Raw genomic sequence first — 72,089 nt, forward strand, 5'->3', positions numbered from 1 at the left:
GATGCAGATGGTAAAAAGGTGTATGGAAATAATGCTAAAGCCGGGAATACCATTATATTTGGCCTTAGTCAATCTGGACTTGTAAAGGTTATACACTGTAACTCTGCTAAGGAAGTATGGGTCAAGCTCAATCAAATTCATGAAGGAGATGATAAAGTCAAGCAGGCCAAACTTCAAATCTTCAGAATGAGGTTTGAAAGCTTAATAATGAGTGAAGAGGAAAGCATAGTGAAGTATTTCCTCAAATTTGATGAAGTAATCAACATGATTAAAGGACTTGGTGAAGCCATCAAAGAGGATGTAATTGTTCAAAAGGTCTTAAGATCTCTACCTATGATATTTAATGCCAAAATCTCATCCATTGAAGAGATGTCTGATCTGAAAAGTCTCACAATGGACCAACTACTTGGTACTCTCACAACTTATGAGATGAAAGTAGGAAAATAGAAGATTTAACCAAAGGAGGAATCTTTCAAGGTGTCTAAGAAGGCTAAGGAGAAAAATGATCATCATGAGTGTTCTAGTTGTGAATATGATCAGGAGTTGGCTCACTTTGGTAGGAATTGAAACGTGAGTCAGGGAAGTATAAAGGAAAGTTTCCCTTCAAATGATTTGATTGTGGGAGAGTTGGACATTTTGCATCCAACTTCCCTTACAAAGAATATTCAGAAAAGGATAATGATCAAAATTCCAAAGGCAATGCTCAAAAATATAAAAAGAAGAAGGGGATCTACTCCAAAAAGGATAGCTCAACACCAGATTTTAATAGCGATAATTCCTCAGACGATGGTTCAAATGAGTGTTTACTTATGGCATTTGCAGATGACTCCAAGAAACAAAATGTTACAAAATATGAAGAAGAAGAAGAATAAGGATTAGTGAACCTTGAAGGGGAATTCATTAGTGCTCTTGATAAGCTAAAGAAGGCTAGAAGGAAGAACAAGCAAATTAGAGAACAAATGCTACAAGTTGAAGAAGGTATGTATAACTAAGAGAATGAGGAATTTTCTTATAAAAAATAAAACCTTGAGGAATCAATTAGAATTAAAGACATCTTAGCTCTTTGATTAGAAGAAAAACAAAAAACATGTGAACAACTAGAAGTGGAGAACATACACTTAAAGCGGGAGCTAATCAAAGTAAAGGACGAGATAATTTCAAAAACGTGCAAAGAAGATATTATGTTACTGAAATTCAAGCTAAAAGAAGAAAAATGAAATGAATAAATTCTTAATGATTTAATTCATGGATGGGAGGAGAACTGCCAAAGTCTAGAAGTTGATATTGTCTCCGTAAGAACGAACCTTGACAAAATAGAAACCAAGAAGGACTTGGATAAAAGGTTTGTTGAAGGGACTAGAAAGTTAAAGCACATTCTTACTTGTCAAAGGTCTCCAGAAAACAAGACAGGGCTGGGATATTATGGATCATGGTAGTCATCTATGAAAATGATGAACGTCAGGTCCGCAGGATTTGAAGAACCCTAGAGCTATGCAAAGGTGTTTCAAGGAAGACTCAATGAGGGAAAACAAAAGCCTATCCAGAGAGGCAGCCAACACTAGAATAAGAATTCTAATGTCCCAAATGATTTACACCAGAGGAGAATGAATCAATCAGCAAGACAACAGAGGTACCAACAACCTTCCCAAACTCAACAAATACCAATTTCAGGTACCCTTATTTGTTTTATGTTCATTGCTATAAATGTTGTGTCTTTGGACACAATTTTTTAATTGTAGAAGAGTCAAAGTCGAAAGAGATGAAAATTTCAAATACAGAAAGTATCAGAATGATAGCTCTCAAAATTCTCCTCCCATGAATAGAAGTCTTTTCTCTCCCCTAATGGATGATGTTGAATGTTTCAAATGTAATAATTTTGGGCATAAGGCGTGTGAGTGCAAGAGCAGGTTTCAGTATGCATCTAAATATCAGAATGCTTGGCAGCCATCCCTTCCAAACGACAAGGAGAATTGGAAACACGGAATTGAAAATAACATGGAATGTGGACTTGCATTATCTTTGCATGATCAAGAAAATAGGTTTTATGTGGATAGTGGTTGTTCTAAGCACATGATCGGAGATAAGAGTAAATTTATGTCTCTAAAAGAAAAAGGTAGAGGGGACAATGTTACTTTTGGCAACAATGCTCCAACAATAATTAAAGGTAAGGGCATAGTTGGCCTGGATGAAAATACTATGGCCCAAAATTTGTTATATGTGGAAGGACTTGAGCATAATCTTCTTAGTGTGAGTCAAATGTGTGATAATGGCTACAATGTGACCTTCTGATCTAAATACTATGAGATCTAAAAATAAATAAATAAATAAATAAATAAATAAAAAAAAAAATGAAATAAAATAAAATAAAAATAAATAAATAAATAAAATAAAAAAATTAAAATTAAAATTAAAAATAAAATAATAATAATAATAATAATAATAAATAAATTGGAAAGTTGGTAGGAAAGGTCGTAAGGACTCAAAAAAAAAAATTAATAATAATAAAAAATAAATAAATAAATAAGTTGGAAAGTTGGTAGGAAAGGTCGTAAGGACTCACAACAATGTGTATGTGTTTGATGACTCTAGAGTAAGTTGTTACCTAAGTAATACACGTCAAACTTGGTTATGGCAGAGAATGCTTGCTCATATAGATTTTGACAACTTAATAAAAATCATCAAGTCAGAATTTGTAAGAGGATTGCCAAGACTAACAAGGCCCGATGATTCAATCTGAAAATCTTGTCAATTTAGTAAACAAACAATAACTCAGTTCAAGACAAAGGAGCTCTTATCATATAAACCACTAGAGCTTATTCACACTGACATTTGTGGCCCTACCAATACAAAAATCCCAAGAGGAGAAAGCTATTTCATTTTATTTATTGATGATTTTACCAAAACTACATGTATAATGTTTTTAAAAGAAAAATCAGAAGCTCTTAAGAATTTTAAGATATTCAAAGCTCGGGTTGATAATGAGAAAGATAAAAAGACCAAATGTTTAAGATCATACATAGGTGGATAATTCACTTCGAAATAATTTGAAGAATATTGTGAAGATAATGGTAGTAGAAAGAAAGAATAGAAAAAATCAGTAAATAGACAGAGCTATGATGGAGGAAGCATGTGTGCCACACACCTTTTAGGGAGAAGCATCTCAAGCAATAATGTACCTATCAAATTGAACACAACCCAGGCCTAATAGTGATAAGACTACCTATGAGTTATGGAAATGGAGACATGCATTAGTGGAACACTGCAAGGTGTTTGGGAGAAAACTATTTATCAAAACAAATGATAAAAACCTTGGAAAGTTTGATCCTCTGATGATGAGGGCATATTTCTTGGGTACTCAGCTAGAGTAAAGGATACGAGTGCTTCAACAAAATGACAAAGTGTTAGGTCCCTATAATACTAGTGATTCCCCATTACTATTGTCATTGTAGCCCTTATTGTTATTGTTGTGCCCCTATTGTCCCCATATTGTTATTATTGTGCTCCATAGAAGCCCACTATTGTTATTGTTGTGCCCTTATATTATTATTGTTATGTCAGCTTTGATTATATTGTGACCCATTAGACTCCTATATATAGAAAGGAGGTTTTGTCATTTGTATCATCCAAGAATTGTTCATTTGTGTAATTTAAAGGAGGTTTCCCCCTCAAAGAGGTTGATTTTGAAGGCATTCACCTATCTTTTCTTCTATTTTGTGATCTGGTTGCATAACATTTGGTATCGGAGCTTTGGATTCTAGGGTTTTGCTGCTCCAAACAGGTCATCATGGAATTTTCACTATAACTTTCTTTTTGCGCTATTTCAAAAGCTTAAACCCATTTGAGTCGAAATCTTGTTGAACCTCGGGTACAAATTTCAAATCTTGTCTCACTATATTTTCGGAGATATGATCCAAGGAAGTTAAGGTTTTTGTAGGATCTCAAAATATATCTCAAACAAGTGACCTAGGGAAAATCATCATAAATTTATTTAAGTTGCGGAAAGAGGAAGGCCTAGTTTTCTATGTATCGATTTCAGATCCTAAGGTCAAAACAGTGACACGTGGAACTTCATACAAGTTCGCTCTACTAAACCAGTCTATAATCAGGTCATCGTGGGAGATTTGGCATAACTCTTCCTTGGAGAATCGAATCTTGATCATACTTGTGGGGTTGGAAATGGAACTCAGAGGGCTACCACGGGACGCAATTTCAGACATTGGATATCCGAAATTATAGAGATACAACAGATTCAATATCGATCTCCTGCAAAGTGAAAAAAGGTGTGTAATATTTTTTTAAAATTTTGCATAAGTTTGGTTTGAAAAATTAGTTTGAAATAATTCAAAGGTCATAGTGAAGCATTATTAATTGATGCCCCGAAGAAAGAAAATGGAAACACCTAGTAAGCAACCTGAAATCTCTAGCATGACTCATGAAGAAGAGGAAGAAATGCAACATGATATATCAAAATTACGAAACCAAGTGCAACAAAATTAACTCTCACAAAAAGTAACAGAAACTAAGATGGATAGTTTAAAGAAAGGTGTGGAAGCTAAGATGGATGGTTTAAAGAAAGACGTTGAAGCTAAGATGGATGGTTTAAAGAAAGATGTGGAAGCTAAGATGGATGGTATAGAAGAAAAACTTAAAGGCAACATGGATTATTTGAAGACAGGCATGGAAGCTAAGATTGATGGTATAAACGAAAAAATTAAAGGCAACATGGAAGATTTGAAGACAGATTTGAAATTTTTTCTACAAGAAATGCTTACTAATGACGAAAGGGTAGTAAAGGAAACTCATGAGGAGAACAAAAGAAATGTTAATCATGATTTCATAGACTCTAACAGTGGATTGAAGACCCACCATGTTCCAAAGATAGATATGAGGAAGTTTGATGGCAAGGATCCTGCAACATGGATACTACAGATGGAGCAATATTTCGATCTCCATAATGTGAAAAACACACAAAAGGTACACATTGCAACTTTATATTTGGAACCAAATAAGTTTGTATGGTATTGATGGTTTTTCTCTCATAAACAATTGAAACTTGGGCAATTTTTACGAAAGAATTGACAACACATTATGAGGATGCAAAAAGAAACACATTTTTTAGCCAATTGATAAATCTCAAACAAAAGGATTCAATGATGGGGCACATTGAGGACTTCCAAAAATTGAATATAAGGGTAAAAGATATTCTAGAGGAGCATAGAATTGATGTGTTCATAGGGAATTTAAAGGATAACATCTAGCATGAGGTTCACCTTTGGGAACCTAATTCATTGGAGAATGCATTCAAGTTGGCAAGAAAAATGGAAAGAAAAATTACGGCCACAAGGAAGCCTACCACTCACAACTATAAAGATAGAATTGTTGTTGCCCCTAGCCTTCCACAACCTACAAGGTTGATACCACAACAATTGGAAGAAAAAATAGCAAAAGGGCTTTGTTACAGTTGTGACAACAAATAAACTAAAGGTCATAAGTGTGTTGAGAAGAAATTATTTTACATAGATTGTGAAGAGGAGGAAGAAAAGGAACAAGAAACATCAAAAGAAGAGGATATACACAAGGAACAAACCCTAGAGATATAAGAAATGAATCCAACCATATCTTGTAATGAATTGGTCGGAATTACCACTCCTCAAACTATCAAGATAGAAGGACATATCAAGAAGAAAAAGGTAATAGTGTTGATTGATTCGGAAAGCACCCATAATTTTATTCATTGTAAGATAGCCAAGGAATTGAATTGCTTCCTATATCTAGCACCAAAGTGTCAAGTGATGGTTGCAAGTGGAGGAACCATAAATTTCTCTGGAAGGTGCCATAATATCAAGATATCCATGGGGGAATATGTATTGAATAGCACAATTCTTTCCATTCCAATGGGTGGTGTTGATGTTGTACCAGGAGTCCAATGGCTACAACCCTTGGGTATAAGAGCTTTTAATTTTCAAGAGAGTTTCATGAAATTTTCTTTAGAAGGAAAGGAATTTGAATTATGGGGTATCCCAGGTAAACCAGGAAAGATAATCAACTCTAACATAATGACAAAGCTTCTAAAGAAAGAACAATGATGCACAATTTCACAATTATGTTCTCTAGAGGTTCCCACATCGAAATCATTTATTTCTCCAGATCTCCAAAAAATCTTGGACAATCATCCAAGGTATTTGAGACTCCCAAAGGCCTCCCACCTATTCGTGATCATGATCATGCTATTCATTTGATTCCAGGAAGTGTTCTTCCAAACATCAGGCCTTACAAATATCCCTATGCCCAAAAGAGTGAAATTGAATGTATGGTTGCAGAAATGCTAGAGGCTGGTATAATTCAACCTAGTCAAAGTTCTTTCTCTACTCTAGTAGTATTGGTGCACAAGAAGGATGGGTCATGGTGCATGTGTTCGGATTATAGGGAGCTCAAAAAGCTCATTATTAAAGATAAATTTCTCATTCTTGTCATTGATGAATTATTGGATAAACTGCATGGATCAATTTACTTCACCAACTTGGATCTTCATTCAGGATATCATCAAATTAGAATGAAGACTGAAGACATTCCAAAAACGACATTTAGAACTCATGAGGGTCATTATGAATTTTTGGTCATGCCTTTTGGCCTTACCAATGCACCTTCTACATTTCAAGGTTTGATGAATTCCATTTTCAAACCCTTAGAAAATTTGTGTTAGTATTTTTTGATGATATACTAATCTACAACAAGTCTTGGAAGGATCATATTCAACAGGTTGATAGGGTGCTTAAAATATTGGAGGAGAAACAATTATATGCAAAAAGATCCAAATGTTTCTTTGGAGTACAAGAGGTAGAACATATGGGTCATATTGTATCTCATGAAGGTGTGAAGGTAGACCGTAACAAAATTAAAGCTATTAAGGAATGGAAAATCCCCACATCCATAAAGCATCTGCGAGGATTTATCGGGTTGACAGGGTATTATCGCAAGTTTTTTAAGAATTATGGGCGAATAAGAGCACCTCTAACAACATTATTGAAGAAAGATGCATTTTCATGGACTCGAGAAGCAACGAAGGCCTTTGAACATCTTAAATAGGCAATGTGCCAAGCACCGGTCTTAGCTATGCTGGACTTCACAAAAACCTTTATTGTGGAATGTGATGCCTCAGGAAATGGAATTGGTGTTGTTTTAATGCAAGAAGAAATACCCATTGATTTCGAAAGTCGTCCAATCAAAGGAAAGTATTTACACAAAGCTATTTATGATAAGGAAATGTTGGCAATACTACATGCACTTAAGAAATAGCGACCCTACCTAATAGGAAGACACTTCAAGGTAAAAACGGATCATGATAGTCTTAAATACTTTTTAGAACAAAGATTTTCTTTAGAACAACAACAAAAATGGGTTACAAATATGTTGGGTTATGACTTTGAAATCATCTACAAAAAAGGGAAGCAAAATGTTACGGCAGATGCACTCTCAAGAAAGGATGACGATGTGGAAGCATTGCTTTGTGCCATTTCTATTATCCAACCAGATTAGATAAACAAAGCAAGGGATGAATGGAAGAATGACAAAAAAGTGTGGGCACTCATTCAAAAGTTACAACAAGATCCCAGTACATATGATACATTTAGCTGGAAAAATTATTCGTTATGGTAAAAAGATCGCTTATACCTATGTAAGAATTCCAAACTCAAACAAAAGATTCTTATGGAATTGCACACCTCTCCCTTAGGAGGGCACTTGGGATTTTTAAAAACTTACCACATGGTTAAGAAGGATTTTTTTTGGGATGGCCTTAAATCAAATATTCAAAAGTTTGTGGAGGAATTTTTGGTTTTCCAACAAAATAAAGTTGAAACAATTAAGACCCCAGGTCTATTGAAACCTTAATAAATTCCTAGTCAATGTTGGGAGGAGGTTTCAATGGATTTTATCACAGGCTTACTCAAGTCTGAAGGAAAGAGTGTCATCATGGTGGTAGTTGACAAACTTACAAAGCATGCACACTTTTGTGCATTATGGCATCCATTTAAAGCCAATACAGTTTCTACTGCATTTATGGAAACAATTCAAAAGCTACATGGAAACCCAAAGATTATTGTAAGTGACAAAGATCCCATTTTCACTGGAAATTTTTGGACAAAATTATTTTCTTGTCTTGGTACTCAGTTATCTCATATCTCATCTTATCATCCTCAGTCTGATGGGAAAATTGAGATAGCAAATGTTTGGAAGGATATATTCGTTGCTTTGTATCTAATAAATAAATAGAATGGGTCAAATGGTCGCCTCTGGTTGCCTTTGCACCTGTAGCTAGAATTGAAACTATCAGAATGTTTCTTGTTTTTTCCAATCATGAAAACATCAAGGTGTATCAGATGGATGTGAAGTCATATTTTCTCCATGGAGATCTAGAAGAAGAAGTATACATTGAGCAACCATAAGGGTTCACGCTCCTAGAAAATGAAGGGTTTGTCTGAAAACAAAAAAAGCCCTGATATGGGCTCAAATAGACCCCTTGTTAAATTGTAGCAAGAAAAGGCTTCATTTGACTTGTGCCTTAGTCAAATGGAAAATTTTGAATTTCCACATCAGCAAGATGACTTGAGTTGCAATTAGCAGGACTGACATGGCCAAGTCACTTAGTTAAGTTAGTAAATTCGAGTTTTTGGGCTAGAAGTAGAGTTGTGCATGTGTTTATTGCTAATATATAGAAATCTAGTGGAGTTATAGTTAGTAGAGCTCAATTATCTGAGCTCTAGTCATTAATAGAGTCTGTATGAGTTTAGTTGAGTAGTTGTAACTGGTGTTAACTCACTGATCTCTCAGTTAACTGATCAATTTACTAAAAATAGTCCTAGCCATGCATGCAATTCGAATTGCCTAGTTGAGGGGAGGGAAAATGCATAACTGTATTTATTATTGTATACTATTGAGTGTATAGAGTTGATATGTAGAAGATGAGCTAGTTTCCTCATAATTGTGCAAGGAAATAGGAGCGAGTGCAGGAATGTGAGTGCAAGTAGAGCGAGTGCAAGAAAACGAGTGGAAGCAGAGTGACTGTAGGTAGCGCAAGTGTAAGAAACATGAGTGCATGTAGAGTGGCTGCAGGTAAAGGGAGTACAGGTAGAGCGAGTGCAGGCTCAGTATTTTCCAGAGCAGATCCAGGAGAAGATCAGTATTGTAGTGTAGATTGAGCTTCAAGGATTAAAGTTTTCATTGTAATAGATCATTTTTCTCATCTAATATAACACAAATAGAGGAGGGGTTTTTCCCAAGATGGGTTCCCCAGTAAAATATTGTGTTCCTTGTGATTGAATGATTGCATGTGTTTCTATTGTTAGTTTTCCATTCCACAAAATTTAGTAGAAGAAATTTGTGTCTTTTGATTTCAATTTGATTTCATTAGCAACTGCAAATTTTGATTTATTTCTAAATGGTATCAGAGCTATTGAAAACTACATAGAAACCAAGTTCCTGATCTTCTCTTAGAGAAATTTCGAAAAACAGATTTGTGGTGCAGGAATTTCTCTAGTGCAGGAGGACAGTGTGAGTTGCCAGAAGGGAGCAGAGAAATTTCCCACGGGGAGATCGAGACTCAAAGGGAGTCTAGTTTCAGATGGAGCATTCCTATGGAATCTAGTACTTTAGGTTCTGGGAAGATCATACTCATTATTTTAGTAGTTGCAGCAGTAGTGTGGAAGCAGAAACAGAGTATTAGCAATAACAATATGAGTAGATCAAATTTTGTTTTGTATGCATCTATACCTCTAGGAGTGGGCCGGGGTGATGTAGAGCCTTAGTCCCAGAGTTGGAAAGATTTGGGAAGGATCCATAGGAGAGCAGTAGCATTTGCAATATACTCTTCTCATGGATCATTACCCTTCCTACATGGGCCCACAATAGTTAGTAGCAAAAGGATTGGTGTCAGTTGATGCAGTCATATCTTTGATGATCATTGCAGCCTAGTAAAAGACAGAGACTTAGGAGGTAGTAGCAGCTCAAAGACATAGTTGATTCAGTATTTTGGATGCTTCTCAATTGCATTTGTTGTAGTAACAAAAACAACAATCAAAGGGAGTGTTAGTTTTGTCGTAGTACATTCCTATAGAGGAGCAGGATTGGGGTTGTTCAGAACCTTTTTCTTGCTAAGAGGGAGTGTTAAAATGTAGCAATAAAATGCTTCATTTGACTTGTGCCTTAGTCAAATGGAGAAATTCAAATTTCCACATCAGCGGGATGACTTGATTTGCAGTTAATAGGATTGACATGGAAAAGTCACTTAGTTAAGTCATTCAATTCAAGTTTGTGGGCTAGAAGTAGAATCGTGCATGAGTTGATTGCTAAGATATAGAAATATAGTGGAGTTATAGTTAATGAAACTCCTTTATATGAGCTCTAGTCATGAATAGAGTCAGTATGAGTTCAGTTGAGTAGTTGTAACTATTGTTAACTCACTGATCTCTTAGTTAACTAGTCAATTTACTAAAAATATCCCTATTCATGCATGAAATCCAAATCGCTTAGTTGAGTGGAGGGAAAAGTCATAATTATATTTATTATTGTATACTATTGAGTGTATAGAGTTGGTATGTACAAGATGAGCTAATTTCCTTAAAATTGTGCAAGGGAATAGGAGTGAGTGCAGGCAGAGTGAGTCCAGGAATGCAAGTGTAGCCAGAGTGAGTGCAAGAACATGAGTGCAGGCAGAGTGAGTGTAGCTAGCATGAGTACAGGCAACACAAGTTCAGGTAGAGTGAGTGCAGGCAGAGCAAGTGCAGGCTCAGTATTTTCTAGAGTAGATTTAGGAGGATATCTGTATTGCAATGGAGATTGAGCTTCAAGTATTGAAATTGTCATTGTAATAGATCATTTTTCTCATTTGATATAATATAAGTAAAGGAGAGGTTTTTCCCAAGTTGGGTTCCCTAGTAAAATATTGTGTTCCTTGTGATTGAATGCTTGCATCTATTTCTATTATCAATTTTCCCTTCCGCATAATTTAGTAGAATAAATTTTTGTCTTTTGATGTCAGTATGATTCCATTAGCAGGTGAAAATTTCAAGTTATTTCTACACCCCTGGAGCCTGGTATGCCAGATTGGATAAATACATTCAACAAGAAGGCTTTAAGAGGGGAACTGCATATAGTAATATGTATATAAAGTTTGAAGATGACCACCTATTGATTGTGGTAGTTTATGTAGATGACATAATCTTTGGAAGCAGTCTGGAGAAATTGGAAAATCAATTTTCGAATTGTATGCAGAGAAAATTTGAGATGCCCATGATAGGAGAACTGTCCTTTTTCCTAGGACTACAAATTTATCAATCAAATAATTGAATCTTCATCTCTCAATCCAAATATTTGCAAGAAACACTGAAGAAATTTGGAATAGAAGAATGGAATCCAGTTAGCACTCATATGGTTATTGATTGCAAGTTATGTAAAGAATGTGAGACGCCTCTTGTAAATCAAACAGTCTATAGATCAATGATTAGAAGATTGCTTTACCTTAGTGTCTAGACAAGACATCATGCAAGCACAAGGTTTGGTGGCCAAGTTTCAAGCCTACCCTCTTGAAAGTCATGTGATTGTTGTAAAAAGTATTTTCAAATACTTGCAAGGCACAATAGACTAAGGGATTTTGTATACTAAGAGCAGAGAGTTTAAATTAAAGGCCTATACTGATGTTGATTTAGAAGGCAACATTGATGACCGGAAGAGCACTTATGGTGCATCATTATTTTTAGGAAATTGCTTAGTATCTTCGGTTAGCAAGAAACAAGACTCCATCTCTCTATCAATATATGAAGTAGATTATATTGTTGTTGCCACTTGTTGCTCACAAATTCTATGGATGAAGAAGAACTTAAAGAGCATCAAGGTAGAGTTGACTTATCCAATTCAAAACATGTGTGACAACGCTAGTGCTATTATGTAGACAAAATTTTAGATGCCCATGATAGGATAACTGTCTTTTTTCCTAGGACTACAAATTTATCAATCAAAGGATGGAATCTTCATCTCTTAATCCAAATATTTGCAAGAAACACTGAAGAAATTTGGAATAGGAGAATGGAATCTGGTTAGCACTCATATGGTTATTGATTGCAAGTTATGTAAAGAATATGAGATGCCTCTTGTAAATCAGACAGTCTATAGATCGATGATTGGAAGCTTGCTTTACCTTACTGTCTAGACAAGACATCATGCAAGCAGAAGGTTTGGTGGCCAAGTTTCAAGCCTACCCTCTTGAAAGTCATGTGATTGTTGTAAAAAATATTTTCAAATACTTGCAAGGCACAATAGACTAAGGGATTTTGTATACTAAGAGCAAAGAGGTTAAATTAAAGGCCTATACTGATGTTGATTTAGAAGGCAACATTGATGACCGGAAGAGCACTTATGGTGCATCATTCTTTTTAGGAAATTGCTTAGTATCTTCGGTTAGCAAGAAACAAGACTCCATCTCTCTATCAATAGTTGAAGTAGAGTATATTGCAGTTGCCACTTGTTGCTCACAAATTCTTTGGATGAAGAAGAACTTAAAGAGCATCAAGGTAGAGTTGACTTATCCAATTCAAAACATGTGTGACAATGCTAGTGCTATCATCATATCTAAGAATCTTGTCATGCATTCAAAGATCAATCACATTCCTATCAAGTTTTGTTTCTTAAGAGAACAACTCATTGCTAATGTTGTTCGAATTGAATATTTGGCCACTAAAGAAAAAATTGCAGACAATTTCACTAAGCGACTAGCAAGAGAACCCTTTGTGTATCTCTAGTAGCAGATAGGAGTAGTAACTCATCCATCCAAATGACTCAAATATGAAGAGTGTTTGTAGCTACTCATCTTGTTGGACCAATTGAAGAGTAGGTTGCAATGTTTCAGGGGGAGATTTTGGGAGCATCCTTTGTCATTGATGTCAAGGAGAGGGGGGGGAGTTTATTGATTCCAAGGGAAGTAAAAGATTGGAAAACCCATGATTGGTTTCAGAGGGGAGTTTGGTATGTTACCATCAATGCCAAAGGGGGAGATTGTTAGGCAGTTGGTATTGCCTGAATGGTTGGTGGCATCTTGTGTGTTACCATTGATGTCAATCAAGCTAGCATTGGTCTCAAGGGGAGTCCCATGGTTGTTGTTGTTTCTTGTAGAGAATCATCGCCTCAAGAGATCAACTCAGATACTCTTGGCGATGGCACAGTTGGATAATTCTTGGAAAGAGATTTCCAATGGTATATTGAAGTTTACAAATGGCCTCCTTAATCACAACTTATTTCTAGTCAAAGTTGAGGTTCCCCAAAGTTAAATGGAAAAGTTAAATGTGGCCTTGGGTCAAAGTGATGATTAAGTTTGGCAGTCAAAGAGAGTCGGCAGAGCTTTTTTAGCAGATCCACTGAAGGAGAGTCGAGCGGACATGTCTCAAATAACAAGGCAACACGAAGCATGATCATTGGCCATAACGTGGAGCCCCCATTCCAACACATCTCAACGGAGGTAGCCCAAAGGTAACACCCCAGAGAAACCTTAAGGCACACAAGGAAATGCAGTGGACAAACATGGAGTAATTACGCAGTGAGGAGGCTTCCAATTATCTATAGGTGGAGCCCACCTAAAGCCTGGCCCAGCGGAGAAGGCCCCGTGGTATGAGCTTGAAGGTTTCATTGAGTGCAATATTGTAAAACGTTCGGGACCCTTATGAAAAATTGGCAAACGAATTTGTTGCAAAACACAAGGTCCAAGACCATTTTCTCTCTCCTGTCTGATCAGAAGATGGCAACATTTTATTGGTCGAGGTGATGTCAGCATGATGTCGGTACATGGGGACACGTGATAGATAGATTCGACATTTTTGGGTGACCTAGTGGGCCAAATTCGGGTGACACATGTCACCACTCAAAAGGTACCATGTGGCACTGATGACATCAACATGACATCATCCCACTGGTAGGGACCTGGAATATTTTGGGTAGTTCTTAGGACAAAGAATTGGGTTGACAAGGCATCAGGCCAACACAACAAACAGAGAGGTTGTAGATAGCCAATAAAAAAAGTGTCAGGAGGACCCCACTTAACACCATAGTATACAAAAAAAGTTTGACGATTTATAATGGATAAAAAATAAAGGGTTGGGCAGAAGGCGTCGGGACATGATGAATCTAGTGAGGTCTTACGGTAGGCAGTGACAGCCAATGAGAAATATGTCAGGAGGACCCCGCAATAAAACTAAGCCCCCAAGGCCCAGCCCAAAATATTTACGTGGAGTTAAGTTTAAAGCATCGAGATAGAGAGCAACGGGCTTAGCAGCAGAATAGGTGCTATGAAGGCAAGGGACCAACGACGTAGAGCGGTCAATAAAGAAAATAATCCCCGCAAAATAGCAAAAAGGATTAGTGCCTAGAGGCCTTGCTGGAGGTCAAAACACTTGATCGTATGGTGAAAAGCAAGATAGGGGCCAACAAATAAATAGTTGAAGGAATTTTGGCGAATTCGACGGTCGTGGGAGAAGTCCTTCATTTTTGGAAAGAATGCAAAATGTGGTAGTGTCCCATATTCATACATTCGTGAAGTTTGAATGAGTCGACAACTCTTGGGCATTAATTGAAAAATTGGCCATTTTCGTAGTTGGGATAAGCAAGGCTATAACAACTGAATAAATGCACACAATGAGGTTGGTTCCATTGGTTTAATGACAACTGCAAAGAATTGTTGGCTCAAGAATAGAGGACCACAAATTGAAAATTGAGTTTATGAGCTTGAATTAAACAAAAGCAAGCCACCTCTGATATTTCTAGCATGCCATGATGAATTGAATGACAAAAATGGCCTAAGGATGAATGGAGATTGATCATAGCATAGAGAATCCATGATGAAGTACAATCTAAGCTCCATGGGAAATTAAGAAGAATGGAGAGCCTTGCTAGAGCACACAGTTTTGACTATGAATTAATTCTTAGCATGGAGAAATTATCAGGTGTCCATTCTTCGAATTAATGGTGATACAATGAGAAAGTAACCAAATGTAGCAACATCATGAATATCCATACATGATTACACTCGGGAAGTTTGAAAAGGAGAGTAATGGTTGACAAAGACAACATTGTTCCTTGTGCAACACTAGAACAAAACCATGAATTGTAGTTGTGCAATGTTGGATGCAGCATTGTTGTTAGTTGAAGTGCGAAGAGTTGCGTGAAGAGAGTGAGGTGTTATATGTGAGTGTGATAGGTGAAGGGAAACTAAGGCCGAGAGTTAAAAAATATACAGAGTAGTTGAGGGTCGAGACCATAGTTGTTTGAGCAGTGAAGACAACAGTGTAAAGAGGGACTACAAAGCAGAAGGGAACATGCTAGGTGCAACATCTAATCAGGTTTACATTCTAAGCATTTTTTGAGGTCGTTGTTTTCAGTTTGAAAATTGTATGAAATTCAAAACAGTGGCTAGAGCAGGTAGTGGCCTACATTCATAAGAGTTCGGTTCCTCTTAGCAATTAGTAACTTGCTATCTTAAGGGGGTTGGGGCCTCTTGTGAATGGGTGCTCACAAAAAAATTGATGTAATTAAGTAGGTTCTCAAATAACATCATAATAACACACATATTGGTGGTTTTATTCCTTTGGGTTTCCACGTAAAAAATACTTGTGTCAATATGTGTCTATTGCTCAAATTGATGGATTGTGTGCTCATTTGAATGGTTTACATTTTTGTATGTATATTGTATTAAGAATGCTAACATAAGTAATTGACAAGAGTGAAAGAGAGTAAATAACTAAGCTTAGATTGTTAAAATATCACTAATTATTGATTCCCCCCCAGTAATTCCTTATTCCAACAATGCTCTCAAAAACAAGACTCCCAATGAAATGTGGTATGGCCACATTCCTTTGGTGAGGAATATTGGGGTTTTTGGTTCCACTTGATATGTCTTGATACCTAAGGAACAAAGAAACAAGCTTGGTGCAAGGAGTCAAATGTGTATATTCTTGGGGTACTTTGATACCTCCAAAGCATATAATCTCTATGAAGAAGTAAATCAAAAGTTTACACCATATAGAGATGTAAATTTTCTTGAATCTTCTGAGACTAACAATTCTATTGAGTAGCAGCTTAATCACTTCGACAAATTTGGGTATGAAAAATATTTTCAGGAATTTGATAATGAGATTCCACATCTTAAAGGGGGGATCCCTATCCTGGATCAATCTGTGGAATCTCCTTCTAAAGCACTCTCTCCTCCTCATGAAGCTCCAACTGTTGATCAAGAAGATTTTGATCGATGTGATTAAGAGAATCAGAAGGATAAATCTTGGTTCAGCCCAACCTCAATCATCTGAACAGCCTATGCCATCTCAAAAAGGTCATCCAAAATGGATTTCCAAGGCACTTGAAAGTGTTCATCCTGTGAGGTTGGAAGTACAAGAATGAGAAGTTCTATTAGAAAAAATGGAGGTCATGTAGATGATTTTGATTCAGCTGTGGATATGGATGTTTCTTATGATTGTGATTAAATTATTCTACATATTTCGAACCAACTTTATTTAAATAATTTGCTTCTAATAATGAATAAAAAGAAGAAATGAAGAAAGAGTATGATGCTCTAATAAAGAATGTAACTTGAAATCTGGTGGAAAAAATAAATCAGTATTGTTAAATTTAACCATTCTCTCTCAAAATTTTGGATATATTTCATAAACTTATTTAAAATAAATACTGAATCTATCTATATGTAGGCAAAGAATCAAAACAAAATATCATTTTTCATGACAAGATCTTTACAATGGCCAATGGAAATATTATATACTTCTCTTAACATTGGGATGTACTACTTCACGTGCACATGTCTACTTGAGATATTACAATAATTATTATAGAATTATATTTTTTCTATTACAAGTCACCCATACTTGAATGCTTCAACTTAGAAGCATGGGAAAGGATGAATGTCTTGAGGTAAAGTCTTCATTTTTTCCATGTGGCTTCGTCTTCCAATATATACTTCCACCGAATAATGTCTATATTGAAGTTGTTGGATCCGACTTTTTCTTGTGGTAATTATTAATGATATTGCTCATATTTTTAGCGTTAAACTTTAGGTTTGTAATGTGGCTATTTTATTTTGTAGATAGACCCATGATATTCTTCATAAACAAATCTAAATGTATCTTATTCATAGGAATTATCCTTGTCAAGTTCAAAGAATCCTAGGTTAAAAAAACATCAATTTTGTTTTTTATTGCTTCAATTTCTAGCCTAAACATCTTTTGAAATTGCTCAACACATTCATTAGTTTTTGTTGAGTTGAAACTCTTTTGGATTAAGATATTTCAACAATTGCGACTTATATAATTTGTAGTTCATTTCTTCATTAACAACTTCAATGGTTTCCTTCTTCTCAACCACTCATGAAAGTGGAATCTTAATATTTGTCAATTTTCCATGTAAAAACATTACTAGATTAAAAAATTTCACTTGTAATTATTGTTTTATTCACTGGTTTTTTAGTAGAATATTATACTTTCCACATGCAATTGAATGTAATAGACTAGTGACATCTTCATCTTTCAAATTAAATTGATATATGATCTCTTGATAACTCAACCTCCAAAATCCATTGAATATAAATATCACAATTTCCCAATAAGTTGTAACTATCATATATCTATTGTTTTCATCTCAAACTTACCATTAATATAAAAAAATATGGGTAAAATCTTCCTTAGTGTTCTTCCTATAACTTGCTTTAAAGTTTATTTAGAGGTATCGTTTTGAAATACATCCTCAATGTATTCAATATACTTATCATGAAGTTCAATAACCCTCGTCACAAATGGATGTACATGCATGACACATGTTTCTAAGAGCTTGAAGGCGAAAAACTTTTGGGTTTTGGAAATATAAGTCATAAGATTGTGATTGTTTGGTCATTTGGATGATGTATTAGGTATCAAATCAGGCATAAGTACATACATAAATATAAATTTGATAATTTTGTGGTCTTAGACTTTGGCAACTTGTGACTACTAGCCCCTTAAAATGGTGATCTCCCTAAATGCAATTGTTCTCATTTATAAAATTAATAGAAATATCCACTCTTACATTCCCCTTCTTTATGAACTTGATAGCTTTACCTACAATTTTGAGAAAAACATGAAGAATTTAAATCTCATCTCCCAAAAAGTCTTGTGTAGGTTTTTGCTTGACATAAGGTCAGTTGAAGTCTCTTAGAAGTAGAAATGACCTCAAGCAATATTTCAACTACATAAATAAGATCTTGGGGGAGAATTATGATAGAGTTCACATTGAGGCTATTGTGTTTTGGTCTTGGAAAGTTGAGTATTTCATCCAAAAGTTTGGATATAACTTTGCTACTTCTCTGCATGTTCCCCATTATGTATTTGTGGACATAATTGAGATTGGACCCCAAAAGTAAATAACTAACAACCCAAATTTCCTACAATGGCATTCTCATATTGTGGTTTCTAACTATAATTACATCCTTTTGGAAATTCATTGTTGGTTCCAATTGTTCCCTAAAAATTCAAGAGAAATAATTTGTTGTTTCAAGACTTCTAGTTTTTAGAAACTCCTCCCTAATAGTTGCATGAGAGAACTTACAAAAATCAGCTAGTCCACTACAACCTTGACTATGTCAATTTCATGTTCGTTCCATTTATGTTGTTCCTTCTTCGGGCGGGCGATATAGAGAGGAGGTTGATTATTCTTTGGAATTTCTCCAAATTATATTGTTTCTATTTTTTCCCCTACATTGTCATCTTGGTCCACATTCAATTCACGTTGATTTCTGATTTATCCTGTGAATTGGTTGAGAAGGTAATGACACAATGACTAGAGGCTTGGATAATCACTTACATAAGGGTGTCTATTGAAGATAACAATATACTTGTCATAAGGAGATTCTATGCATTCTCCAAATTTGGGTGGTTCATGTACATAGAAATTGATTAATGTCACATTACCTTGACTTCCCCTACCCATTGTACTTATATTGTTAAAATTGGAAACTAGGGAAAAGCTTCATGTGGGTTATCTTATTCATGGCTGATAATATTTTTATTAGATTCCTCTCATCGAGAGGTGTAGGATTGATATAAAGATCATCCAATTTTGATAAGTATTCATGGAGATATGAATTTATTTTGATTATGGAATTATTATGAAGCTGACCTACAACTCATGTAGGCTCAGAAGCCCAACAATCGCATCTATTCAAACACCAACATTGTGTATAAATATAGGAGTACTTTTCCTCATTTGGACTCACTCTCATCTCATCACATCTCCCTCTCTACTATGCAGAAAAGAGTCTCTTCTCTACTGCGCAGAAAAGCGTCTCTCTCTCACACATGTGAAGCCGGAAGCTGTTGAACCTGAAGCTGCAACTACAGATCCAAATTTTGACCAACGTTGACCATCAGATCTCCTCCCTAGAACTGCGCTGTAGGTCCATGTGGGTCTCCTCTGAAAGCCGCAACTTTTGGTGGTGGAATCAAGTCAATCCGACGGACGGTTTGCAAGATATTGACTGCCCGTTGAAGTTGGAAGCTACCGAAACTGAAGCTACAACTGCAGAAGTAAAGATTGACCTGCGTGGACTAGAATATCTCCTCCTCTGAACTGTGTTGTAGGTTCATCTGAACCTCCTCTAGAAGCCGCAACTTTTGGTGGTGGAATCAAGCCGATCCGACTGTCGGTTTGTGAGATATCGTCTGCCCTAGTTTGATAATGAAGCCGCTAATGCTGATGCTGCTGATCTAGGGTTTGCTACTGCTGATATGAATCAGGTTTATTGTACTATTTCTCTCTGTTGAATTATTGAAGATAAAAGAATATTTGATCAAAGTATTCCCCACACATTGTGGGGGTTTTCCCTCGCTAGCCGCCACATCTTGTGTCTCTTGTCTTGGCTTGTTTTCTGTCGATCCTTTAATGTTCTATCTGCACTTTAGTTTATGTACATGTGATTGCTAATCTATGGAATATAATAGGAAAAAGAAGTAAATTTTTATAAGCATAGAAAATACCATAACTTAACATGGTATCAGAGCTGAGGTGAAGACAAAGCCCAAGCAAGAGCAAGAGCAATCACTGAAGAGAAGATTGGCAAAGTTATCCTAAAAGAACGATGGGGTCCTCAACAGTCTTTCCTGCCGAAGACAAGCTCTGTGAGAAAGCTGACTATCACGGATGGAAGATGTCTATTGATCTAACCCTTGAGGATCAAGGAGTGTTGGATCATGTGAGAGGAAATATTGTTGAGCCTCCATCAAATGCACCTCCTGTTGCCAGGAACAAATGGAAGAACGAAGAAATTAAAGCGAAGAAGATCATCCGGGACTCTATCGACAAGCGCTTGGTGGCCTACATCTCTAAACTAGACACCTCCAAGGAAATCTACGATAGACTAGTGAGTTTATTTAAAGTTAATGATGCAAATCAAGTTTTGTTTCTTAGAAATAAGCTGAGGGAAATCAAGGGTAAAGATGAGAGTATGCAAGCATACTTCTTAAGAATCACCGAGATCAAGAACGGTCTCCTATTTATTGGGGAGACTAAAACTGACAGAGAAATGGCACTCACAACTCTTGGAGGATTACCATCCGAATGTTACGTGTTCAGGACTACTCTTTTGAACAATAATGTAATTCCTGGTTTCAAGGAATTAATGGCTAGATGCATTCAAGAAGAAACAAGGGTAGAAGAGCAAGAAATGCCCTTGCCTAAAGGTCCTCTTGCTGATTTTACTTCTCATGCTAAGAAAAGAAATAATTCCGGGTCTAAATCGAAAAGAAAGGCTGGACCTAAGGGTGGAAGAAAAGGACGATGTTTCATTTGTAATAAAGAAGGTCACTATGCAAGGGAATGTCCTGATAGAAAGGACTCTCACTGTGACGATGATCAAAATCCCTCTCATGGTAATGGAAGGAATGGAAAATTCAATAGTAAATGTAAAAGGAATGCTGGAAATCAAGGAAGAGGGAAACCATTCAAGAAGGCTAGAAATTCTAGGTATGGATCTAACACTGTTGATAATAAGTAGGTTGAATATTATCTACCAGTTGCTCTATCTACCTCCGCTCCTTCGGACTAAATGGGAATTTGGCTTATTGATAGTGGTGCCTCAAGACACTTCACTGGTTACAAAGAAGTACTCCATAATCTGGTAGAGAAAGAAACTAACCTGGAAATTGTCCTTGGAGATGACATGAAATACCCCGTGAAAGGTGTAGGTAATGTTTCTCTCAAATTGAATCAAGTTAATATAATTTCACTTACAAGATGTGTTATATGTACCTGATCTAAAAAAGAACCTGGTATCCATCTCGGAAATGGAAGACAAAGGCTACAAGGTAACCTTCAGCAATGGCAAGGTACATATATGGAAAAATAATGTTAAAGATGCTTTCACTCTTGGGTTTCGAGTTGATTCTTTATATCAGGTCGGTGGAAGTCCGCTAGGTGTCATGTCTTGTGACACAACTATTCAGTACGAACTTTGGCATCGTAGGTTTGCCCACCTTCATTACAAAGCTCTACCTGATGTAAGACAGATGGTAACAGGGATGCCCAAATTCCAAGTAGAGAAAGAAGGTGTATGTCCGGGATGTGCCGAAGGAAAGCTCAAAAGGGGACCATTCCCTTCAATTCAAAGCAAGACCTCCGATATATTATAAATAGTTCACTTAGACATATCAGGTATGATGCCTATGAACTCCTTGGGAGGATATTCATATTATCTCACTTTTACAGATGAATATTCTCGAAAGACCTGGATATACTTCTTGAAAAATAAGGATGAAGTGCTCTCTTGGTTTCAACACTTCAAAGCCCTAGTCGAGAATCAAACCGAAAAGAAGATCAAGATCTTAAGAACTGATAATGGGACTGAATATGAATCTATTGAGTTCCATGATTTTTTTAAAGAGGCTGGAATCAAGAGGGAGACTACTATACCATATACTCCTGAACAGAATGGTGTGGTAGAAAGTAAGAACCGCACAATTATGGAAGTTGTCCAGGCCATGCTACATGATCAAAGATTTTCGAAGTTTCTATGGGCTGAAGCTGCAAACATTGCCGTATATGTACAAAATCGATGCCCTCATCAAGCATTGGGTTCCAAGACTCCTGAAGAAAAGTTCACCGGTAAAAAACCTGATGTTTCTCATTTCAGAATTTTTGGAAGCTCTGTATATTTTCATGTGCTAAAAGAGAAAAGAAATAAATTGGGTGCATCTAGAAAGAAGGGAATTTTCATGGGCTATGGTGAAAATACTAAAGGCTATAGAATATATGTAGCTAGTCAAAGGGAAGTCGTAATTAGTCATGATGTCACCTTTGACGAAGATATGGCTCTTAGCAAGGTGAACAATCTTCCGACTTTGAGGAGCTCTCAAGAAGTCGACACCAGGGAACCGAAAGAAAAGGATGATGAATCAATACCTGATGTAGAAGAACCCATGGATCTGATTGATCCTCCTCCACATGAGCCTTCCTCCTCTAGGAAGAGGCCTTCATGGCTTAGGGGGCTACTTGATGATGCTGAAGGACATGTTGCACCCCGAGGAACCTTTCGTGAAAGTAAGAAACCTAATAGGTATCAGGGATACCTGACCATCATGAGCACGATCATACAAAATGAGCCTTCATCATTCTCATATGTCGTCAAGAATCAAGTATGGAAGGATGCTATGACTGAAGAATATGAGTCTATCATGAATAATGATGTCTGGGAAGTAATTCCCAGACCCTAGGACAAGACAGTTGTTACTTCCTAATGGTTTTACAAGATAAAGCATGCAACCGATGGAAGTACGGAAAAGTATAAGGCTCGTTTTGTTGCTCGTGGTTTCTCGCAGAAGGAAGGTATAGACTATGATGAGATATTTGCACCTGTTGCCAGATATACGACCATCCGCTCAATAATAGCCCTTGCCACTTCACAAGGATGGAACCTACATCAGATGGATGTCAAGACTATGTTCTTGCACGGCTCGATCAAAGAAGAGGTCACAAGGATGGAACCTACATCAGATGGATGTCAAGACTATGTTCTTGCACAACTCGATCAAAGAAGAGGTCTACATGGAGCAACCCGAAGGATTTGAAATTTATGATCGAAAATCTCATGTATGCAGGTTGAAGAAGGCTCTCTATGGGCTGAAGCAAGCACCCTGAGCATGGTATGATAGGATAGACAGCTACTTGATGAAGCTGGGATTCACTAGGAGTGAAGTCGATCCTAACCTTTACTTAAAGGTTGAAGATGATAAACCTCTCATACTGGTGTTGTATGTGGATGACCTCTTTCTAACAATTGCAGACCCTCTCATTCTAAAATGTAAGAGGGAGTTGGATTCTGAATTTGAAATGAAGGACCTAGGACTGATGCACTATTTCCTAGGACTTGAAGTGTGGCAGAAGCCAGGAGAAACTTTCCTATCTCAAGGAAAATATGTGGTGAAGATATTGGAAAGATTCTTTATGGTGGAATGCAAGCCTGTAACTACCCCGATGGAGCTTGACTTAAAGAAGTTAAGCGGTAGTGCTGCTGTACCTATTTTACGAAATGCTACCGAGTATCGGCAGCATCTACGGTTCCTCGAACAATGTGATATCTCACACCGGGTAAATCTTTAACCCTTCCTATACGAAGAGATATATTCCATGGATAGAGATATGTATCCATCTATCCAGGTAAATCCGTTCCACCACCGTTCACGACATCCCTTGCTTCTCGCTGCGAGACTCCTATATATATACGGCGGTGGAGTATAAGCGCTGGTCCCCCTCGGTAAAGTGCTTGTGCCTGCTGTTACCTTTCCTCTCAATTTACTTATTGGGTGGGGGGGATCTCCTTAACAGTCGAGCACCTAAAGGTCATTTCATCTTCCGAGAGAGGCGTTCCAACTGATTCATCATTACCCTTCTCACGGCCCTTTTATTCAGGTGATAAGACCTACCTTTCGCCAACCCTACTAGATAGGCCTTTCAAAATCAGACCTTAGACCTACCTTTCAAGGTCAATCTTTCATGAAATAAGGGCTTAGGAGGCCTCGTTTTCAAATACTATACTTGCATGTAGTTTCACTTATGGCAGGTTTCAATTGCATGGATAAGGTTTTCATGTGCTATTTCGTTCTGATATAGACCAAGAATCTCGAGCCGCTGATCCGGCCAAGCAACCCAAAATATGGGGAAGTATGGTAAATTCCTTCATAGTGGAAGGAAAGCGAAGCCAGACCTCCATTCGTAGTCCATATCCTTATTCAAAGAAGGTAGCCAGAATATGGGGAGATCCCGGATATATTCTTTTCATAACGAGAGAAAGTAGGCGGCGAACAGAGATTCCAATTCCCAATCTTAGTTCCCATCCAACAGCTTAGTCTTGAACCCAATCTTAGTCCAATTCCCGATCAGCACTCTTGTTCCAACAGCTTAGTAAGATTTATGCCCACTCAGCAAGCTAACTCGCTAAGATGCCTAGAAACTCTATATTTAGACTCCTTCCTCCAACCCTCGTTTCCAATCCAGCCAGCGAAGTGTACAGAACTAGTAGAAAGAGGAACCCCGGAATTCACTTCCGACCCTGTGTTTGATAGCCCAACCGTAGTTATGCCAATTGTGGTTACATTCGTAAGTAGCTTGGTCCATCCTCATTCCATTTCATATATGTTTGTGGGAGCCATACCCAATCGAAAAAGAATATTATCCAAACACATTTCAAGTAATTGCAATAGGACCTGACCCGTTGAGCCGGAAAGGACTGGCCCTTCTCCGCGACTAAACTCAATGGTGGTCTTAGTTCCACTTCTGTCCTTTTCTTTGGCGACGAACAACTCTCTTTTGGGGGAGGGCCCCAAAAGAGAGGTCCGTTAGGGTGCGTAGCACGCTCGACTAATAAGGCCGCCACCTTAACAGTCGAGCCTGCTTACGCATCCTGTTAGTCAAGCAAGAAATGACCTCTCCCTCCATGCCTGTCTGTTTGGTAAAGGTTGTTCCTTCCCCTCACTCAGTTCTAACGAACCTGTTTTTTTCCTAGTGTTTGAAATCCCGGCTCTTGGGCTTTCTTAATGAAATGAAATTCAGGACTGGTCCCAGTGCTTTCCGGGGTAAACTACGGTCTTATCTTGTACGGTATTATCTGGGTGCAGGTACCGGTCTTATCCAGGCAGGGCTTATCAGGGAAGGTCTTATCCAGTGAGGTCAGGTGAGTGAGGCCCATAGCGGAGTCGATGGACCATTCTTCCTTGCCATGGATGTTATGGTCCGGGGCGAGCATGATTGGCCGGCCCGATAATCAGTATTCCGAGCTCAGGACAGGGCCGAAAGCGAGGGCAAATACCCACCCCCCATCCTCAATTCCCCGAAATACCACTAGCGTATAGCTCCCCTCCCCAAACAAACGAAAGCACTTACTTATAGAGGACCTTACCCGCCCAGATTGGTTGCAACTCGTCGGAGCATTAATGTTCTTAGTGAACTCCCGTCCAAATATATGCTTCACAGTTAACATGTTGAGTCAACATATGGTTGAACCCCACCACATACATTGGATTGGTGCCAAGAATCTGTTGATATATCTTCGTGGAACTATCACTTATGGGTTAAGATACACTACTGGAGATGTGAGACTATTTGGATACACAGATGCTGATTGGGCAGGAAATGTGGAGGACCGTAAGAGCACTTCCGGGTGTTATTTCTCCTTGGGATCTACTTCGATATCCTGGATGAGCAGGAAGCAGAAGTCGGTGGCCTTGAGCACCGTCGAAGCAGAGTATATTGCTGCTAGCATGGCCTCCTGTGAGGTAGTTTGGTTGTGAAAGCTCTACAGTGAACTGTTTGGATTTACATTGGATACCATCGTGATCCTTTATAACAACCAGAGTGGGATTTGTTTGTCAGAGAATCTCATATTTCATGATCGCTCCAAGCATATCGATATCAGATACCACTATATTCGAGATATGGTGCAGCGGGGAGCTATAAGGCTCCAACATATCAGTATAGATGAACAGGTCACCGACATTCTGACAAAACCCCTTGGGAAAGTAAAATTTCTGACTTTCTGAGAACAACTTAGAGTTGTTCAAATACCCTCTGATGAGGGTCATGTATGATCCATTGAGCTCTGGGAGCTCCAGAGGGGTGCGGGGTGCTTCTTGGAGCAACATATGACCACAGGATGATTCACTATCGTCTGGTGGTATACATGTACACCCCGTGGCGACATTGTAGCAAGATTGATGTGTTCTCCTGTGAGGCCTGGATTGATGTGTTCTCCATGGCGATTGTAGCAGGATTGATGTGTTCTCATGTGAGGCCTGGATTGATGTGTTCTCCATGGCGGCCTGGATTGATGTGTTCTCCATGGCGATTGTAGCAGGATTGATGTGTTCTCCTGTGAGGACATGATTGATTAGTTCTCCTGTCGAGGCATCCTAACCATGCAGTCTGGTACTCATGGGAAGTACCTCTCATCTGATCAATGAACAGGGAAATGAAGTTAGGGACCATAGTAGTATCGATGGATGCATCGTTGTATCTACCGTACTCCCTACGCTAGGATGACCTCCATTGATTTGGGATCAATGATACTGGTCTGGGACCAATGGTAGGAGTAGTACCATACTATGAAACTGACTTCAGGTCGGTTGAGACTGGTCTAGGACCAGTGGTAGGAGTAGTACCATACTGTGACACTGACTTTGGGTCGGTTGAGACTGGTCTGGGACCAGTGATACATACTCTGAGACTAACTTCGTATCAGTGCACTACTGGTCTGGGACCAGTGAGAGTGGTACATACCATGATGCTAACTTTGGATTGGTTGAGACTGGTCTGGCACCAATGGTAGGAGTGGTACTTATATGAAGCTGACTTCGGGTCGGTTGAGACTGGTCTGGGACTAGTGGTACGCACTCTGAGACTCACTTTGGGTCAGTGGAGGATGATACTGGTCTGGGACCAATGGAGTTGTACTCACTATGATGCTGACTTCGGGTTGGTTGAGACTGGTTTGGGACCAGTGGTAGATACTCTGAGAATGACTTTGAGTCAGTATGATACATCCTCGATCATTTCTTCTTCTTCATAATTCAGACAAAAGCAGAGTAGAACAGAACAATGCAAGAGCAGAGTAGAATAGAGCAGAACAATACAGATCAGTATAGGGCAGAACAAGACAAAGCAGAACAGGTAGAATAGAGCAGAGCAGGGCAAGGGACAGGCTGTACAGGGCAGTGCATTTGATGGATGAATAGTAACAACCGATAGATTGCAGATGAAGTTCTCCCTAGTTGACAAGGAGTGTTAAAATTGGAAACTAGGGAAAAACTTCATGTGGGTCATATTATTCATGGCTGATAATATTTTTATTAGATTCCTCTCGTCAAGAGGTGTAGGATTGATATAAATATCATCCAATTCTGATAAGTATTCATGGAGATATGAATTTATTTTGATTATGGAATTATTATCAAGCTGACCTACAACTCATGTAGGCTCAGAAGCCCAACAGTCGCATCTATTCAAACACCAACATTGTGTACAAATATAGGAGGACTTTTCCTCATTTGGACTCACCCTCATCTCATCACATCTCTCTCTCTACTGCACAGAAAAGAGTCTCTTCTCTACTACGCAGAAAAGGGTCTCTCTCTCACACATGTGAAGCTGGAAGTTGTTGAACCTGAAGCTGCAACTGCAAATCCAAAGTTTGACCAGTGTTGACCATTAGATCTCCTCCCTAGAATTGCACTGTAGGTCCATCTGGATCTCCTCTAAAATCCGCAACTTTTGGTAGTGGAATCAAGTCAATCTGACGGACGGTTTGCAAGATATCGACTGCCCTAGTTTGAAGCCGGAAGTTGCCAAAACTGAAGCTGCAACTGTAGAAGTAAAGATTGACCTACGTGGACTAGAAGATCTCCTCATCTGAACTTCGTTGTAGGTTCATCTAAACCTCCTCTGGAAGCCACAACTTTTGGTGATGGAATCAAGCCGATCCGACGGTTGGTTTGTGAGATATCATCTGCCCTAGTTTGATAATGAAGCCCCTAATGTTGATGCTGCTGATCTAGAGTTTGCTACTACTGATATGAATCAGATCTATTGTACTATTTCTCTGCTGAATTATTGAAGATAAAAGAAGATTTGATCAAAGGGTTTCCCCGCACATTGTGGGGTTTGTCCCTGGCTAGCTGCCACATCTTGTGTCTTGTCTTGGCTTGTTTTCTGTCGATCGTTTAATGTTCTATCTGCACTTTACTTTATGTACATGTGATTGCTAATCTGTGGAATATAATAAGAAAAAGAAGTAAACTGTTATAAGCATAGAACATACCATAACTTAACATATATTTTCAATGGTTTTTACTTGTAGAGCTTCCTTTTTAGAGTGGATTGATGATTTCGTTTAGCTATCAATGATTAGTTTCTTAAACTTGTTGATATCATAAATTGGAAATTGTTTTGTGTTAGCGACCATGATCAAAATGTTTTTATCTATGATAGTAATGTATGATACACATGTCAAAACCTTGGCCTCATCATCAAAGAGATGGCATGCTATTGGATGTATATAGAGCTCATTTGACCCCGATTGTAGCCTACTACCAAAATTTTCATATGGTCTTTAAATAAGCACTAATAATAGTTGAAGACTACATTCTTTAGCTCATTTCCCATTCTCCACTAAAATACTTTCTTGTGCACGTTTAATGAAGTTATGAAACATATAATTTACTTTTCTATTGGATGTGGTGGCTAGTATTATGTCAAACCACCCTTTCTTCCCAAACCACGAAAGCAATTCTTTGTGATCATCTGTGGGATACTTTTCCTTCTTCACCATATTCACATCCCTTGTAATGTGGGAAATCTAATCTATAGGTAGAACACACAATGGAGCTATCTCTTGATGTGAAGTCTTAACATGTGCCTTGGACTCATCCCTCATTTCTTATATGATCTATCCACTTGCACATGTTGTTATTTCCTTTTTCATGTTGGAAGAAGTTGAGTTTATGGAAAGTGCTTTGTCTCTATAACTCAACAATTCTTTCTCATTTAATATTATGCTCCTCATCAATGTGGCTAAATATTGATCCAAATTCCTAATTTGGTTGTGTTTAAGGGTTAAAACGAATACATGGTTGTGGATCCACATAGATGAGAAATTTTACATTTTTATTTGTTGCACATTTACCCATAACAAATCATAAATTAGTATGATCACTAAGGTACTCCACTTTTTTACAGAATTATTATATGTTTGTTAATCCCTAGATAAGCCCCATGTTAACCCTAAAACCCCTTCTTAAGCCCTAGATATTGAGTTATTGCATTTTTATAGTTATATTGTTATATAGGCTATAACTTTTCATTATACCCCTTCATTATAGGTGTACCCTTCATCTCCCACGTATATACCAAGAAGACCTAGTTTTACTATCATCTTATCTTTTCTTATATGTTGTATTCATTGTAAATTGAAGTTTCCATCTTACAGTGGATTGGGATTATTGGCTTCGTATCATTTTTTAGGTTCATGGTTCATAACATTTATTACTAAAGCATATAAAACTTGGGTTTCGCTACTACAAATGAGTAATTGTGGACTTTTCCTATAAATTTATTTATGGGAAGCTTCAGACAATGAAAATTTGATACGGTTGAGAAGAGATATTGAGGCACATTAGATCAAAATTTTACATTCTAGTTTGATATACATTTGATATTATTCCATATAGAAGTTAGGGTTTTTGAATGGTCCTAAAATTAGTTTCAAATGAGAAAATGTGTTTTTGTAGATAAAGAATTTGGGTTTTTCACAGTGATGTTTAAAAGTTGTCAATGTTTTGAATCCATAAGATAATCCAGCTTTAGAATAATGTTCAAAAGAAATAGGAGGCAAAGAGGATGTATAAGTACGAAGAGATAAAAGAGGGATAACGGTTGGTTGACACACACACACACACATATATAAGGTAATAATGGTAATGAAATATTAAAATTAATATAAATACCTATAAACTAAATATTAATAATGTTTAATAATATTATTATTAATAATAAATTTATAAATGTATTTATAACAATCAGATATATATATATATATATATATATATATATATATATATATATATATATATATATATATATATATATATATATATATATATATATATATATATATATATATATAACCTTTGTATTAATCAAGAAAACATAATTATAGGGCTATCCATGAGCACACAGAGGGAGTTCTAGATAGTTGATCTCAACCTTTACTACTTATATTCATTGAAACTCATTGTATACATACAAAAAAACATACCCCTGGCCTTTACCAGCCCTCAAACCATTCGAAAAAAAGGTCCATTACAAAATAGAATGTAGCCATGCCCACAACGCCAAGGTTGTTGTTGCCTTGGGTGCATCATGCTCATCTCCAAATGCCAAACCGCATGTCACAAATCACAAGTCCTCGAAGCATAATTTTCACCACCACACCACTGGAATATACTCCCTAATATCAACCAATGAAAGAGACAACCACCATCTTCGAAATATTCCACAATGAGGGTCCAAGAAAAATGAAACCCATACCAGCCAAAAATCACCAGAGTCTGGAACAAAGATCTAATCCCAACCAAAAAAATCAGTTTTATGATCTTTCTAATTTTTTGTAATCCCAAGGAAGACAGACCAACACGTGGCCAACCAAAAGCAAGACATGGGTTCCTAAGTAAGAAGCCAAGCCCCATCACCCACCACACAATCTCTCTACTCATTATCAAATGAGGACATATTTTTCGAAGCACAGGAGCTAGAACCAAGAGGGTCTCTACCATCACCTCCATCTGACTCACAAGTAATGTGGCTCTCTATGTGCATTAGGCATGCATCCATTCAATCCATAAAGAACCTCAAATTTCTCAACATTCTTTTGACATCTTCTAATGAAGCTAAGATGTTGTATCTCTAAAACTATTTGTCTCTCAAAACTAAACCCAATAGTGTATTCATTTTCCAATGAAGTGTAACTAAATTTAAGTACAATTTTTTCTTGTCTCTAGTTTGTCCTAGGTCTGGCACCCATCCTACCAAGTCCTCAAGCAACTCTAAATCTGACATGCAGTGAATTTCCTCCCCATCCTTTATCTCTAATTCTCTTATCGCTTGGCGAGTTTCTAGTGGAATCATGTTGAAATAAGTCACCACAGAGTCATGAGAGAAGAGCCTTGCTCCCATCTGACCTAGTTGATTTCTGCCTCATCCACCTCTTTGGCTTTTTTTCCTCTGCATCGATGAAATTTCCAAATCTTGACTAGGTAAATCTAATTCTCTAAAAGAGTTTCCCCTTGGTGCAAAAGGACACAAAAACCTAACCAAATCCCACCCAAATAGGTATGGGAACCAAAACACCAACTCATTATAATAAGCCCATAGAAAGGGACTAAATTTTGATGACAATCTACCTTAGCAGGCAGAAGACGCCATGAATTCAAGCACTAACTTACTCCCTTGAACCATTTGGCATAGCATACACCACCCTCGGACTCTGACACAACCACGAACTCTCACACAAAGTCCTTCCTCCAAACCCCTCGTACACGACCAGAATCAACCACCAACTAAAACTACCCAGAACCAAAACAAACACAAAAGCCCACAAATTCTCCTAGTTGCAATTTTACGAAAAAACTGACCCAGACTTCAACAGGCCCTTAACAATTCGAGAGAATAAACCAACTTCAAATAGAAACTGACAATCCACAATTGAAATATATATCCTAAAGAAACCGAAAGACCACAAATAGCCAACGAGGAGACAAACTAGACTATGCAAAAGACCAGGACACTCGAAATTGGCTTATAGACCAAGCACACCAGCATGAAGCTATAAGATTCAAAATCTGCTGCTCTGCAAGACCCTGGGGTGAAATTCACCACTACTTTCATGCACGAGGGAAAAGAGTCTCCAAATAACACTCCACCTCAGGCTCAAAACCAGTAGCTCCCACACTAAAGCTTCATTCCACCTCGCCTTAACGCAATAGAGACTCTAGGAAGTTGAGGTTTTACCTCAGCTCTCATTCTCTCCTCCCAAGAAAAATTTCCAACATTCCATGCCATAACACATGACTCCTGTGAGGACCTTATCCAGACTATATTTTTTTGTTTTTTTTTTTAAATAGCAATGACAACCAGAAAGAAACGCATTGAATTTCAAATTTATTTAGCATACATATTCCTGCCACTCATTTCAGGAAACATACCATAACATTTTCATACCTTTAACTAAGATCAATAGTAAAGAAATACACATGTACCGTTCACTAGAAGGCGAGACTCCGCTTGCTCTGCTGTTGCTGACATTCCCTTGTAGTTGGTCACCTCCTCGAGTGAATGATGACGCACTTGATCCGAATGCGAAGACTCACCGGTTAACCTCCCAGCCTACTCCTTGGGTACTCTTCTTCCCCGTGGACCCCCGAGCTACAATGGGGTTGTACAATGGATACAAGCACTAGCTAGTAGAGGAGAGCACACCTTGGCTCAAGAGTCCCCTCTCTAAATCCTCTACCTCACCAAACTCACTATAGCTTCGTAATCACTGTTCTCACAACATCTCATCCATCCCACAATAGGGTTCTCAAAAGTCCCTTCTTCCATGGCTTGTCCCTTCTTTTATAGGAGTCCTCATAGGTGACACTTGTCATGTCATGCATAATTAATTATATTTTTTTATAATTCAATAGCTTGATTATTCACCCACCCATGTGTCATTCTCACATCAAGGGTCTCCCAAAATTAATTACTTAAATTTTTATTTAAAACTAATATTTTCCTCACCTCAACAAGATTCCTATTTCTTCTCCTAGTTGTCTCTTTATTCCCCCCTTTTATTCCTTAATTTGTGTTCATTACTTGAAGTCAATTAATGAGTCAAGATTTTATCCCCAATCTACTCCCTAATTTAACTCAAGTTATCTCCAAGATGGATATTCTTATGTTGGTTGTTGACACATGGAGCTTCTCTACATTTCTCTAAATTTAATTTATTATTCCCATTTTAATTCACCTTCCCCTTTTCTTAATTAGGTTTAAATTAGTTTAGGATTAATCTTTATCCTTACCATTATGTTTGTCTTTCCCTTTTTTCCTAATTAAACCACATAATCTTCCTAGTATTTTCCAAAATGGGAAGGGTAGAGTTTTTAAGGTACTCTATTTTAATTCTTCCTATGATCCTCCTTATTCCAAGTTTTATTTTTGATTTAATTACATTGGTTTCTAATCATCATTTACCCTTGATGTAAATTTACCTAGTTTTCATTCCTTGCTTATATTTATTTATTATTATTTATTTTTAATGATTCCAAGGATACCAAGTTTGGTTGTGCCCTTCAAGAACTTCCCTAGAAGTTCCAAGGGTGCCAAACCTAATAGCTTATTTGTGATGTCAAGGGGGCCAGTTTGGTCGTGCCCTTCAAGAACTTCCCTAGAAGTTCCAAGGGTGCCACACCTAATAGTTTATTTGTGATGTCAAGGGTGCCAGTTTGGTTGTGCCCTTCAAGAACTTCCCTAGAAGTTCCAAGGGTGCCACACCTAATAGTTTATTTGTGATGCCAAGGGTGCCAAGTTGGTCGTGCCCTTCAAGAAATTCCCCTGAAGTTCCAAGGGTGCCACACCACTTGCCCTTCAAGCATCCAGTGATTACGAGGGGAAAATATAGTGCAACGTCATAGACCACTATCATCTCTTATGTTGCCTGCTATAGTGAGACTAATGGTGTCGGGGATCAAGGAATCCGCCTTGATGCGCGCCCCCCAGTAAAGTCCTCATGAGCGGCCCAACTTTGGAACCTGCCTTCATGGCATCGTGATCTTCAAGGCGAAGGTGCTTTAACCCTTCCAGCCCAAGTCACGGCGGGAGTGCTAGTGGGTGGGATCAGGGACCCTGTCCCACCCCTCCCATGTAGTTCCATCCACTTGTACAACCCCATCACCCATATGTGAGTCATTCGGTCAAGCAGCTAATCTGTGCCTGCAACCATTAATATATCATCAGAATATAGTTAAACATATATGGCAGATTCTAAGATCGACTTAGACTTTCAAGGATAAAATAATATGAATTTTCGTCAAACCAGGTGTCATCACTCGTCATATGCGAGTGCCTCTGATGGTTCCCTGCCATACTCAATAATCATCAGTAACACGGTTTCTCAATGTTAGTCAATTATCATAATAGCATCATTAACAATTCATGGTCATTCACATCATTGTCCATTGTAAGTCTGAACTAAAGGAAGTAGGTAACATAGGGGACACATCCCTCATGGCTATCATCAATAATCATCAATGGAGACATACATATTCATTAAGCTATCAACATCGTAACATCGTAGAGATATACCTATCCATAAAATTTAGCCTCATTATGCTTTTAGTAGAGCGCATTCATATTCTTTACTACCCTCATCATAATTTCAAATAGAGACCAACTTAACTATTAATATTGCAATCATCAGAATACTGATAGATAAGATACATAACCATTCATGCTACCATAATATCAATGGAAAGCATTCATAAACATCACAACCATGAATATCTCAATCGCTAATAATAGTGTCATGGGTCCAGATTCTCAATCTGAGGTCCTCGAAGAATAGAGTGTCTAAGATAATGTCGTATCAGGGTCAGGAAACTAGAGTGGGCACTACATACACCCCCTCTTAACAATGGACTTCGTCCCGAAGTCCTTAGAACATAAAGGAGAAATGGCGACACCTAATCTCAGGAACCCTTCCTGAAACTCTTGCCAACCTTCTGGTGGGCAGGTTAAAATTTTCCCAAGGTATCTATAACACGAATTCCGTTATAACTGAAGGACTATATCTGGGGAACATTGCAACCCACTTTTTGTATAAATGTACAAAACATACATTATAGATATTATTAAAATTAATAGTTAAAGGAAGCGTCATACATAAACTTTTCCAACAAAATCATCATAATCAAAATCCCAACTAATTAAAGCAACAATTAATAACACCCACCTTCCTTCAATTTACAAATTGACTAATTTAGGAGAAATCTCTCTAGTTTTATTCATTCAATCATGCAATTAAGATAGCAAAAATTTTGTATTAACTCAAATTCATAGGGGATGCCTATGCCTTTTTCATAGGAGGAACTACCCACCTTAAGCTTGGACTTCAATATTTGTACTGGTCAATAATAATTGCGTTAATTATTGTTTGATATTTCACCTATGACGTAATCCACCTTTGTTTACCATGTTCTAAATCTTCATTTTTTGTTGGGAACTACAACCAATACTTTGAAAATAAACATATGCCACTGCTTGCTAGGGGGACCTAACAATGCCTACTACACCTTCTTAGAGACTTGATTTACCTTCATGATCCATGTTCTGAAAGTCCAATGTTGTACAACTACCATTAGCACTTTAAAATAAATGCATACCACTCCTTTCTAGTGGATACCTAATGGTACACACTATCTAGAGATAAAATAAGATGTTAACTACATAGAACGTAATCATCACTTGCAATGAATGAGTAGTCCAAACCTTCATCCCTTCAAACCCAGCTACCCTACTTCCTTTCGCTAGGGTAAGCGAGTGAGGCTATCTGGGGCCTATCTTCATTTAATCCTACTGAATCTAATGATATGTAATACAAGGCTTGCACCAATCATTTTAAAAAAAAATAAGAATTCGTCCATAATTGAATCCTCAAGATAGAAGAGATATTTAGACCAATGTGCATCTCAATAGAAGTTTAAATTTTGAAACAGCATGCCAGAAGAAGAGAGCAAACTAGAATAAAGCTGCATTCCTTACCCAATATATATAAGATATTTCTAATCAGAAATTGAATATATTAGGAATGTAACCTACTTAACAGAACTTCAGATAGAATGGGTGGTCAGAGAATTCAGTCAGATCAGTAAGTTTACCTGGCATAAATGCAGGGCGGTGTCATCAGGAGCTTCTATTGTTAAACGAAAATCCCTTGAACAACCAAATCTGCAGTGTTTCCTTTTGTTCATGGTGTATTTATTCCACATTTGGAACCTTGAACCATACCCATGTATCACTTTATTTATCCTCATTCAATAAAGTTAAACATACTACTCAGTACATACCAACAAAATATTTCATAAACATAACTTTTGCTCATAAACTTCCATAATTTTTACTCATAAACTTCCAACTCTCGTTCAGCAATGTTCATGTAAACTTTCATTAAATAAGCATTTAAACGAACAAATATATTTCTTAAATTTCTATAACTTTGGCAAATACTTCCAAGCCATCATTTTCAACAGCTTTCATATAAACTTTAAATAAACATTTAACAACCTTCATGGAAGCTTCCTTTAAATACAATTTGGGCTAAATAAAAATTTCGTTGACCACATTAGGGATTCTGCATTACATACTGAAAGACAAGCACTTCAAAAGTAATTATATGGACACGCTAAAATCTTTTTTCCTATTTTTTAACATTATCTAGACCTAAAGTTCAATATATGGTTGCATGAGTACTTGAATACACTTACATGGACGCAATTCCAAAATATCTAGAGATATATTGATATCTCCACCTCTCCTCATCCGGTCTTCTTCGTTTCTTTCACCATGTTTCGTTTTTAATAACAACTCACAATTTCAACTAAAATTTATTACAAAATTCCGAAAAGAAACACAAAAACTGCACCAAAATTGTATTCAAGGTTTTTTTTTTATTCTTTTTTTCTTTTTTTTTTCGCATTGCTCAAAACCTTGTAATGTGTCTGCCACATTATCTAGCCATTTGCAAAAATTACTCTTCAATAACACACACACACACACACACACACACACACACACACATATATATATCATAGAGAAGAAAACCAAAATGGCCATAACACACAAAAGACTTGTTAAATCTTGAGAATTTATAAAATTTTTATAATATAATCACCCAACAATAGAAACAATATACCAAAATTCAAAAAGTCTTAATTAAACAAAACTGAAAAGTTTTTATAAGAAAATACAATTTTAAGTGTTGACACCTTCTAGCATAGATGTCAAGGGATATGTTTCAAATATTCTATGGTAGAAAGGCAAAATCAAGAATATTTTACTCAGGATTACAAAATCTTAGTTTAATTGATTAAGTTAGATAGAAGTTAACTTCCATCCACTCCAAATAAACAAATTATAGTAATACGACATCACATTTGTAACATAGAGATAAATTATATTGAAAAGACTATAATTCCTATTTTATAAAATATTATATGCGAAACCCTCATTATATTAAATATCGTTACTCTTTTTTGAATTATATCATAAGTGTATTGAAGTATATCATAAGTGTATTACCATATGCTTGGAATAGACATATAGCAATATTATATTGTCCAACGATATTTCTTCCACATCATTTTTTTTTTTAGCAGTCTTTAACTCCCATGGAAGGATGCCTCACTTGAGTTGTGTATAAATACACAAATCAAGCTTTAATTTATATCACCTCACCATGTGATCTTATTGATTAATTATAAGAAGTCTTATTTTACCTCTTGGGCATGTTTGTGCAATTCCATTTTTATACACTTATACTTGGCTTTTAAACTCTCTTTAACATACTAGATGTAACTCTTTAGCACACTTACGTGGATTGTAAATTTGGAAAAGATTTGGTTTGATCATTAACCTTAAAAAAAATTTAGGCCCTTGTGTCATCCATCTTGTGATAGAAAATAGGAGAAGACATGTTTTTTTTTACACACCAACTTGAATCATGATTATATTATTCAATCATGAACTAATACAATATAAATGTATATAAACTTTTCAGCAAAGCGTCAGTTATCTCTTTGGGGAAAAGTTATCCCTTGGGAAAAGGTTCTCTTTGGAATAATGAATAGTCAGTTCTCTCTTTGGGGAAAAGTTATCTCTTTGGAATAATTTATTCAGCTAAAAGTCAGTTCTCTTTGGGATAATTTATTCTGCTAAGAGATAATTTAATAGCTAAAAAGACCCTTTGAGAAAATTGAGAAAAAGATATCTATTTGGCATAATTTATTCAGCAAAGATGCTCCTGAGATAATTGAGAGAATTTATGTAGCAAAGAGACTCTCGAAATAATTTATGCAGCAAAGAGACAGTTGAAAATGGAGTACTTAATAAGCAAAGATACTACTTGGGATAAGTTATTCAGCAAAGAGACTGAACTGCTCATGGTATAATTAACCTAGCCATGAGACTATTTGAGGGGATTTGTTAGCAAAAAGACGGTCGAGATAATTTATTCTACAAAGAGGAAGCGAAGAGACTGGCGAGATAATTTATTCAACAAAAAGCAAATTGTGAAATGGAATATTTTATTGAGCAAGGAGAATACTTGGGATAACTTACTCAGCAAAAAGACTAACTGCTCATGGAGTACTTCATCCAGCAGAGGGACTATTTGGGCTAAGTTATTCAGAAATTAGACTGTTGAGAAAATTCTATTTGAGATAAGTCATTTAGCAAAGAGACAGTTGAGAATTGGAACACTGGATGGGATAGGTTATTTAGCAAAGAGACTGCGCAGATTATTAGGGACGACACCGACCCTAAACATTCATGTCAATAAAGATCTTTAGTGCTGTATTAAACATGCCCAGTTTACATAAAACGCAAATAAGTTCCTCACAGCACTCCAGACGAGGAATCAATGCTTTAGCAGTCATCTCTTCAAAGAATGTAAGTGCCAGATCCACTTTCCCTACCTTACAAAGGCCACTTATTAAAACACTGTACAATCTACTGGGCGGAGAATAATTCCTTGAGAGGGCTTCAAAAAGTTCAACGCATCAACCAATTCCTTACACTTCAAGTAACTATGTAACAAGCTAATATGGGTATTAGAGATGGACAAACACCCACTCTCATGCATCTTGTCATAAACTTGCCTAGCAATGTCAGGGTGGCCTACATTACAAAGTCCATTTATCAAGACATTAGAGATTTTGGCATTAGGGGGGTGACCTGGCACATGCATATCTAACACTGAAGAACTTGATCTGAGTAGTCTAATTCACACACAACTTTAATCACCATTCTGAACAAATAGCGACTTGGACAATGGCCGTACTCTTGCATTTCAAACAGCAATTTTGAAGCTATCCCCGCCCTTTTTGCCAAACAAAAGCCTTTTATTCAACCAGAATAAGTATCCTTGTTCCGAACTACATTTGCTCTTCTTAGTTTTCTCGGCACCGATCTCTGTCATCTACTCTACCAGCCTTGCAGAGAGCAGAAATGAATGTGGTGCAGGTGGAATTTCTTGGGGCATCCTTTCCTTTAATCCCTTGTCAATAATGTCCTGCATTTCATCCAATTTCCCAGCTTTGTGCAAAGTTTTCTCAAGGGTGAAATATGTTCGTTTCCAAGGGGTAAATCCCGATGCTATCTCGTCATCTAGAACTCTACAGGCAGTGTCCAATTTGCTGGCTCTACAGAGGGCATTGATTAGATGGTTATAAGCCAGATTATCTGGGGAAAAGCCAAATTTTGATCTTCTATTGAAAAAATCAAGTGCAATAAGTAACAAACCTCTCTCAGAAAAAACACAAACCAGTGCATTCATGGTATTACTGTCAGGGAAAACATACTTGTTTTTCATCTCAATCGGTAAATTGTACGCCTTGTCAAGTCTTTTTGCCCCCAAAAGTCCACTTAGCAAAGCATTGTAGCAAGACCATCCACGAATAAAACCTCGTGGAGTTGTCTCCTCAAAGTATTTCAGTGCCTCATCCACTCTCCTTCCCTCTACAAGAGCCTTGATCCATGCATCATGCACTTTAGGCATCGAGACATGCCCCTCTTTCCTGATTTCCTCAATCAGTCTGCGGGCTTCATCGGTCCTCTTGCCTTTGCAAAATGCACTGATAAGTACAACAATTGCGGCTTCATTCACAGTACAACCATTATGCCTGAGGTCGTCGAACAATCGTTTGGCCTCCTTTAATTTCCCCTGCTTGCAGAGACTAGTGATCATTGCAATCGCTAGATGCATTCCTAAGGCGCCCACGGCAAATCTGTTTGTAAATTATCTCGACAACATCGCAGCAGTTCTGCTCCACCAATCCATTCAACAAGGCATTGTATGAAATCTTATCTAAATCCAATCCCTGAAACCTCATTCGCGAAAACATCTGCAGAGCAAGATCGGATAGAATGCCTACCTTTTTCTGCTTAGAAAACCAGCTATCTCGTTTTTAGCACATCACAGACTTTCAATAAGTTCGGTTTTAATGAGATATCTGTAGCAGTGGTCGGTTTTAATGAGAGATGCCTGTAACATGGAAAAATATTAGTCATTGCAAATGTATAAGCTAAGCTTTTACATCTATGATCCTTAGATCTGTAATGTTATGTTATTTAAATTATATTATTGCTGTTACTTTTTCCCCTCACTTCGTGGAAGCTAAATATATCATTTTATTTTGGAATTGAATAATAGGGGGCCCAATCATAGTGGATTTCTCTCCTGTTACTGATTTTCGTGAAGCAACATGTAGACAATATGAAGAGAATACTTGTAATCGTGGCGGGTACTGCAACTTCATGCACTTGAAGCAAATAAGTCGGTATGTATTTATCTCTTGCTTGGTCCGCACTGCTGACCATATTGCAAATGAAAAATGAAACTGTAAGTCAATATATATCTGTGAGTCAGAGAATGAATATTGACCTTGCAATCTCTGAGCTATAAACTGAATTTGCCAGTGCGGGAGCAGCGAGGAAAATATGGCATCGATGCTGCATGATAAACAAGCAAACGAGTATTCGGAGCACAGGCCGACTTACCCTGCTTCTTGGTTTTCTATGTTGGCCTCTCTCACTGCCAACCACCAACTGGCTTGGGATGTGGGTGCCGGCAATGGTCAGGCTTCTATTTCTATTGCAGAGCATTACGATCGTGTGATCGCCACAGATATAAGCAAAAATCAGCTGGAACTCGCGCACAAACATCCCAAAGTGAAATATGCTGTCACTCTGTCCGTCATGACGGATGAAGAGCTGTTTTCGATTGTGGGCGAGGAGGGATCGGTGGATCTGGTGACGGTGGCCCAAGCAGTTCACTGGTTCGACCTCGAGACCTTTTACTCTCAAGTTAAACGCCTCCTGCGGAAACCAGGGGGTGTGATAGCCGTGTGGACTTATTTGGGTCATACCATCAATCCTGCTGTTGATGCAGTATGTAAAGATGTGTGGGAATCAACCGGACCTTACTGGGACTCCAGAGCTGAGTATGTGGCACAAGGATATCGAACGCTGCCCTTCCCCTTCGAAGCTGTGCTAGATAATGGGCGGGGAAGCGAGGGTAATCCCATGGAAATGGAGATGGAAATACAGGTGTCGTTGGAAAAAATGTTGGGATTTTTCAAATCTGCGTCTGTACAGGTGTCGTTGGAAAAAATGTTGGGATTTTTCAAATCTGCGTCTGCTGTGGTCACCGCGAGAGAGAAGGGCGTTGACATCCTGAATGAAAAGGTATGCACAAGGTATTTATATCTTGCTCATGTGGAATCTGTATTCATCTTTGTTATTTTTTTATTTTTATTTTTTAATTGTTTTCGGCGGTTTGTTAATATTCTGTATTTTAATGCTCTATTCAATTGTAAATAATGCTAGAGAGTTGCGACGGAGGTTATTTGGTAGACACAGTGGGTATTTTTAGTTTATATGGTTAGAATTTTATTCCTGGAAGCTTGTAACAACTTCATGATTATGTTTTTCTATATATTTTTTCATTTTGATTAAAACAGTGTTTGCATTTTGGGAACTCGAAAACTTATATTTTTTGTGTAAATTTTGATATTGATTATTTAAATTCCCGCCAGACGAAATTGCAAGGGATAAACGAAGGAGGAGGTCGGAGGTTGTCACATTAGTTAGAGATTTTCATCCTATTATTTAACAAAACTAGCCATACATGCATGGGCCCATAGGCCTCAAGGGCTCAACATAGCTCTGATACCAAGTGTGAGGACCTTATCCAGACTATATATATATATTTTAAACAGCAATGACAACCAGAAAGAAACGCATTGAAATTCAAATTTATTTAGCATACATATTCCTGCCACTCATTTCAGGAAACATACCATAACATTTTCATACCTTTAACTAAGATCAATAGTAATGAAATACACATGTACCGTTCACCAGAAGGCGAGACTCCGCTTGCTTTGCTGTTGCTGACATTCCCTTGTAGCTGGTCACCTCCGCGAGTGAATGATGACGCACTTGATCCGAATGCGAAGACTCACCGGTTAACCTCCCAGCCTACTCCTTGGGTACTCTTCTTCCCCGCGGACCCCCGAGCTGCAATGGGGTTGTACAATGGAGACAAGCACTAGCTAGTAGAGGAGAGCACACCTTGGCTCAAGAGTCCCCTCTCTAAATCCTCTACCTCACCAAACTCACTATAGCTTCGTAATCACTGTTCTCACAACATCTCATCCATCCCACAATAGGGTTCTCAAAAGTCCCTTCTTCCATGGCTTGTCCCTTCTTTTATAGGAGTCCTCATAGGTGACACTTGTTATGTCATGCATAATTAATTATATTTTTTTATAATTCAATAGCTTGATTATTAACTGATGATTATTGAGTATGGCAGGGAACCATCAGAGGCACTCGCATATGACGAGTGATGACACCTGGTTTCTCAATGTTAGTCAATTATCATAATAGCATCATTAACAATTCCTGGTCATTCACATCATTGTCCATTGTAAGTCTGAACTAAAGGAAGTAGGAAACATAGGGGACACATCCCTCATGGCTATCATCAATAATCATCAATGGAGACATACATATTCATTAAGCTATCAACATCGTAACATCGTAGAGATATACCTATCCATAAAATTTAGCCTCATTATGCTTTTAGTAAAGCGCATACATATTCTTAACTACCCTCATCATAATTTCAAATAGAGACCAACTTAACTATTAATATTGCAATCATTAGAATACTGATAGATAAGATACATAACCATTCATGCTACCATAATATCAATGGAAAGCATTCATAAACATCACAACCATGAATATCTCAATCGCTAATAATAGTGTCATGGGTCCAGATTCTCAATCTGAGGTCCTCGAAGAATAGAGTGTCTAAGATAATGTCGTATCAGGGTCAGGAAACTAGAGTGGGCACTACAACTCCAACCAAGAGTTTAATTGCATGCTTGTTCACGTGAACCTATTGCTTCTTACCACCATCATTGAATGTCTGAATGAATGCTCGAGGGTGGTGTGCATGACATCCCAAGTCATGTCCTTTCTCCCATAAAACCCCCACTAGGGATATAATTATAAACCATGTAGTATTGGTGTGACTTGGAAAAACAGTTTCATATCTGATTGGTATGACCCTTGCCCCCATATCTTAAAACAACATAGCTAAAATCAGTTACATATATTGATTATAATATATGTTAATTATATTATTACATTAATTATATTAATTAATTACGCATAATATATTATTAATTATAATATTTATATTAACTAATATTAGTATGTATAATATGAATAATTAATAATTAATATAATATATGCATAGTATATTATGTTAATTATTAATTGTAATATTATACATACTAATATTAGTTAATGTAAATATTATAGTTAATAATATATTATACATAATTAATTGATATAATTAATATATATTTTATAATCAATATATGCAATGGGTTTTAGTTATGTGGTTTCAAGATACATAGAGGTTCATACCTATCAAGTATGACCTCATTCTGCCACGTTGCACGAATCCCGCATGGTCGAACCACAGTATAGTGTCATAGTGCCCTGTACCATTCCTTCATATCTCTACAACATGTTTGGACATGAATATTTATGTCATGTAACAAGGAGGTTCTTGTTGTGCGACTTCTGTCTACTGAAACCCGCTTATGTAATGCACTAAAGAATACCTCCATGGTCCTGAGCTCCATGGTGATGTGGCCCCCAACCACGTGTGTTACCACATTAGTACCACATGGAAACCCCAAGCCAAGTGGCATCACAAACCACTACCACATGTGTTGTAGGTACCACATCAGCTTAACCTCCACGTCACTTGTTCCCTCGGTACCTTGTTGACATCATGCTTACATAAGGGTGACATCATCAAGCCACATGGAATCCTATTTTTAACCGTTTCCATTTTTTAGTGAATTCCAATGCATCTCAAACCAATGTTCTTTGATTTATTGAATTTTTATATTGTTTTTCTCCTTATGCACTTTCTATTCCAACTATTTTAGAAGGATTTGAATCTCAACGGGATTTATTTGTTTCATTGAAGATAACATCTTGAATTACAAGGAACTTATCATTGGATAAAAGGTGACTTCTTTTAATCGAAATATCCAATCAACATACACTTCATACCTTGAGATTCTAGCTTAGTCTTCTTTTCAATAGGAACCAAGCATACCAAATAGAAACAAAGACTCAAAGATTCTTGAATTTTAGTTTGAAACCATACCAAGCTTCATATAGTGTGATGTTATCCAAAGAAGTTGTAGGAGATATATTCCTTAAGTAAACCACAATGTGAATTTCTTCAGCAGTAAGAAGAACTTACGCCTTTGAAATTCAACATTGATCTATCCATACTCGTCAAAGTTTTGTTCATCACTTCTGACACTCTATTCTACTTTGGAGTGTATGAATTTGTGAATTTTATTTTATGCCTCTTTCTTTGCAATATTTTTAGAATTCATTCAAAATTAATTATCATCCATTCTCCATTCTTAAATTACCTATCATTTCCTTGGTTTTTTTTCAACCAAATAACATAAAACCTTGAAATTTTCAAATTCCTCTGAGTTTTCCTTCAGGAAATAAACCCAAATCATTCAACTAAAATCATTGATGAAAAGTAAAAAGTATTTATAACCTCTAAGAAGAGTCTCTATAGGTCCACAAATGTCAATGTGGATGAGTTGAAAACATCTTTTTTCTTGTTGTGATCTAGTAGGGAATGCTTCTTAGTTTGTTTTTCCATAAATGAAATCTCCACATTTTGCATTTTCACTTTTAAAAGTGGGAATCCCTTTAACCATTCCCTATTTTTAAAGTTGTGATAGGATATCAAAATTTAAATGTCCATATCTAACATGCCATAACCTGATAGGTAAAATTTCTAAATCAACTACTAAAAAATATTGCTTCCAGCGAATGAATTTCCCTTTTATCTTGAGAATCTTTCCATCATCATATCCTATCATAATTTTTTTGATATTTTATTTCATTAAGTTGATTTTAACCAACCCATGTTCCATGATAATTTATGCCCTACTCGTCGAATTAACACTAAGGACAACAAATTATTTTTAACTGTTGGTACATACCAAACACTTCAAATCATTTTCTCTCCAACTCTTGGGAAAAAAAATTCACAAAACTTTTTCCTCGAGGTGTTTGTGTGGTGTAATTAGCAAAAAAAAATAAATTAGTTTAGACTCATGAGAAAACCAAAATAAATCTCTTTTGAAAGTCATGTATTGAGTTCCACGTATATCCAATATATGTACATCTTCATACTAACTCTAAAAAGAGTAGTTGGAAACCACTAAATATATTAACTATGATTGTTGAAGAGAAGCGAACTCATACTCAAAATCACTTTGATCATCATTCTAATCATTGACATTAGCATATTGTGCCGAAGTTGAATGTTTCTTGAACTTAGATAGATCATGATTTGGAGTTCTACAATATTCTACATAATTACCAACTCTATTACATTTCCTGCATGTAATATGACTCAAATCTCTACCACTTCTAGACTGGTAATTGCGATTTGGAGGTCTCTTTTCTTGATTTCTAAAATTGTTTGATCCCTATTGAAAATTATCACTTCCTATTTGTTGACTACGCTTGCAACCATGTCCTTGAGATGAAGATTAGTTTTGATTGTATTGACTAGAGTTCCTATTCGTTTTGAAATTTCAGTCGATGTTTACTGGATCTTTCTCACATGTAGAAGACATTTTCTCTATTTTATTTCTTATTTTCAAAATTCATCATGTTGAGCCAACAATTCACCGAATTGATTAAATGAAGTCTTCTCTAATTTACCAATCAATTGTAAAGTTTCTAAAAAGTGCTTAAAAGAGGGTGGAAACACTACAATCAAGATAGTTTTCATCAAACTATAATTTACATGAGTAAAACCTACTTTTCTTAGTTCTTGTTTGATGTTTTTTAATCTAGAAATATATTCTAGTGCATCCCTACCCTAAGCTAGTTTTTATTGAAGCTACACCAATTGAAGATCAACCTTTTTTATTTTCAGTTAAGTATCAAACACATATTTAAAATTTTCCATGCAAACCACACATATGGAGTCTTTTTTCAATATGAATATACCTTTCTTCATTTATAAAGGATTTTAAGAATGTCAAAACATTTTCATATTTTAGTTCCCACTTAGCTAGTGGATTGACATTAGTGGGTTTAGTGGGATTTATATCTCCACTGCATATATACTTCTATAATTCATTGTATATTAGTGTTTTCCATATGTCATCTCTTAAGTTTTATAATGATTGGAGCCATGCAAGTTATTAGATATGGAGAAAAAAATTACAAGCTTTGATACATTTGTTAGTGGTTTTGCATGATGAGTGTTTTATGCACCAAAAGCATTAATCAATAGTCATGCACAAAAAGGACCTTAAGCGTACACTCCACTCAAAGAAGGACTATGGGGGCTTGACTTTCACCCTCTTATAATATCTTTAAAAAGTAGATTGATTAAGCTTACTTGGCTCTAATCAACTCCAAAAAATTTTCATTACAATTTTCTTGCCAAAATTTTCAAAATTAAACCTTAAACCTTTTTTTTTTCTCTATAAACTTGATGAAATAAAAATTGCAAAATATTTCTCTACCTACCCTTGAAGTAAACAATACTTCAAATTTATTATTTCTCGCCTAACCCCTAATTTTGATTAAAAAATTAAATACTCAATTATTTTTAAGTATTTTAATTTTTTCTAATATACTTTATATCTCATATATATCAAATAAAAGTGGGTGTCGTTTCCAAAACAAATAGGACAAGGGTACCTTCTTAATTTGTTAGCAAACTCTCGAATCTTCATGAAATCTTTTGAATTAATTTAGTTAAAAATGTATCAACTAAAATTCTTTTACAGAGATGGAGAACTTGTAAAGGAATTTTAGTTGATATATTTTCAACTAAATTAGTTCTCCATCTTGGTTAACCAACTTGTAGGTCTTATTTAGCTACTTCAATTATCACTTTAGCTCTCAATGCAAGTCCTAGTGCAGTCATATTGGATAGAAAAAACCAATAACATGCTTTGGTCAAGGTGATATCACCAAAGTGGATGCATAGATTAGTAAAAAATTAATACGACCAATGCTCAATAATATTCAATGCAAAAGAGGATAAATGATGGAATACTAAGGAAAATGGTGTAGACTAAATGAGGGTTTGAAGGAGAGTTGAGGTCGTGACCGAACGTTACTTAGTTTTTTGTGTACTCCAAATTTTATACCAAACAAAAATTATGTTGTACGGGATAATTTCATGTGTGGAGTCACTAGATGTGGATTGGTAATAATTATGGTTGAACACAAAGAATTTTTTACATACGTTGAAGGTTAGATATTTCTGTCTCCTGATCCAAGGGGAACACCCTCTCAAAAATAAAAAGTAACTCTTCACGTCAGTAACTGACCTCCATGAATTAATGAATTCACTGATGTAGATAATAAGTTAGATGTATATCGGATAGTGTAGCTTTTCTCAAGCTACAATCCTTAAGCAATTGAACGAGTATAACGTAAGACTCAATTGATGGGAGCAACACGGGATGAGATAGTGAACAAGTTCATCTAGTGGCCTCTTATGCCTAGGATGGAGCGTGCAAGGAGCGCAATTTGAAAAACAGAGTTGAAAGCTCCACACATGATGAATAACTCCAACTCATGTGGCATTAACAAAAAAATAACTAGTAAAATATTTCACCAAAAAAATATTGTTAACTAAAAATCATGTCTTGCATAGACCAGCACAATGGACTAATCCATGTTTTGTTGATGTATGTTGAAGTGCAGTGTGAAGATTAGATTTTTTTGACATGAAGTTTGCTGGTGATATGTAGAAGAAATCCATGGATGCCTCTTAGTTTGTGTTGTTTATTAATGATAAATTTGATGTCTTATAATACTTGTAAAAAAAAAAAAAAATCCTTAATAAATAGAATGGGTGGAGAATTTTTTTAGCTTTTTTTATTTTTTTATTTTTCACTTAATACAAAGTCAAAAAAAAAAGAATTGTTTGTAGATAACATATGTATAAATAGTGTCAAGTCTTCTTTAGAGAGAGAGGAATTGATAATTGGGCCAATCTTGTATTCATGTGACATGAAGTTGATTTTGACCACTACCACTATAACCTCTAGGTACTATATACACCCTTTTTATACACATAGGTTAATTGAGGGGATTTGAACCTCAGACCTCAGAGTTTACATAATACTTCATTTGGAGCAAATTTTTTATTTTTATTTTTTTTTCCTTAACAAAATTGGGCAACCAACATGACATACATCCACTTCCAATTTTGTTGAGTTTTTCAAAGTCTTCGGCATTTGAATCCCCTCTTCACCATCCACATCATACAGGTATGATACCACTATGATGATGATGTATTCTTATACAAAATGTTAATTAATCAAGGAAAAGTAAATTTGCATTATTCATACAAGAGCTTACAAACTCAACATGACTCTCACATGAGAAGAAGATAGCATAAATAAGCTCATCTTTCTAGTTTCCTACACTAAATTTGATATGGACATTTTAATGCATAATCATGTGAATATGACAAGTCTTATGTAAAATAAATGATGAATCTATCTATTCTTTTAATTATTTATCTTAAGAGATTAGATGTATCATGTAATTTAAAAATATTTATTTTAGAAGACTAAGTACATATCTCCTACATAAACTATAAAATCCTAAACTAAGTTCTTTAGGATCATTATGTCTAACGACACTATGATGGATAAAAAAATTGAGATGCAAATCTCTCAGTACATAAAATATTGTTATTAAAATCTCATATATATATATATATATATATATATATATATATATATATATAATGTCCTAACAAGATACCAAATTGATGTATGAGACCCTTGTTTGTGGAACAAAGGGCTCCGTCCATACAATTATTTGACTACTTAAATCTATATATTGTAGATTTATACTATTTTTTTTTAATATTAATTTGGATAACTTATTTCATATGCCATATCACTTTTAAACCTAGACATTAAACATCTCTCATACTGAATTGTATAAAACACTTGATTTCTTTAAGTCAATCAAAATATATCATTAAAAATGTCAAAATATTTTCTGAACCTTTATATTTTGGGTTGGGTTATAGGATATACCCTTAGAAATGTCAAAATACTTTTGAAACCTAGAAATATTTTGGTTTGAGTTATATGGTTCCTTATATGTAAAGTTGTTGCAATTATTATAGCTTTCATAACTATGTTTGCTATTCCATAAAAAAAAAAAAATTGTATTCTTAAATTAGTTAACATGTTATTTTGAGATTTAAATTTAAATTTCTTTTGTAAATACAATGTCTATGAATGAATAATTAAGTGACTTTACTATGATAATTAAGTCTATAATATTTTTAAAATTGTTAATTCATGATAGAGTTTGTTTGTATATATGATGTAATGTTTAACACTAAAAAAACAAATATGTATTTTATTTTATTTTCATTGAGTGAAAATGTTATACATGGGATAAATATAATTCAAAGTTAATTAAAAAAATATTAATCTATTATCATGATGATTTTTCATGTAGACATTATTTTTTATTTTGTTAATTTATATAAATTATAGTGATATGCATATTTATTTTATATTTCTTTATTATATAAAATTTTCAATTAACTAATAATAAATAATAGATATATAAATTTAAAATAAATAACAAAATATTATAAAAATCATAAGTTCGTTAAGAGAAATTATTTTAAATGAAAAATATGTAGAATATTTATATAGAATCCATCGTTATAAAATCATTATATATTCATTTCATTTTTTTTACTTCAAAAATTTATTACTTTCTAGATAATTCAAGCAAATTAAGTGAACATTTAATTGCTCTATTCATATGAGAGCTTTTATGATCAACCACCACTGCACCATACAACTACAACCATTGTACCACTACGATACTTACTACCAATTGAGAGTTATTATAATAAATTGAATGCATCATGCACTTGGTTAATAGTATATATGCATTTGGTTAATAGTATATATGATTGATTGATTAATTAATTAATAGTAATTGTACAGTTAATTAACAATTGTAAAATTAAATCCATGAGTTATGATAATAAATTGAATGCAGCATGTATTTGGTTGATAGTATAGATGATTAATTAATTAATTAAATCCATATAATTCTATAATCCATGCATGTTTATACAATTATGTACCATAGTCATCTTACTCATCTAAACATTATGAAAAATTCAAGGAAATTGTTAATTTGTACAAAAATTTAAGTAAGTTTTTTGGAAAAACATCTAATTAAGTTTACATTGAGCATAAAAATGCTCTATTGGTTACTAGAAAAATTGCTACTATACATTCAAGTTTGGAGAGACTAAAAAAATAATAAAAGATGAATGATACAAAAAATTAAAGAACTTAAAAATGAATTTCAAAAATAATATGACCAATTAAAGAATCAAATTGTTGAAAACCATAATGAATTACAATAAAAGCAACATAATATATAAATTACATATTTTGATATGGAAAAACAAATCATCAAGCTTTATTTATAAAATTTTATTGAAACATAATTCATACAGCTTTATTTATAATGATCTTTCACAATAGTTTATGAAAGTGAAAAATTCATGACACCAAAATTCACCATAAGTCCAACTCTTTATGGTGCCTTGTACTTGCAAATATCTTTTTAAAAATTCTCTAGTATCTGTGGAAGACATTGTCACCACTTCTACCTTATTGTTCTCTATTTTGACTCTTTCTAAGTTCTCCAATACCATTGAACAACCAAACACTCTTATTTTTTGGAGTTTTTTGATAGTGAAGTAACTCTCTGGCAACATCTTCAAGGCTTCACATTGCATCATGGTAAATATTTTTAATGAGGGCATTGCACCCTCATATATTACAGAAAGTTCCTCTAATTCATCTAACCCAACTAGTGAAAGCATTTCCAATAAAGGAAATGCTCCAGGCTCACCAAATTCTTTGGGAAATTTCTTTATCTTGGAACATCCAATGACTTCTAATTCTCTTAAACTTCCAAGTTTGTGTAGATGTGGAAGCTCTTTCAACATTAAACATCCCCGCAATGTAATAAAACTCAAATTTTGAAATTTGAAAAAATTGCTCTCCATTTTAATGAGACTAGGAAACTCTAAACAGAATATTTTCAATTTTATCATTTCAGCCATGTCTTGTGGTAAGCTTGCCATATTTGTTAGTTTCAATTGAAGTGTTTCCATTTCAACCATATTTCCCAATGTTCCCTCTTGAAGTGGTTCTCCGTTGTTTTCTAAGACTAACTTCTTGAGGTGTGTTAAGCTGCCCAAATTGTGAATGGAAGCCACTTTTTTCCATCTGTTATTTGGGTAAACTTTTGTCCACAACCTGCTGCATTCAAACATGTCCAAGCACTGCAAAGAGGTGAGCCTTGAGATGTTCCTGGGTAAATATTGCAAATCTGTACACTTGCGAAGGCTTAAATACTTCAGAGATCTCAACTTGTGTATACTAGGTGGTAATTCCATAATGCTTGACATATCAAGATCGAGAATTTCAAGATTTGCCAGATTTACAAAAGATGGGGGCAACCTTGTAATGGGCACACCCTTTAACATTAGACATACCAGCTGTTTCAAACACCCCACGCTGTTAGGCAACGACGAAAGGGACGTGCAACTTAGATCCAGAACCCTAAGAGAGGTCATACTCCCAATCACCAGCTTTGGAATTTTGTTAAAATGTTTGTTTCCCTCCATAAGCCATGAGCATATTGCTGGAACTCTCAGTGATTCTGGAAGCGAACTCATTTCATTGCGGTTCAACAAAATCCGAGTGCGCCCCAACCACTCGTTCTCAGGCAATGCTGTCAAAGCCGTGCCTACGCGGCAGTAGAAACTTTCTTCCCTCTCCGCAATTTGAATTCCCAAATTACGGAGGACGTCGTGGATCCTGAAGCAGTACACGCGGCCATCGATGTCTCTCATCATGGGTTCGATGAGACAACGATCTGCGAGGAGCTCAACATAAATCCTTCCCATTTCCAATGGGTCGGACACTGCATCTTCTGCCTGCTTCTTCCTTCCAAGAAGCCCTTCTCCCAACCACAACGGAATCACATCATATTCCACCTGAATAATTTCGTCTTCTAGGAAGGCGGCAGCTGCATAGAGAAAGCACAATTGCAAGTTGACGCTGTGATTGCCAAGTGCATCGTAACTCAACCGTAGGCGATCATACAATTGAAGAGATGATCCTGCCTGCTCGTGCCTGTCAGATATTGGCAACCTCTGGGCTGCCAATTCCCACTCTTGTGGATGAGTGGTGCCTGCCATTGCCCTCCCCATGGCTTTAATAGCGAGTGGAAGCCCTCCACAGTTGGCACACACAACCTTTGCCGTTTTCTCATCTATATTTGCTGGCGGTTTTCCCTTGTTATATGGAAAAGCATGAATAGCAAATAGCTGCCAGCTATCCTCTTCTACCAAATCCCCCATTCTTATTACAGATGTCTCTGCAACTCCAATTTCTGACAGGACTCTGCGATTTCTTGAACTTACAACAACTCTGGAGTTGGAGTGGTGGGTTAGCAGCAGCAAACCCAATTCCTCCATCAACTGGGAACCATCTCTCCAAACGTCATCCAGAAATAAAGCAAACCTCTGAGTCTGCAATCTCTGACTCAACCACATCTTTGCATATTCATCACCCTGGTTTCTATCTAAATCTATCTTTGTAAGCGTGGCTATTTGCATACAGAGTTCATTTCTAAGATGTGTAAAAGATGGATTATTGGAAACAGTGAGCCAAAGCAATAAGTCATCTCTGAAGAGATTTCTCACCTTTGGACTATTGAAGACTGTCTTGAGGAGGAGGGTTTTGCCTGCTCCACCCTTGCCAACCACCCCAATGCGAAAAAGAGAGCTACCCTCTTCCTCTGCTTCCACCACAAATCTCTCTAATACTGCAAAGGCGTCCTCTTGTCCGACTATGAGGGGCTCTTCGATGAAAAAGCCCTCTGCGCTTGGAGCAATGGCTTGCATGGAGGTAGATGCAGAGGAACTGGCTGAAGGTTGAACACTTTCCCTGAGCGTGGACAGCCGAAGAAGAACCTCGTGAGTCAGGCCCAACTGAATCATGGAAACCGACTTGAGATGGTTGTCAATATCTGACTTCAGATTGGCGATCTCAATGCTCGTTTGATAACGAGAAAAAATGTTAAAGCTGGATATTGTGCACTGCTGCGCCATTTGAGATGCTTGTAAGAGAAGCGCATCCAGTCTTTTTAGCCATACATTAACAACTGAAACATTATTGTGACTATGAGAAGTGGAAATACCTCTCTTTTTGTTTATTTGCAGGCGATATTGCTGGATGTGGGTGATGATAGGCTCGATCTCTCTTACAACATCTTGGAGAGCTGACAACTCTTTCCTGCAGTGAACCGCAATGTTGATGTGGTGAAGAATTTGATCAACCGCCATTTGGATGCCGACACCTATAAATCCAGGGACGAAACCAGGATCAACCATTATAGGATTTCCTTAAAAACACGCTGATCCCTTTTAGGATAGGATAGCGATATAAGCAAAGCCTCAGGCAATAGTATGTAACAATAGGAACATAACCAGAAATGGCAAATCTCATAGCGAACTGACTGCAGATTTATAGAGTTGTGGCAGTAGCATTTGTCAATTTTCTGGGCATTTTCTAAAGATTTAAAGATACAATACTCTTCATGTCTTTTGGAAAGAAAGTCCATCTCATCTTATCAAATGTTCTGACATGCGGCTATGGTTTTCTATTTAACTCCTATTGGCGATTTCACACAGTTTAATTGAACTCGTCTATGGAGTTGGAGTGCGGCTATGGTTTTCTATTTAACTCCTATTGGCGATTTCACACAGTTTAATTGAACTCGTCTATGGAGTTGGAGTGGTATTTCTTTCCAATTTGTCAACCATTTTGGCATGGTAAGTCTGCCTGTAACCTTTTATTACGGCAACTGTTGGTTTTTTTGTCGTATTTACAGCTTATTGTATATCTGGGTTTAACTCCTTGCACCTCTAGTGGTTATAGGTTTGCTAAAGGTTCTCTTTGTGTTGAAGATTCTTGTGAGGTTATGTAGCAAAAACCCTTTTCTCAAATTACTTGTTTTCTTCTAACTTGGAATGGAGTTTCAATACAACCCAACCCCAAAATACCTTGGGTAATTTGTGCTCTGTTTTATCAGTAAACTTCAGATTCGAACAAACAGTGGTTGTATAATGCCATTTTCAAGTTTACGTTTTTTCCTCGAGGGTTTTGATTTTGATCGAATTCCTTTAAGCCTAGTTAAATCAGGTAAAAAGCCTAGTTAATTCAGGTAAAAAGGATTTGATAATCCTCTGTGAGTAGTATCTTGGTTATTGTCTCTAATTTGTTTTGAATAATCATTTAAGGTTCTAAATACTTCTCCACCCATTTAAATTTTTTTTTTTTTTTTTAATGATTAGCGAAATTATTCTTTCCGAAAGATTCTACGGGTGCTTTTCTGTCTTTTTGATCTTTTTATAAAATATTTTATTTTTTTATGGCATTTTATGGATATCATCCACCATCCATCACATCATATTAAGAGAAAATTCTAAGGTTCAAGCAGTGGAAGATCACATCAAGCGTCAACAACAAGTTTTCCAACTCTTAAAGGATAACCTCACTTTGTCGCAGAATAAAATAAAACAAGAGGCAGATCAACATCCTAGCGAAAGAAGTTTTGATGTAGGTGACTGGGTATTGCTATGGCTATAACCATATAAATAAATGTCCCTCAAGCAAGCTAAGAAGGATAATAAATTATCACCAAAGTATTATGGTCCATACACGGTGTTGCAAAAGATTGGTACTATGGCATACAAATTGGAGCTTCTTGCAGCTTCCTAAGTGCACCCAGTTTTCTATGTTTCATGCTTAAAGAAGGTTATAGGTGACAAGCTCCTAATTTAAACAATATTTTCATAACTTGACGAGGAAGGAAAAATCATATTGGAACCTGAAGTAGTTACATAAACAAGAACTCGACAGCTACAGATTCGATCAATTTCAGAGTATCTCATCAAGTGAAAGAACTTACCCACTGAATATTCCATATGGGAGGATGATAATTTTATACATAAGCATCCAGAACTACTCAAGCATTGAGGAAAACACTTTTTTGAAGGAGAGGGGCATGTTAGGTCCCTATAATACTAGTGATTCCCCCATTACTATTGTCATTGTAGCCCTTATTGTTATTATTGTGCCTGTTGGGTAGCGGAGGCCCCGCGTAACGGTTTTGGGGCTCAAAGCCCACAAGTTTGGGTAAAAATATGGTAAAGGCTCCGCGAGGTGTGCGGAGCGCGAATTGTAATGAGTCAAGTCAAAGGGTTGTCTGCCCGAAAATAATGTAAGAAAATAGAAGTGAGTCGGCCTACCCATGGTCCGCGGACCATAGAAATGTATAAATAGAGCAAGGCTCTATGGTTAGAAGTCAGTTTTTTTGAGTGGGTTTTTTATCTTGAATGTTATGGGTTTATGAAGGCAATATTCTCTGCGTCTGTAAGTCCGAGTCAAGGGTGTTGGTAGATAGATAGAGGCTCTGCAGCTATGTGCGCAGAGGCCTGGTAGAGTCCGCAACTGTGTGCGCGGACCCCTGCAGCTGAGTGCGTAGGGCGGATCTGGTTGTATTGGAAAGGAGATAAATAAAGATAAGAATTTCTGAATCATTGTGTGCTTTATCGCGAATCTATTTGTTGCTTATGTTCTGAATTTATGCATATTTATGATTGTGCATGCTAGTTGTTACTGTTAAATGTTTGCTTAAAGACCTTAAGAGGCAGATCAGATCTATAATAAACTCGTTAATAACAAATCACATAGGCGCGGATCTACGCGGAAGCCTGAGAGCAGTACAGAATAGCGTGAGGGCGCAGATCGGTTCGCGACCCCACCCAAACCACATCAAGACATCCCAAGGGTGCGGAAACCTGGTTCCAACACCCTCCCCTGCTACCTCAGGTGAGACTTCAGTTCGCGCTCCATGGACTGTTGCCGAAAGGGCCGGTAGCGCGGGATTTGTTTGGCTAATAACTCTTCCGAACCTGGGTCAGGCCCCAATAAGCCAACAAATGGTTCCATTGCCGGGACCGGGATCTGCCTAAGGGATGTCTGATGTCGGAACACTAGAACCCTACGAAGAAAGAACTTGAAGAGTGGTTGGATCAGAAGCTTCACGAGTTCGTGGTACAGGAAAATAGAAATCCGCGAATATCTGAGGAAAGGTGGCTGGATCGCTACATATACACAGAAATCCACGAGATCTTCTTCGCGTCCTTCTTGACAGAACTGTATGAGTGGATCGCGAGGCTAGATGATAGTTAGCGAAGGTGCAGACTAGATCAGCCCATCGTATGGACGCCAGAGTTGGTGCGTAGGCTGGAAGCATCTGAAGATAAAATCGCACGGGCAATAGATCATTGGTTGGATCGAATAATAGGAGGGTTTATCACCGAATTCGCGATAGACACAACTGTGAGTTACAGCGAAGCAGAAAGGCGCTTTCTCCAAGGACTGCGAGGTAAGTACATCAAATCGCTGAATACTTGGATTAAAATGTTGTTATGTGAAAAACGGGTTATGCGCATCCATTGATGTCTGGGGTAACAAGGAGCAGAAGAGGCTACCGAGGGACAGAAGGATTAGAAAACAGTCCTCTGATTTCACTTTCGCGAGAAAGCGAGGAGGAGCTTGCAGGGTTCTCTCCGAGAAGCGCAGTCCGATTGATAAAGCAACACATTCCACTGATACCACCACCGTCCATGCCATCACCTACTTCACCTACATCAAACCCATCTTCACCTACCCCACCTCCGCCACCACCGAGGGTTGGAATGGCAAGTGCGGTCAAGTTGCCAGTATTTAGAGGCGTAGGAAATGAGGAACCAGATCAGTTCTAGTTCATGGTAAAGGTTGTATGGGAAGCCCAAGGCGTAACAGATGATAACATCAAAAAGGCTACTCTGGTTAGCATGCTGCAGGACCGCACGTTGACGTGGTATATAAAGTACTCTAGCGATCACCCGAATGCGGGAATAGCGGCAATCCAAGATGCATTGAACAAAGAATTTAGCCGACCAAAATCGGAAACACAGTCGATCATCAAGTTCAAGGAGATTGCGATGCTGCCTGGTGAAACCCCGTGGGATCTGGATCAGAGATTGAAGAGTACAATCCGCGAGGCTAACATGACGCTGACGGATGCGCAGCACTGTGCGTGGTTTGTGGCGTCTTTGACACCACATCTGAGGACGGCGCTATCACAACAAAAGATCTCAACCCAAGCTGAAGCATTAGAGACAGCAATGGGGTTGCATGAAATGCCAATACAGGATCCGAGGTTGGGAGTTCAGCGAATACACACGCAACTACAAAACCTATGCTTAGAAATGAAAACTTTGAAGCAAGAAAGGGTGCCTCGGCCAGAGGCGCATACAGAGGTGGGGTGTATCAAATGCAAAAGTCAAGGTCACGACAAGGACCACTACCCCGTATTCGCGAACTATCTAGCGGGAGGGGGGTTGATGCCATTAAGGCTGGAGGTACAAGCAGGGCCAAGTGCGGCACCCACGCTCTAGTGCGCGATTTGTCAAGTAGGAGGAAAGCACGCCACAGACAACTGTCACCTATTGCAGAAGTATACCCAGACTCCGCAGCAGCTGTATTGCAACTTCTGTAGATCAGTGGGTCACGACGAGCGAACGTGTCAAAGCTACAAGCTAATGATGGAGAGGACCCCAACCTATCGAATGCAAACTAAGGCGCGGGGTTTCAACCCAGCCACAGGGCCACGCGGTGGATTCCAAGGACGCAGGCGAGGAAGAGGAGGAATGGGGCCTGGACGAGGGCGCGGACAGCTGATCTGTTATAATTGTGGAGGGCCGGGGCACTACGCTTACGACTGTACTAACCCGATGAGAATATCTTGTCCATACTATGAGCAGTTTGACCATGAAATGGTAGATTATCTGACATTGATTGCCCAAATGCACGAAAAGGGGGTACTACAGCCTACTCCAACTCAAAATATCCAAATGATGAGGTTTGAACCGCGCGAAGAGGACCCCAGCGTAAACATGGTACTGAGGAGTGGCACAACTATAGGGGGAGATGTGAGGAAACAGCCCGGAGAAGATGGGAAGGGTCGTGATGCTCCTACAAAGGAACCTAACTTTGAGATGGAACAGGTGAAGGGGACGTCTAAGGAAGCTTAGAAGAGCTTCACGGAAGTCTCTACTCCAGGTAGTAGGGATCCAATTGAGTCGGGAATGGATCCCTCTATGCTTACTACCTTTTTAGAGACATGTATGAAGCTACTACGTGACAATAAGGCAGTTAAAGGACTGCAAGAGCTGATCACTAGGTGCGCAGGATTAGGGGAGCCGTGCGTAGTCCGGAAATTGGGAAAACATGCTCTGTGCACCGGGCGGGAGATGCGAATGATGACGCAAATCGGTGAGTATGAGATGGATTAGGTCATCCTAGATTTGGGGTCGGATGCAAATGTGTTGCCTAAGCAAACGTGGGAATGCATGGGTAGGCCCACACTACAGTGGTCTCCTATTCAACTACGAATGGCCAACCAGCAAAAGATCTTACCGATGGGAAGATTGCAAGGGGTGACAGTGGACATTGAAGGCGTAAGTACATAGACAGACTTTGAGGTAATAGAAATTGTGGATGATAGTAATCCATACCTGCGTTGCTAGGCATCGATTAGGCCACGGACATGAATGGGGTCATCAACTTAAAAAGACGAAAGATGACATTCAAGAAAAAGTCACTCCGTGTTATAGTTCCGCTAGATCCAACCGAAGGAGTGTGCTACACCGAACCGGTGCGCAACGAGGACAGTGACGAGGAACTAGACTGCATCTACCAGATAACAGCGCAAGACCAAGATCGGGTGAATCCCACAGCGGACGGGAGAATCTCATGGGAGCACGATAGTTCCTGCACATTAGATTCAGATGAGGAGATCGAATGATGGTAGAACTAATTGCATGAAGTCACAACACTCAACTGTAACATGATGATTAGATCACTGTGACACGTGACAATCGAGGTACGGCAACGACCAGTGGACGACAGCGCAATAAATAAGGAGGACTTCGTCAGTCTCTGCAGAACTTCAATCATAGAGCAGAAGCAGTATGGTGCGCTGAAAGAAACACTATGCATGACAATCACACCAGTGTGGTGTGCACATAGGAAGATGAGGTGGAATAAGCGCGAAGGAAGAAGGCGGTTGCGGGTACAGGTTGGAGGGCTTCCGCGGCAAACGCAGCTATGGAAACCATGACACAGAAGTTCGGGCACCCATATACAACAGAGGACACTGCTGCATGCTATACAACCATTGACCCATCTGAATCTACGTGTAACAAGGGTTCGCTGGGCCGATAAGACCGTGAACAAAGCAGGGTGTGCGAAGAGAACTCTATCCACGGTCGGACGCGATGAAACCAGGGAAGTAAAGAGAATTTCCCCGACCACTGCCCCTGCAGTTCAACCTGAACGAGAAGACCTAGATGGAAGGATCCGACAGTTGCAGGAAGCCATTTAGCGCGGCAGCGTGAGACTTCGTGAACTAGAAGAAGTGGGGGCAAGGCTAAGGAGGAAAAGCACGAGGTTGGATGAAGAAATTGACAAAATAAAAATAGGAGTCACACAAACAGGCCAAGCGAATGTGCAAATGAGGGGACCGGACCTAGCTAGCCCTCCTACGATACTTGACCGAGCCGTGACCCTGCTATCATGGTTGCGACTGCACCCTACTGAACAAGGGAGCACAAACCACGATGCGCTACCTAATTCCAAGGTATACGAAGGGTGCCTGCAGCCCAAGCTAGCAGGGAAGAGGAAGGCTCGCCTGAGGAGTGCGACCCCCTGACTATCTGTAGGAGGCCCAGTCTCAGCGCCCCACGCAGTTGAAAGAGGGCGCGGGACTATAAAAAAAATCTGCAGGAAGGTTGCACGATTCGGTTGTGGCACGCAAGGCCAGTAAAAAGCATAGAACGCGTCCGCGTACTAGGGACTGTGCTGCCGCATGGGAAGGATGGAAGGTGACCATTGCAGCTACTGTTCATGACAATATCTCCCATTTAAGACACCGAGGAGCGGGCGGTGGGCCATTAAGACACAAGGCTGAACGGATTTGCCACCAAAATCGCATTAATAAGCCACGAACGAGGAGCACGGCTGAATTTGAAATTGAAAGGGTATATAAAGCACAGGTGGCTGGTTACCACACACCCTTTGGCCCCTTGCATAGTAAGTTGTTCCAGGTTCAAATAGAGTGGCACAGGATGAATGAGGCAGTCGTAAAAGGAAGCCCATGGTTTAAAGACCTGCCAAAGGTAATACAAGAGTCCCTACTCAGGTCGATATCCACAACCACGGACGTTACAGCCGAAATCCCTAAGTCACCCAGGACGTCGTGGACCAAGAAGAACCCCCAGGTAGCAGGACCGGTCCGGATGTCTCCGCGAAATCCGCAATTCGGCAAATTGTCGATGGAGGAAAAAGGCAAAACTGTTACTATTGAGAGTGATGAAGAGGAAGAGGATCCTCCGACCTATGTCGAAGAAATAGAACCAGAGGAAGAAATGGAAGAAGATATCCAGCCAATAAAGCGACCCAAGTATGTTCGTCCAAGGAAAGGGAAGGCCAAGGTCCCTACAGATTTGGATGTCATTGACAACATACTCATCACCCCGTCTCTCCCTAAAGGGGTTCCACTCGAAGGCACAGCGACCGGCCGCATCCCTACTATGAAATTTGAAGACTGGGACCTTGCGGATACTGAGAAGTTTCCCCATCTGGCCACTAGTGAACTAATGGAGCGAAGCACGGAGGGGCCTGTTACAACCTTACAGCCGCAGGAATGGTTGCGAAAGGTAGAAGAGGTTAGGCTACTCTGCCTCCTGTCAATTCCACATTTTCATCAGCCCCCCATTATAATATTGGTCATCAGGAAACTGCTCTGCCCGGTACACGATGGGTATTTATGGATAGACAAACCCGTCCCCATCACGGTGGAGCTTCCCTGTGAAGGCAGGGGCCCCATGGAAATCGTCGATATGAGTGGCGATGTGATGATGATGGAAGCCATGAAAAAAATAAAAATAAAAATAAAATAAAAATAAAATAAAAAACAAATAAAAAATAAATAAAAATAAAAATAAAAATAAAAATAAAAATAAAAATAAAAAATAAAAAATAAAATAAAATAAAATAAAATTGGAGAAAAAGCAGAGAGGGTATGCTATTGACAGTATTCCGGACAAAGGGGTTTGAATTGCTACCCAGTTGCTGGCAGGAAAAGTGATGCGGAAATGTCGAGGCAACGAGGTCCCAGCAATAGTCGTCGCGCTAGCTGAGCAATGCGCAGAAGGGGAACGGTTCAATTGGGCACAATTCCTCTGTGACGAATTCCTGACCAATTGCAGGGAGGCCCAAGAGGAGGGTAAGACCTTCCACTATGCGTGGTTGTTGTTATCCATCCTTTTGGTTACAAGCGAATTACCCGAAGATAGTCAATTTCCTCCTTTGGACCAAGATTGGCCAGAGGCCGCAAAATACGTGTCGCTTTGGGTGACAAAGGACGCCGCAAGAATCCAGGAAGTCAAGATTTTCTATACACTGATGGACGCGAACATCCAACAGTGGATCAACCAGCAACCCCGTCTATCTACCGAGATATATGATAGTGTGAAGAACGTAGCCGAGTTTAAGGCGGATATGCACCATGTATACATTCGGGCACGCAAGGATCCAACACATACGTGGAGCACACTTCTCTTCATTGCCATTGACGAGGATATTTTTGCGATATTGGATATCTGGCCATTGGAGTGGCGCAGACCAGATGTGGTAGGGCGCAATGAGACCACCATCCAAAAGAAGAAGGTTGAGGCCAAGCGCTTAACACAATAGAGGCGAAACGAACAGCACGCTGCGGAAGTACGGGCAGCTCGGGAGGCAGTGCAGACCTCCACAGGCAAGGGAATAGTAGGAGGGGCTGCTATAACAGAGGATGAAAGCGGCCCAAAGGTGACCGCAGAGTCGGGCACGAATATAGGGACAAAAGGTGCGACGCCAACCTCCACCAGTTCGCCCTTAAAACGATCGCGACTGACAGAACGGACAAAGCCACGGAAGAAGGCCAAGGTGTCTAAATGGGACGGGGAACTTATCACATTGACCGAAGGTGACCTGGGTGTCATCGGGGATACAGTTCGCGAAGTCACCTGGGAGGTGCTCGACGAGGCCATGACAGAGCAACAGGCTGTGTTGGGGGCGCTCCACACGTAGCTGCAGGAATTTGAAGCACGGGCCTCACAGCCGGGAATCGACGCTACCCATGGAGCTACGGATATGTCAAAAACTGAGCAGCTGCTACAGGCCAAACTGGCCAATACTCTCGCACTCCCAGCAGGAGCATTGATAACATAGAATGAAGCAGACAGAGCTGTGATAGGTCAGCTTATGGGGCTTGGATTAAATTTGGCTTCCTTCCCACGAGAGAGCTTATACCAGCTCCAAGACAGCGCAACGAGGGAGCTCCGCACTAGGGAAGGACGTGCGGTACAGGTACTCAGTGAGCAGCGAATTAACATAGAGCAGTTGAGTCTCCAATGTGATGAAGTCGTTGCACAAAATCGATGTTGGAGCAAACGGTGGGGGAAGCATGTAGTCATGTCCCTGAGCTGGAGATTGCGGTAGATTTACCTGTCACCATACGAATCCACGAGTTGGCCAGTGGGTTCCGCGAAGCAAAGGAAGAAGCCGCGAGGGTCCAGTTGGCCCTCAACTTGCAGATCGCAGAGCTGAAACTGTAATCACATCCCTCTACACCACCGGAGGTCGCAGAGCAGCGGAAAGGCATCATTCAATCCGGGTGGGAAACAATAGCACGTGCTATGTAGGAGTGCGCCGATTTGTTGGATCAGTCACTTATTACGGTCACGTCACTACAGGAAGACCCAACCTTACAGCGGTTGGAAACAGAAGCAAGGGAGCTACAACAAGCCTATTACACAGCGCTTGGCCAAGATGAGGGAGGCCCAGGCTCTCAAAATACAAGTTGACGCTGCTCGGCAGAAGGAAGCAGTGCTTAAACAACGCATCCAGCCTTGGCTTGATGAGGCATTCGAAGTTTCCACCAACATCAAGGGAAAGTTAGCGTACATGAAGGTAGTATATGAGCCTAGACAAGCAACTGAAACGGATACTGATACAGCGGTGGCTCGCGTAGAACGGGTACAGCAGATGGTGGAAGATTTTGTTGCAAGTGTAAGCGAAGCGCAAACGTTGTTGAATGACCTCCGCGCAAAGATCACCGCACCAGTCGAGTGACTCGGGACGAGTCACGATGATTGTGTTGGGGACCTGTTGGGTAGCGGAGGCCCCGTGTAACGTTTTTGGGGCTCAAAGCCCACAATTTTGGGTAAAAATATGGTAAATGCTCCGTGAGGTGCGTGGAGCGTGAATTGTAATGAGTCAAGTCAAAGGGTTGTCCACCCGAAAATAATGTAAGAAAATAGAAGTGAGTCGGCCTGCCCATGGTCCGCGGACCATGGAAATGTATAAATAGAGCAAGGCTATATGGTTAGAAGTCATTTTTTTTAAGTGGGTTTTTTATCTTTAATGTTATGGGTTTATGAAGGCAATATTATCTGCGTCTGTAAGTCTGAGTCAAGGGTGTTGGTAGATAGATAGAGGCTCTGCAGCTGTGTGTGCAGAGGCCTGGTAGAGTTCGCAGCTTTGTGCGCGGACCCCTGCAGCTGTGTGTGTAGAGGCCTGGTAGAGTCCGCAGCTATGTGCGCGGACCCCTGCAGCTGAGTGCATAGGGTGGATCTGGTTGTATTTGAAAGGAGATAAATAAAGATAATAATTTCTGAATCATTGTGTGCTTTATTGCGAATCTATCTGTTGCTTATGTTATGAATTTATGCATATTTATGATTGCGCATGCTAGTTGTTACTGTTAAATGCTTGCTTAAAGACCTTAAGAGGCAGATCAGATCTATAATAAACTCGTTAATAACAAATCACATAGGCGAGGATCTACGCAGAAGCCTGAGAGCAGTACAGAATAGCGTGAGGGCGCAGATTGGTTTGCGATCCCACCCAGACCACATTAAGACATCCCAAGGGTGCGAAAACCTGGTTTCAGCACCCTCCCTTGCTACCTCTGGTGAGACTTTAGTTCGTGCTCCACAGACTATTGCCAAAAGGGCCGGGAGCACAGGATTTGTTTGGCTAATAACTCTTCTGAACCTAGGTCAGGCCCCAATAAGCCAACAGTGCCCCTATTGTCCCCATATTGTTATTATTGTGCCCCATAGAAGCCCACTATTGTTATTATTGTGCCCTTGTATTATTATTGTTATGTCGGCTTTGATTACATTGTGATCCCTTAGACTCCTATATATAGAAAGGAGGTTTTTTCATTTGTATCATCCAATAATTGTTCATTTGTGTAATGTAAAGGAGGTTGCCCCCTCGAAGACGCTGATTTTTAAGTCGTTGATATATCTTTTCTATCTTTTTGTGAGCTAGTTTCATAACAAAAACCTTGTTATCCCTTGTTGCGATGAATGGATACATCTCTTCCATATAAATGGCTTCCACTATTTTATGGTTTACAAATGTGGTATTATAAAATTATCATTCATATTAGCGCTTAATATGAATTTCTATGAATTTAAATGGAACCTTTTTGGATTTTTCCATGCTTACATGTGGCGTTTACCCATTGTTCCACTTATGGTACGTGTAACCTAACAATTCAATGATTGACATTACTTAACTTTAGATCAATGGTGAAGATTGGTTTAGGGTTTTGCATGGTGTTAATGATGTTGTTTGTGTTTACTGCACTTCATTCATTTCACTATGTTCTCTGGCCACTTATGTCATTCTGTGGCTAGGATTTTCTATTTAATTCCCATTGGCAATTTCAAACACTGGTTTTCTATTGAATAATTGACCTCTTGTCTATCGAGTTGAAGTGGTATTTCCTTCCAATGTGTCAACCATTTTGGCATGGTGATTTTTCCTGTAACCTTTTATTGCGGCATCTGTTGTTTTTTTATTTATTTACAGTTTATATAATGTCTTTTATCGAGGTATGACTCCTTCCATTTCTAGTGGTTATAGGTTTGTGAAAGGTTCTGGTTGTGGTGGAGCATAGAGGTTCATGTCCATAGACTTTGTACAAAACTGAGGAAGCGATAAAGTTCAGTCCAGAGATGGTTGTAATCAAACACCATTGATTATGTCATTCTCATAAACTCCGATGGCTATAGGGAATAACACCCGAACTTCTTCATGTTCTATTATCAGTTTGTAGGCCTCATTCCCAGTGTGTCAAGGAACGTGAACATAGATCTACGCATTAGTGGAGTATTGAAGTGCCATGAAAAGAACCCTCATAACCAGAGGCCACATGGATAAAAAGTTGGGGTGGTTTCAGGTGTGTTTTTTAACATTGTCTAGTGGTGGGCGTATAGTATTCAGTGTTTAGTTTTTCATATTTACCGGCATTCTGTTTCGGTTTGGGTTATGAAATGTATCTATGATGCCTTCCCTGCACTGTATACTATCATTAGGATGTGGGAATTATAGTTGTTTTTTGGTTGGGGTTTGCATTTTCTATTCTGGGTCTAGAATGCCCGATATTTACCTGGTCGATCTACTGTCCATTTTACAATTGGAGATTATGCACATTCTGATGATTCTCCTTATAGCCATCTACATTCTAATTTGCATAATTAGGACCCATACCCCTTCCACCTACAAGCGTCCAAATTCCTATCTGGACTGACCTCCTTTCTCTAGCCTTCCCACACCATAACGAGGGGGAGGGATCTTGTCTTAGCCCTATTAACTACTATACACTCTGGAGGCATTGGGTTCACTCTTTCATTATTTCAGAGCCTTGCAAGGAATTCGGCTTTCGATTGTGTAACAGATGGTGGACTTGTTTGGGGTGTTGTTGTTGCTATTGCTGCGAAGGATAAACGACTGGTTTTTACTTCATTGGCTCTAGTTGGAAGCTATATTGCTTGTATGTTTTGTAACGGGTTCTGATGCATTGGATGGTATTGGAATTTCCGATGGCCAGATAATAATTCTTCAGCATATTTCGAATTTTTGCAAGGTGGACATTGGCACATACTCAATTGAGATGACATGGGTCACCATCCTCTTTATTTCTCTGTCAGTTAGTTTCTGACATTCTGGGCATTGGTAAATTACGTGTTGTAGCTCCGGATTGGACAACCTATATTTTATTTGTACATCTCTATTTCTTTCCCATTTCAGATCGCAAATTAACGGCGATGTCCCTCGATTGGCAGTATGCGGGTATGATACTGAACTAGGTTTTGACATTCTGCCCAAGGTTTTCGGATCCCAAAACATTCATGTTGGGATTTTCTATAGGATCCACTGGTGGTCTTACCTACCACCCTAACACGCTTTTATGACTGTATTCTATTTTAATTCACATTATTTGTTCCCCATATTTCCACCCGCATTATGTCCACGATGGATCCATTTGAGTCTGACACATCGGCACACGAGGCCTACATCTGAGCCATGCTGGCGACTGAATCAAATTATCGATTATTCTCTGGGTCGGAGCGGGATGGTGGACCTACCGATTAACATACTTGGCACTCAGTGGGTGCCCTGATGGACCTGCTAGGTGGTGGACATGCAATCCCCGGTTCAAATGTGGCGATACACAAAGGCATAGATAAGCGTGGCCAGAATAAACATCGCTCTATTAAAATCACCACCGCGGCCATGACGTTCTGATCGACCGAGTTAATAGTTTACAGAAGAGGGCGCTAGTTGGAAAATGGCATTTTTCTGAATTGGGCGAAGGCGAAATGAGGAGCTGGGTTGAAACTAAATGGAAGTCACTATTGGGTTATATGCCTTCGGTGGTGCGTTTGATGGGTGGATGTTGGGTCCCTATAATACTAGTGATTACCCCATTACTATTGTAGTTATACCCCTTATTAATATTGTTGTGTCCCTATTTCCCCCATATTGTTATTACTGTGCCCCATAGAATCCCTCTATTGTTATTTTTGTGGCTTTATATTATTATTGTTAGGTCGGCTGGGTTATATTGTGACTCCTTAGACTCCTATATATAGAAAGGAGGTTTTGTCATTTGAATCATCCAAGAATTGTTCATTTATGTAATGTAAAGGAGGTTGCCCCCTCGAAGAGGTTAAATTCTAAGGCGTTGATCTATCTTTTCTATCTTTTCTTGAGCTGGTTTCATAACATTTGGTATCAGAGCTTTGGATTCTAGGGTTTCGCTGCTCCAAACAGGTCATCGTGGCATTTTCGCTATAACTTTTTTTTCTGCGGCGTTTCAGAAGTTGCAAAAAAAACCCATTTGATAAGAAACCGCGCTGAACCTTGGGTCCAAATTTCAGATCTGTTCGTGCTATATTTGTGGAGATATGATCTAAGGAAGTCGGTCTTTTTGAAGACTACTGAATTACATTCCAAACAAGTGACCTGGGGAAAATAGTCATAACTTTCTCTCTGGGGATCAGATTGAAATTTCGTAAGAAGTTACAGAAAGAGGACAAACTGTAGTTTCTTGTATGCATTTTTCAGATCCAAAGGTCGAAACAGTGACTCGTGGCACATCCTACAAGTTCGCTCTACTGAACTAGTCTATAATCAAGTCACTGTGGGAGATTTCGCATAACTCTTCCTTGGAGAATCCAAATTGGGTCAGACTTGTGGCATTGGAAAGAGGACACAGAGGGCTACTGCAGGTCACAAATTCAGAACTAGATGATTGGAAAGTACAGAGATACATCAGAGGCAATATCGAGCTCCTACAAAGTGAAAAAAGGTGTGTAGATTTTTTTAAATTTTTGCATAAGCTTGGTTTGAAAATTTATTTTGAAGGAATTCAAAGGGCATAGTAGAGCATTATTATCGGTAACTGATGCCCCGAGGAAAGAAAATGCAAACACCTAGTAAGGAACCTGAAAGCTCGAGCATGACTCATGAAGAAGAGGAAGAAATGCTACATGATATATCAAAATTACAAGAACAAGTGCAACATATGTCACTGTCACAAAAGCTAACAGAAGCTAAGATAAATGGCGTGGAAGCTAAGATGAATGGCGTGGAAGCTAAAATGAATGGCATGGAAGCTAAGATGGACAACTTGAAGATAGACTTGAACACAAATTTGAAGACAGGCATGGCAGATTTGAAGATAGATTTGACAAATTTTCTACAAGAAATACTTACCAATGGTGAAAAGGTAGTAAAGGAAACTCATGATGCGAACAAAAGAAATGTTAATCATGATGTCTTAGACTCTAATGTGGGATCGAAAACCCACCATATTCCAAAAATCAATATGAGGAAGTTTGATGGCAAGGATCCCGCAACATGGATATTACAAATGGAGGAATTTTTCGATCTCAATAATGTGCAAAACACACAAAAGATACGTATGGCAACTTTATATTTGGAACCAAATCAGTTTGTATGGTGTCAATGGCTTTGCTCTCGTAAACAATTTATCACTTGGGCAATTTTTATGGAAGAATTGATAGCACATTATGAGGATACAAAAAGCAACACTTTTTTTAGCCAATTGATAAGTCTCAAACAAAAGGGTTCAATAATGGAGCACATTGAGGAGTTCCAAAAATTGAACATAAGGGTAAAAGATATTCCAGAGGAGCATAGGATTGATGTGTTCATAGGGTCTTTAAAAGATAATATCCAACATGATGTTCGCCTTTGAGAACCTGATTCATTAGAGAAGGCATTCAGGTTAGCAAGAAAAATGGAAAGCAAAATTATGGCAACCAGGAAGCATACCACTCACAACTATAAAGACAGAAGTGTTGTTGCCCCTAGTCTTCCACAACCTATAAGGTTGACACCACAACAATTGGAAGAAAAAAGAGCAAAAGGACTTTGTTACAGTTGTGATAGCAAATACACTAAAGGTCATAAGTGTGCTGAGAAGAAATTATTCTACATAGATTGTGAAGAGGAAGAAGAAAATGAGCAAGAAAGGTCAAAAGAAGAGGATATACTCCAGGAACAAAGCCTAGATGAAGAACAAATAAATCCGACCATATCTTGTAATGCATTGGCAGGAATTACCACTCCTCAAACCATCAAGATAGAAGGAAAAATCAAGAAGAAAAAGGTAATAGTGTTGATTGATTCAGGAAGCACCCACAATTTTATTCATTGTAAGGTAGCAAAAGAATTGAATTGATTCCTATATCCAGCACCAGAGTGTCAAGTGATGATTGCAAATGGAGGAACAATAAATTGCTCTAGAAAGTGCCATAATATCAAGCTATCCATGGGAGAATATGTATTAACTAGCCCAATGCTTTCCATTCCAATGGGAGGTGCTGATGTTGTACTAGGAGTCCAATGGCTACAATCCTTGGGTACAATAGCTTTCAATTTTCAAGAACTTTTCATCAAATTTTCTACGGAAGGAAAGGAAGTTGAATTAAGGGGTATTGCAGGGAAACCAGGAAAGATAATCAGCTCTAATGGTATGACAAAGCTTCTAAAAAAGGAACAAAGAGGTGTAATTGCACAATTATGTTCGCTAGATGTTTCCACATCGGAATCATCTATTTCTCCAGATCTCCAAAAAGTCCCGGACAATCATTCCAAGGTATTTGAAACTCCCAAAGGTCTCCCACCTATGCGTGATCATGATCATGCTATTCATCTGATTCCAGGAAGTGTTCCTCCAAACATCAGGCCGTATAGATATCCCTATGTCCAAAAGAGTGAAATTGAACGTATGGTTGCAGAAATGCTAGAGGCTGGTATAATTCAACCGAGTCAAAGTTCTTTCTCTGCTCCAGTAGTATTGGTGCACAAGAAGGATGGATCATGGCGCATGTGTCCGGATTATAGGGAGCTCAACAAGCTCACTATTAAAGATAAGTTCCCCATTCCTGTCATTGATGAATTACTGGATGAATTGCATGGATCAATTTACTTCACCAAGTTGGATCTTCGTTCAGGATATCATCAAATCAGAATGAAGACTGAAGACATTCCGAAAACAACATTTAGAACTCATGAGGGTCATTATGAATTTTTGGTCATGCCTTTTGGCCTTACCAATGCACCTTCAACATTTCAAGGTTTGATGAATTCAATTTTCAAACCATTCCTTAGAAAATTTGTGTTAGTATTTTTTGATGATATACTAATCTACAACAAGTCTTGGAAGGATCATGTTGAACATGTTGACAGGGTGCTACAACTATTGGAGGAGAAACAATTATATGCAAAAAGATCCAAATGTTTCTTTGGAGTTCAAGAGGTGGAATATCTGGGTCATATTGTATCTCATGAAGGAGTTAAGGTAGACCCTAGAAAAATTAAAGCCATTAAGGAATGGAAAATCCCCACATCCATAAAGCATTTGCGAAGATTTCTCGGGTTGACAGGGTATTATCGCAAGTTTGTTAAGAATTATGGGAGAATAGCAGCACCTCTAACAACATTATTGAAGAAAGATGCATTTTCATGGACTCCGGAAGTAACAAAGGCCTTTGAACATCTTAAAGAGGCAATGTGCCAAGCATCGGTCTTAGCTACACCGGAATTAACAACAACTTTTATTATGGAATGTGATGCTTCAGGAAATGGAATTGGTGTTGTTCTAATGCAAGATGAAAGACCCATTGCTTTTGAAAGTCGTCCAATCAAGGGAAAGTTTTTAAGAAAAGCTATTTATGAGAAGGAAATGTTGGCAATACTCCATGCACTTAAGAAATGGCGACCCTACCTAATGGGAAGACACTTCAAGGTAAAAATGGATCATGATAGCCTTAAATACTTTTTAGAACAAAGATTATCCTTTGAAGAGCAACAAAAGTGGGTCACAAAGATGTTGGGTTATGACTTTGAAATCATCTACAAAAAAGGGAAGCAAAATGTGGTGGCAGATGCACTCTCAAGAAAGGATGAGGATGTGGAAGCATTGTTGTTCGCCATTTCTATTATCCAACCAGATTGGATAAACGAAGCAAGGGAGGAATGGAAGAATGATGAAGAAGTGTGGGCACTTATTCGAAAGTTACAACAAGATTCCAGTACATTTGATACATTTAGCTGGCAAAATGATTCGTTATGGTACAAAGATCGCTTATACCTCTGTAAGAATTCCCAGCTAAAACAAAAGATTCTTATGGAATTGCACACTTCTCCGTTAGGAGGGCACTCAGGATTTTTAAAAACTTACCACAGGGTTAAGAAGGAATTTTTTTGGGATGGCCTTAAATCAGATATTCAAAAGTTTGTGGCGGAATGTTTGGTTTGCCAACAAAATAAAGTTGAAACAATTGAGACACTGGGTCTATTACAACCTTTATCCATTCCAAGCCAACGTTGGGAGGAGGTTCCAATGGATTTTATCATAGGTTTACCCAAGTCTGAGGGAAAAAGTGTCATCATGGTGGTAGTTGACAGACTTACCAAGTATGCACACTT

At 38.2% G+C, this 72,089-nt stretch overlaps 2 protein-coding genes across 2 annotated transcripts; one reads left to right on the plus strand and one right to left on the minus strand.

The window, feature by feature from the left end:
* Positions 1-40,763: 40,763 nt before the first annotated feature.
* Positions 40,764-42,011, plus strand: LOC149187624 (uncharacterized). The gene is made up of 2 exons (XM_089409713.1): positions 40,764-41,610; positions 41,886-42,011. Exons 1-2 carry the CDS (start codon positions 40,864-40,866, stop codon positions 42,009-42,011), a joined length of 873 nt encoding a protein of 290 aa, XP_089265839.1. The 5' UTR covers positions 40,764-40,863.
* Positions 42,012-51,052: 9,041 nt separating this feature from the next.
* Positions 51,053-54,210, minus strand: LOC149187625 (disease resistance protein At4g27190-like). The gene has a single exon (XM_089409714.1). It carries the CDS (start codon positions 53,999-54,001, stop codon positions 51,053-51,055), a length of 2,949 nt encoding a protein of 982 aa, XP_089265840.1. The 5' UTR covers positions 54,002-54,210.
* Positions 54,211-72,089: the final 17,879 nt, after the last annotated feature.

This window comes from Pinus tabuliformis, chromosome 3_1 (genome assembly GCF_031772625.1).
Source record: "Pinus tabuliformis cultivar Carrire ecotype Pingquan chromosome 3_1, CPIR1, whole genome shotgun sequence".
Taxonomy (NCBI): Eukaryota; Viridiplantae; Streptophyta; class Pinopsida; order Pinales; family Pinaceae; genus Pinus; species Pinus tabuliformis.

What these genes read in the sequence shown, in the direction of transcription:
- LOC149187624 (XM_089409713.1), top strand. Translation starts at nt 40,864, where the DNA reads ATGGCATCGATGCTGCATGATAAACAAGCAAACGAGTATTCGGAGCAC. An exon ending in TTGACATCCTGAATGAAAAG is followed by an intron (nt 41,611 to 41,885) that starts GTATGCACAAGG and finishes TGATTAAAACAG; the next exon opens with TGTTTGCATTTTGGGAACTC.
- LOC149187625 (XM_089409714.1), bottom strand. Translation starts at nt 54,001, where the DNA reads ATGGTTGATCCTGGTTTCGTCCCTGGATTTATAGGTGTCGGCATCCAA.